The following is a 63,488-nucleotide window of genomic DNA, read 5'->3' on the forward strand; positions in this document are numbered from 1 at the left end:
CTGAGACCTTTTGTATACAAAAAGATATACAGAAAGAGTCTGGGCTGCGAATGCTACATAATTTTATATTACCCATTGATCTGTATGTATAATCAAAAGTATAAAAGGCCTTGAAGGACAATAGAAGGAGAGCCAGTCGCTGGACTGGTTTCCCCCATGTCTCCTCTTTACTCTAATTTCAGGCTGAATTCCCATCTGGGGCGTGGAGGCTCACTATGTCTACTTACTTGTCCCGGCTTTTAAGATCCGTAAGAGAGCCCAAGGCGGGACACTCTCCGATATTCAAACGGGCGCCGGCGGCCTAACGTAGATGGTGCAAGCTCCTTGTCTGGAACTTTATTGGCTTTCTACATAACCCAAGTTAATCAGCCTCTTTTCTCCACTTAATCTTCCTACTACACTATTGTTTCTCAATCTAATCTTATATTAATAAACAAGTCTTTCCACGCCAACGCCATCCACCCTTCGAATTCCTGGATCCACCAGGGCTGGACCCCGACAATGAGGCCCCCAATCAACAAAAGTCATGTTGGTGTGAACAGAAACTTTTCCAAACCTTCCTCTACAGGTGGACCAGTCCATCCCCAGCACAGACGATTTTTTCTTCCAAGATACATTGTCACAAGGAGGCTCAGAAGGCTTAAATAGATAGTGAGTGAAGTTGGCTATTTGTCCATGGTAGGTAGTCTCTGTCCAATTAAAAACAAAGGTCATGGTAGCAAACATTCCAAGACGGAAAGAGCCATTTGAGAAACAGTAAGCCCACCATTGTGGATATAGGCAGAGACACAAAGGGAGAGCACCAAAACAGATGGGGAGCACTGGATACATAAGTGTTAAATTAACTGTCTTTCCTTCTTCTTTTATTCGTGGTCCTAGACCCGACCAAGGGGCAGGAAAATGTAAGCTATCATTTGTGAAAACCGCAGGAGATGATTCTGTCCAATCCACCACTAGTAAAAGAGGTGGGTTGGGGATATAAGTCCAATAGGTGTAATTACCGCTTACCCCAGAAGCACAGGTTAAAACAGGCATCATAGCCAGCAACAGTTTTTCCAGTGTTACCTCACTGTTGGTCATCAACAGAGTATCCTCAGCTCGTCTGGACAGATTTTTCATTTGTGCCCAGGTCAGAAAAGGTGCATTGCGTCGGGGATGTTTCATTTTCTAGCCGTCTTTCAGTGTCATCTGTTGCAATTTCTGTTTTAGTGCTGTTGCCGGTCGGGGGGTGTGGAGCAAGGCCTGCCTGTCTTCTGACTCTTCTGAGTGGGACCCACTGTTCGGTTCCATCATCTAAAATGACAAGACAATATCGCTTGCCTATGAACTTAAGTGTTCCTGGCTGCCATTGATCAAGACATTTAACCCAAACAGCAGTTTGTTCAGGCATACGCGAGGGTGAATCAGAAAAATGTCACTCTGCTCGTGTTTCCTGACTGTGTAGAGGCAAATTAAAATAACTGATTGTTAAAAGGGCTATAGGCAAAATGGCTTTAGGTCCATAGGGACCCCTTAGTTTATTCCCCCTGTTTTGTTTATTAAGAATGAGCTTGAGTGTATGGTGGGCCGGTTCAATGATGGCTTGACCTTGGGGGTTGTATGGGATGCCAGTAAGATGGCAAATACCCTATTGATGCATGAAATCATGAAAAGCATTGGCTGTAAAAGCAGGACCATTGTCCATTTTGATGGAGGCAGGGAACCCCATCACTGAAAAACATTGCAGAAGAGCTGTGACGGCAGCTTTAGGAGTCTCGGCAGTGGAAGGAACTGCCCAAATGAAGCTGGAAAAGGTATCTGTGACTACAAATAACAATTTAAAAGGGGGCAGTTTGTAATGTGTAAAATCAGCCTGCCATAATTCATTTGTTTGTAAGCCTCTAGGATTAGTCCCTTGGGGACTAGTGGTTAAATGAAAGGGGGCACATGTGGCACAGTTCTAAACAATTTTTCTAGCCATTTGTAATGGTATCTTATATTGAACATGTAGTGTATTAGCGTTAGTATGGAAGACCTGATGTTCCTGTTCAGGGGAAGAAAATATAGGGGAGATGAGGCAATCAGTCAAATCATTGCCTAAACTGAGGGGTCCTGGTAAATGGGAATGAGCAAGAATGTGAGTAATAAAGAAGGGATGGAGTCTAGCTCTTATTTCTTGCTGAATCAATAAGAACAAATGTATAAGATCATTTTCATTGGATATAAAATGAGCGGTTACAAAAGATGGGAAAAAATGTGCCACGTAGCAAGAATCAGTTAAAACATTCAATGGGGTTTTTATTAGAGTAAGTAAACAATTATAATGCAAATAATTCTGTTTTTTGAACGGATTGATAAGGACTTTTAATTTTCTTTTGCAGGTTGGGACCTATTATAGCTGCCCATCCTGCCTTATTTCCATCTATAAAATAATTAGGTGCATTCATGAGAGGGTGTTCAGAAACAATATTGTTGATGATAAGAGAAGTATTTTATAAGAAATTCTATAATTTTCCTTTAGGTGGGTTGGCCAATAATTCCCCTGAATAATCAGCAAGGGCTATCTGAATGGTAGTAGACACCTGGAGAGCATTATCAATTTCTGTTTTTGTCAAGGTAGGTAAATCTGAGTAGGGTCATATCCAGTTTTAGCGCACAAACGAGACAGTGCAAGAAAAATTATTTTCCCTGTCAAGTCTATATAGGAAACAGTGCATTTAGTCTGTTTGGAATGGAGATATACCCATTCAATAGGGTGATGATCCTGCACTATAATGGCAGTAGGATATATCTTAGTACCAAAGACATATATCTGAAAAGGGGAATTGTAATTAATACGGTAAACACATGTTTGTTGAATTCTCTGTTCTACCAATTGTAATTCTTCCTCAGCTTCAGGGGTAAGTTGTCGGGGACTATTCAAATCAGAGGAACCTTCTAATAATTTGAATAAGTTTTGTAAAGCATATGTGGGAATTCCCAAGGTAGGTCGTAGCCAATTAATATCCCCAAGAAGTTTCTGGAAATCTTTCAGTGTTTGTAAATTATCCCTTCTAATAGAAAGTTTCTGTGGCTTTACAGTAGAGTGGTCCACAAGAGATCCAAGATATTTAAAAGGGGAATGGTGCTGCAATTTATCTTCTGCTATTAGTAGCCCATGATTAGTTAAATTAGTTATGACCTCATTACCTAATAAACTTAATTGAGATTCTGAGGGAGAAGCCAATAAAATGTCATCCATGTAATGAATGAGATACGCCTCAGGGAATTGCTGTCTGATGGGCTGCAAAATTTTATCAACAACGAATTGACAGACCGTAGGGGAGTTCATCATACCCTGGGGCAGGACCTTCCATTGATACCATTGAGCAGGGGATTGATTATTAATAGAAGGTATTGAGAAGGCAAAACTTTGCCTGTCATCTGGATGTAAAGGCATAGTGAAAAAGCAATCTTGTAAATCAATAATTATAATAGCCCAGTGCTTAGGGACCATAGCAGGGCTTGGGAGTCCTGTTTGTAATGTTCCCTTAGGAATCATTATAGTGTTAATATTCCTTAAATCTGTTAGCATTCTCCATTTACCTGATTTCTTTTTAATGACAAAAACTGGTGAGTTCCATGGTGATTGAGTAGTTTCTATTCTATTTTGTTGTAATAGTTCAGCCACCAAAGTATGCAAAGCGGACAGTTTCTCTTTTGATAGGGGCCACTGAGCTGTCCAGATAGGTTTATCAGACTTCCATTCTAACTTCAGTGGCTTTATCTCAGTGACCCCTAAGAAAAAGTTTCATTCAATTGTATAGTCACTTGAGCGTGTTGTAGAAAGTCTCCTCCCCAAAAACTTAATGGTAATGGGGCAATGTACGGTTTAATGTAAGCGACTAATTGATCAGGGCCCAGGGCTTGTAAGTAAGATGAACTAACAGAAGTTTGAGCTGCATCTGCAGTTCCTATTCCCACCAACTGGTGTGAGGCTAAAACTGCAGGCCAATCCGAAGGCCATTCCTCTGTTCTTATGATGGAAATATCTGCCCCAGTGTCTAACATTCCTTCAAAAGTTCTTCCTCTGATTTTTAATTTTAACATGGGCCTATTGATTTCTTTTATAACAGTAGAAAGGGCTGCAGTAACGTTGGTACTCCCAAAGCCACCTGTTCTGGTGTCTGCTTTTCTATTAAGTGGGGGCACATAAGGTAATAGCAATAGCTGAGCAAATCTGTCACCCTTTTGTAAATACAAATTATGAGTCACATGTAACATTACTGCAATTTCATCCGTATAATCTTCATCAATGATCCCAGTATGTACAATTATCCCACGCATAGTGCTGCTGCTTCCTCCCAACAGAAGGCCTACAGTATTTTTTGGTATAGGGCCAAAATATCCAGTTAAGATTTTCATAGGATTATTTACCATTAATAATTCCATATCTTGGGGAGCAGTAATGTCTACACATGTGCTATGTCTGGTAGCCGCTGTTAATTCAGTAATATTTGGTCGTCCTCCTTGTTTAATGAGGCTAGAGAAGAGCCCCTGTTCTAGTTTCCCAAAGGAGGTGTCTGAATGGGTAAAGCATCACCTTGTTTATCAAATCTGGAGCAACATTCACTCAGCCAACATCTTGGGCAGAGCCCAGGGGGCTTAGTTTTAATAGCCCCTCCTTTGTCAAGAGAAATACCTGTTTGTCGAGGCAAGTGACACTGCTTCCACATGTGTCCTGGCTTGCCGTAGTTAAAACATTTAACTTTAGACTTTGGGGAAATATTTAAGGTTTCTAAAGTGGCTATTTTAGCTTTATATTGAATCGTACCCACATTCCTGCATGCTTTCAAGTATTCCATAACTCCTCCTTGCTCCCTAATAGGTCTGATAATAGCCTGACAGTCTTCCTTAGCATTATCAAAAGCCAGTTGTTTCAAAATGATTTCTCACAAAGATGCATCCCCAAGACTGTGATCAATGGTCTCCTTCAATTTACCAATAAATTGAGCATATTCTTCAGTTGGTCCCTGCAATATTTTCACAAAAGATCCATTGGAGGTGGAACTCTCGATTTTAGCCCATGTTCTGATAGCCACTTCCTTAATCCAGTATAACATGGGCGGCTGCACAAATTCTAATTGCGCAGAAGTTTCAGCCATAGCTCTGGTGCCAGTGAGAATTTAAAAATTTAGTCCAGGAGGATTTCCCCTGCTTTGCTGTTCTAGCAAGATTAATTTGGCTTCATCTGTGACCCACATTTGCCATTGTAGTAGCTGTTGTGGAGTCATAACCATTTTAGCAACTGCAAAAAAATCTGCATGAAGCCATTCATCCACCCAGCCCCTAAGAAATTCCATACAGTAGGGTGAGGTAGGTCCATATATCGTACATGCCGTTTTGAATTGCGTGAGCAAATCAAATTCAGGTGATTGCCATTGATTATGTCCAGGTTGAGGATTATTAAGTTGGACCGGAAAAGCCCATGCACAAAGAGGCATGTCCCAAGGAGCAATGCTAGGAAATAGGGGAGTAGTAGCAGCAGCGGACAGCATTGCAGCGGGCGGAAAGGCCGGTGTTAGAGGCTTGTTAATATGAGCTCGCGAAAAGCAAGGTAAAGGCAGATCAGGGGCCTCTGGCAAAATTGATTGTTTGACTGCTTTCAGCATCTGTGACTCTTGTTTGTCTGTAATCTGCTCTAGCACGACATTTTTCTGATTTAAAACCTCTGATAGATCTTTCTCTTCTAATTCACATTCATGCAGGGATCAAACAGTTTCAACCTCTAAATCTTCTCCTGAGCCATCTAATTGCTCCATAACAGCCCATAAAACAGACCAAGTTACCCACCATTGTGGGGGAATTTTTACCCCCTGTCTATAAGCTTTTAAAACATTATTCTTTGCTCTTGTCCAAGTTTGTAAATCCAAGGTTCCTTCCTCCGGAAACCATGGATATATTCAACCACTGTCTGGTAACAGCTAGTTAACTGCTCTTCAGGCAGATTAACCCTGTATTGTTTCAAGAAATGATGCATGAGATGAACAAAAGGAATTTTACTTGACTGATGTCCCATCCTGCTTACCTCGCTTCCGGAGGAGTGTGGCCCTTTTTCAAAATCAGTCTGCTGCTTCGAGCCCCATGTTGGGTGCCAGTTGTAAGGCTCTGAGAACCACACTCTGAAAAGGACACTCAGGGACAGCCTCTAGTGGACTGACAAACTTTATTATCCAATTGTGTAGTTTTATAATTTTCAGGGAATAGAGCATAAAGCTGTTTTGCACGTAGCCATTCCAGATAAACATTAAAGCATTCAAGCATAAGATACAGTTCCAACCACTCAAGCCATAACATAGCTTTGGTGAGACTCTAAAGGGTGTCTTATCATGAAACAACAGTCCTTGCTCTCAGAAACAGGTGGTCAAAAGGAAGCCTTCGAGCACCTCAAGGCCGGGTGTATTGACCCTTCATCATCTGTTCCCAGCCTTGGGCACTCAGTGAACGCTCATAACCCTTTGTTATGCTCGTCCCAGCTTCCAACCTTTGTCATGAGTGGAGCAAATACACTTTCAGTATTTGCTTAAAGCCTTCCAGCTCCTCCACAGTCCAGGAGCCTCCCTTTGCCTGGCAGTCTACGGGCAGAGCCATGGATGACCTGGAGTCTGCATCTCATTAGGGGCCGAGGCTGGTGCTGAGTGAATCCCCAGTGAGGATTTTTTCTTAAAAACCATCCTAAGTGACTTCAGCTCCATTGCTTTTTGCCAAAAACCTACAATGATCCCAAGAACTTTGTACACTCCAAGAGTGGTGACTGGACGTGGAGCCCAGCACAGACCCAAGTCAGTCCTGCCCTGAGTCCCACAGGCCAGGCACATCATCCCCCTTCTGTGGCCTGGCTTTCTTCTGCCAGGACCCCCAGAATGGTGGAAACGAAAGTGTGGCCTCAAGCTGAGGGCCCCAGCGTGGACTCCAAGCCCCTGGGGGTCCCCTTGGGAAGTCTGGTGGACCATAGTCCCTACTGCCATCGGGCAACTCTGTCTGGGTGTAATGTCGTGTTTCTTTGCTTTCTGTTGTGATGGGGCACTGCAGTTATCTCTGGGCGATTGGGAAGTCTGCTGGTGTTACATGCTCCTGCTTTAGATGGGGAAACATTATTGTTGCATTGATGCTGCTCACTCAATACTGGGAATCTGTTAAACACAAATGGCAAGGGGAACAGAGAAAAACAGAAAAAGAAAAATGGAGAGTTGCTGGGTTGCTTCAGGTCTCACCTGTGATTAAGAGCGTGTACAGCCTGCACATGAGTCTGAGTCCCCACACCTGCCAGCTACCAGGTGCTAGGCGCTGATTTTAGATCACCAGCTTCACTAAGGAGTCATTGACAGAAACAGTTTGTGTGTATTTCAAGTCTACATTGTGATGACTTGATGCCCATAGACATCTTGGAATGATTACCCAACATGCACATCACCTCACACGGTTAACTCTGTGTGTGTGTGTCGTTTATGTTGTTCTTATAATCCATGAACACAATATAGATAGCTCTCCATTTTTTAGATCTTCTTTAATTTATCTTAGAAGTTTATAGTTTGCTGTATGTCTTGCACATGTTTAATTAGATATCTTGATATTTTCAGTGCCATTATAAATTCCTAATAGATAGAGATAGAATTGACTTTTCTATATTCACTTGCTAAATCCATTTATTTCAAATAATTCTAATTGTATTTATTTATGTGTACACAATTATGTCTGCAAATAAGTTCTTTTTCCCCCTTTGCAACTGTGATAACCCTTTTGTTTTTCTTGCCTTATTGTACAGACTAGGATCTCCAGTACAGAGTACAGTGGTGAATAGAATTAGTGAGAATAAGTATCCTTGTGTCTTTCCCATTATCAGAGGGAAAGCTTTCAGTATTTCACCATCACACATGATATTAGCTTTTTTGTAGATTTTTTTAATCAAAATATATAAATTCTTCTCTGTTAATTTACTAAGAGTTTTTTCTTAGTCATGAACTAAAATTATTACATTAAATTTTCTTGTTTATTTTCTGCAGATTTTGAAACAGGTGATTTTTCTTTTATGTGGTGAATAAACTTTTAAAAAATTTTGTGATTCTAAAACAACTCCAAACTGATCTTGATGTATTCTCCTTCTGTTGGACTTTGTTAGTGTTTTCTTTAGGATTATTTCATCTATACTCACCGTCTGTAATTTTACTTTCTTGTACTTCTTCTTGGTTTTAGTATCAAGGTTATGCTAATCTTATAAAACAAGGGTGGAGGGTGTTCCTTGTTTACCCTGAGAATTCCTGTAAGATTACTGTTTTCTTTCCTAGAGTTTTGGAAGAATTGATTGGCAAAACCAGTTGGTTTCATTGTAGGGAATCTTTAAATTTCAGATGTAATTTTTTTCATGCAAATAAAATTTTCTGATTTTGTGTGTATTCTTGGGTCTATTTAAGTAAAGCATTTCCCCCCTACTAGGAATTTATTGAGGCCAGCGACTCTCCAATTAGTAAGTGAACTGTGGTTCATAATATCTGTCTTATCTGCCAAATGTGTTGTCTCCCTTTTTAAAAATCCTTGATACTGGTGATTTGTGCTTTGTCTCTTTTTCTTAATCAGTCTCTCTAGGGGTTTATTAGTTTTATTGGTCCTTTCAAAGAGCCAACTTTTGGCTTTTTTTTTTTTTTTTCTAATTTCATATTTGCTTTCTGTTTCCTTATTTTCTGCTCATTTTTTCCCATCTGCCTTGTGTTTCTTTTGCTTTGCTTTTTTTCTGGTTTCTAGAGATAGAGGCTTAATTGATTTTTACCCTTCCTCCTTTTCCAATATATGTGTTTAAGGCTTTAAGTTACCCTCTAAACACAGTTCACTCCATACCACAAGGTTGAATAAGCCAGATTTTCATTATCTCTTATGGAAAAGTATTTTCTAATTTTCTTTGTGTTTTTTAAAATTATTATTCATGAAATTCTTCAAGCAATATGTCATTTAACTTCCCAATGATTGGGGAGGTTTTTCTAGTGACCCTTTTTTAATTTCTAGCTTAATTCCATGAAAAGGCCAGTCTTTGTCTTTTTGGGCTACTGTTATAAATACCATAGACTAGCTGATAAACAACAGAAAGTTGTTTCTTATAGTCCTGGAGGCTGGGGAGTATCAAGATCACCAGCAGGTGCCACGTCTGGTGAAGCCTGTTTCCTACTTCCTAGACTGCCTGCTGATTCTCCCTGTTCTCGAAGCATGGAAGCTCATTCCTTCCTGACCTGACCCCGCCCAGAGTGCCTACCTCCTAGGATCATCACCACCTGCTGGGTGAACTTTGAGGGCACATAAACCGTCAGCCTGTTGCAATCCCTAAGTATACCCTGCATTATTTCAGTCCTTTGAAATAATTTGAGCTTTCCTAATGGCCCAATATATATTCACTTTGTTATATGCTCCCTGGGCTCTTGAAAATAATATGTATCAGTGGGAATGCAATGTTCTATGTGTATCGGTTAGATCAGGTTTGTCACTCATGTAATTCAGATTCCAGTAGCCACGTTAAGTAAAACAAAAATAGGTGAAATTACCTGTAATATATTTTATTTTAGCACAACCAAAATATATCATTTCAGTGTGTAATCAGCATGATAAAACCTAATGAAATATTTCATGTTCTTTTTTTCATGCTATGTCTTAAAATCCAGTGTGTGTTTCATGTTTGCAGCACATCTCATTTTAGAGCCAGCCCCTTTTTAGGTACTTCATGGCTGCAGGTGACTACGTACCAGGGAGCCCAGTTCCATGAGAGATGTGTCTTTTTTGTTTTTGGTTTTTTCACTTTAAATTTTTATTTTTACTTTATTTTACTTTACAATGCTGTATTGGTTTTGCCATATATTGGCATGTGTCTTTAACATCTCCCACTGTGATTATGAACTTGACTGTTACTCCTTTTCTATTTCTGTCAGTTTTTATGTATTGATATTTTGTGGTTATGTTATTCAGTTCAGTTCACTTCAGTTCAGTCGCTCAGTCTTGTCCGACTCTTTGCAACCCCATGAATCACAGCATGCCAGGCCTCCCTGTCCATCACCAACTCCCGAGTTCACTCAGATTCATGTCCATCGAGTCAATGATGCCATCCAGACATCTCATCCTCTGTTGTCCCCTTCTCCTCCTGTCTTCAATCCCTCCCAGCACCAAAGTCTTTTCCAGTGAGTCAACTCTTTGCAAGAGGTGGCCAGAGTACTGGAGTTTCAGCTTTAGCATCATTCCTTCCAAAGAAATCCCGGGACTGATCTCCTTCAGAATGGACTGGTTGGATCTCCTTGCAGTCCAAGGGACTCTCAAGAGTCTTCTCCAATACCACAGTTCAAAAGCATCAATTCTCTGGTGCTCAGCCTTCTTCACAGTCCGACTTTCACATCTATGCATGACTACTGGAAAAACCATAGCCTTGACTAGACAGACCTTAGTCAGCAAAGTACTGTCTCTGCTTTTGAATATGCTATCTAGTTTGGTCATAACTGTTCTTCCAAGGAGTAAGTGTCTTTTAATTTCATGACTGCAGTCACCATCTGCAGTGATTTTGGAGCCCCCAAAAATAAAGTATGTCACTGTTTCCACTGTTTCCCCATCTATTTCCCATGAAGTGATGGGACCAGATGCCATGATCTTCGTTTTCTGAATGTTGAGCTTTAAGCCAATTTTTTCTCTCTCCTCTTTCACTTTCAGGTACATTCAAATTTAGAATCCTCATCTTCTTGCTAGATTGAACTTGTATCAGTATGAGATGCTCCTTTTTATCACTAGTAATGCTTCTTTCTTTAGACACTATTTGCCAGTGATATTGCCACATCAGTTTTCTGTCCTTGTTTGCCTGCATATCTTTTACTTTCATCTTTCTAAAAGACCTTCCATCTTAACATGTACCTCTGTGAATAGTGTATAGTTTTCATTGTAATCAGTTCGACACTTTATCTTTTGAGAGTATTTGCTCTATTTATCATGCTGATATTTCAGTGTGTAGATACCACGTGACTGTTGGTTTTCTGTTTGTCCCACCTATTCTGTGTTCTTTTCTCTTGCCTTCTTTTAAAAGTATGAAGTGTTTTTCTAGTTCTGTACTCCTATCAGGTTGTTGGGTATACATTCGCAGATACAGCGTGTGTTTTACATTCAAGTCTAACTTAGTACTTTTACTGCTTCCTTGGCACGACTGTTTCCTCTTTGTCACTGTTACACTTTAAATTGTTAGGTATATTTTTGGCATTAACATCATTGTTTTGTAAAGTTAGTATTTACCCTCACAGTTACCTCGTTGTTGGTCTTTACTAGTTTTTTATATTTCCATCAGAGACTACTTTTCTTTTCCACAATATTTTGTTAGTTCATGTCTGTGGGTGATGAGTGGTCTCATTTCCATTTGCCCTAAAAGTCCTTATTTTGCTTTCACTTTTGAAGAGTGCTTTTCTTGGGCATAGAATTCCAGGTTGGTGGTTATTTGTTTTTCAGCATTTTACAGATGCCAGTCCATTATCTTCTGACTTCCTTGTTCTTGAAAAGTCAGCTCTTGCTGTTGTTGTGCCATTAAAAGCCACACCCTTTTTCCTCTGAGTGCTTGAACATTTTCTTCTTGCCTTAGGCACCGCAGAGAAACTGAAACCAATGTGTGGTTTTCATTTTTGAGTCAATGGTCTGATTCTTGAACCAACTCTTGCCATTGTCCCTGTCAGTCAGTTCAGTCACTCAGTGTCTGACCCATTGCAACCCAATCAAATGGACTGCAGCATGCCAGGCTTCTCTGTCCATCACCAACTCCCGGAGCTTGCTCAAGCTCATGTCCATTGAGTCGGTGATGCCATCCAAGCATCTCATTCTCTGTCGTCCCCTTCTCCTCCTGCCTTCAGTCTTCCCCAGCATCAGGTTCTTTTCCAATGAGTCAGTTCTTCGCATCAGGTGGCCAAATTCTTAGAGCTTCAGCATCAGTCTTTCCAGTGAATATTCAGGTCTGATTTGCTTTAGGATTGATTGGATGGGTCTCCTAGCAGTCTACAGGGCTTTCAAGAGTCTTCTCCAACTCCGCAGTTAGCATCGATTATTTGGCATTCAGCCTACTTCATGGGCCAACTCTCACATCCATACATGACTACTGGATAAACCATAACTTTGACAAAATGAACCTTTGTCTGCAAAGTAATGTCTGTTTTTTAATAAGCTGTCTAGCTTTCCTTCTAAGGAGCAAGCATCTTTTAATTTCACCATCTGCAGTAATTTTGGAGCCCAAGAAAACAAAGTCTGTCACTGTTTCCATTATTTCCCTGTTTATTTGCCATGAAGTGATGGGGCCGGATGCCATGATCTCCATTTTTTCAATATGAGTCTTATGCCAGCTTTTCCACTCTCCTCTTTCACTTTCATTAAGAAGCTCTTTCGTTTCAACCCCTGGAGAGGGTTTTTCCCCCTTTCTATCTATTCTCCACCATGAGTTCAGTTCAGTTCAGTTCAGTTGAGTCACTCAGTCATGTCTGACACTTTGCGACACCATGAATTGCAGCAGGCCTCCCTGTTCATCACCAACTCCCAGAGTTCACTCAGACTTGCATCCATTTAATCAGTGATGCCATCCAGCCATCTCATCCTCAGTCGTCACCTTCTCCTCCTGCACCCAATCCCTCCCAGCATCAAAGTCTTTTCCAATGAGTCAACTCTTCGCATGAGGTGGCCAAAGTACTGGAGTTTCAGCTTTAGTATCATTCCTTCCAAAGAAATCCTAGGGTTGATGTCCTTCAGAATAAATTGGTTGGATCTCCTTGCAGTCCAAGGAACTCTCAAGAGTCTTGTCTAACACCACAGTTCAAAAGCATCAATTCTCTGGTGCTCAGCCTTCTTCACTGACCAACTCTCACATCCATACATGACTACTGGAAAAACCATAGCCTTGACTAGGCAGACCTTAGTCCGCAAAGTAATGTCTCTGCTTTTGAATATGCTATCTAGTTTGGTCATAACTTTTCTTCCAAGGAGTAAGCGTCTTTTAATTTCATGGCTGCAATCACCATCTGCAGTGATTTTGGAGCCCCCCAAAATAAAGTCTGACACTGTTTCCACTGTTTCTCCATGAGGGTCCCCATTTATAGTTTTTAACAATGTAGTTTAACAAGGAGCTCCTTCAATATATTCTATACTTTTTTCCCTCTTATATATATATTTTTAACTGACCCATCCTTCAGTTCACTGAACCTCTCTTCAGCTACGTCCAATTTGATATTAAGCCCAGAGACTGAGTTTTTAAATTCAGTCACTGTTATTGTAAAGTTCTGGAATCAGTTTTGGTTCTCAGAACTTTTTCCTTTTGTCAAGTATATTTTTGAACAGGTGACGTTTGCATCTGATGCCTCTAGCATACCTCTGATATGTTGATATACATCTGATACCTCTGGATCTGGTTCAGTTCTCTTTCTCTTGGTCCTATTGGTTGTTACAACCTCTTTTGTTTTTTTGATTGCATGTTGGACATTATGTTTGGAAAACTCTAGAGGTTCTGGTGATGCTGTCTTCTCCAGAGTTTCCTCTGATGCAGAGCTGTCTGTCCCTCAGGCCCTTGAGGCTGGAGGATCCTTGTAAGCTCAGTCTCAGCAGCCTTCACCTACCTTCCCCCTGACCCCAGGGAGGAGCCTTCCAGAATCTCCGTCTGGAAGCCTGGGGAGCCTCTCAGGGCCCCTCCTTCTTGACAGGTCCTGACCCGCCATCTGTCTCCTGAGCACCATGAGGTGACTGACACTCAGCACTCAGCTGATTTGGGCAGAGTGTTGTGTACATTTTCTGACATCCGGACTGACTTGTCAGGCCTGTGCGCGAATTTTTGTCTTCCAAGCCCAAGGAACGGTCCAGAGCTGTGTTAGCCAGCCCCCTCCTCTTGACTTTTTCTCTGCCTTTTCTTCACAGAGTGAGCTTTGTTCAGATGCCCCGAGGGAAGGAGTGGCCCTCTCAGTCTCCAACTCCCTGACTGGGCTTCCATTTCATTTGAAATTTTTTATTGTGGCTGCCTAAGGACCTCTTTTAAAATGTATTTCTAGCTCTTGGTAGGCTGACCTACAAGCTGCTTACATCTGTCACTGGAAGTGGGGGTGCCCTGGGTGTCTTAAGTCATCTGAAGCCACATGCAACTGTCACAGTAATTGTATTGATCATCTTTATTTGATACCAGGGAAAACAAGAACCAGGGGTCCTTGCTTAGTACCCATGGTTGTGTTTCTGATCAGAATCCCCAGCTTGCCTGGGCTGTTTCAGTGCCACGTGAACTTGGGAAGAAGGTGGAGCAAGCAGCCCACATGGCCTGGAAACAGAGGAGCTGGTCTGCCCTCTTCCCCTGCCCCTGCCAGCCCAGGCCTTGCGATGACAGGCTGCTGGTGGTGGAGGAGAAGGCTGAGGAGGGAGGGTGTATTCTGTGACATGATCACATTGTGGACTTTGTTTTTTGGGTTTTGTTTTGTTTTGTTTCAGTTTGAAAAATGACTGCTTTTAGTCAGTTTCACTTTAAGGTTGAAAATGAAGATTTTATTCTTAAAATTGAGCAAGTGATTTTTCAGTCTCTTTGAAAGCAACAGTTGAGATTTTAAAAAGACATCTCAGCGAACTCTAGTAGATAATGTCAAAGAAAGAGAATGTGTTCAGGGTGAACAGCGGGCGGGACCCCAAACTGTACTCTGTCTCTCCCAGAGTGTGTAATTGCTGAGATGGGTGGATATAGAACCCCAAGCACCCTGGGGACCGAGGTCCTCAAGTGACAGCAGGGGTCCTGGCTGATCCAGGGGTGGTGTGGCCTGTGCCCTGGCGAGTGGAGAGCCACGAGGGTAGGAGTGGGGCCAAGAGATGGGTGGGAGACTTGGGGGTGGAGGGTGGGGCAGCACCTGGTGGGGTCTGGAAGGCACTGGCTGTCACAGCTCAAGGCAGGAACACCCCTGAACCTCCACCATGCAGCCCCCATGGGGCAGAGTCGTCTGGCAGCCCAGGGTCGAAGTTAAGAGGGCGAGTTTGCAGCAGGTTGAATGAACCCCTGTACCCACTGTGGGTTCACTAACTGCCTGAAGTGAGGTTGGTCAAGCCCTTGTTGAGCTCGAGTGAGACAGTCAGTCAGGGAGGACCGAGCTCAGGGTGAGAGTGAGGGGCAGCTAGCGTGGTGAGTCCACCTCAGCTGGGTGGGTTCTAGGGATACCCTTGAGTTCAGGGGTGCCCCTTCAGTAGTCTCACTGGAGGCTTGTTTGGGTGTTGGAGGGGGAAGAAGCCCACTTAGAAGACGTGCTCATTCCTAGCGGTGGTGGTTTCTGAAGCAGTTTAAACTGTTCAGTTCGACTGTGACCCAGTATCTTGCAAGGTCATGTTTGATGGTGGGCGTGAGCTGTGGGTACGGCTTTCCTTCTCCCACACCCACAGTCAGCTGCCGTCTTTTTGGCAGCCCCTCCCCCTCTGCATCCTTGACAGTGGGCCTGAGCCCAGCCCCCCTGTTACCACGGAGCCCCTTGTGACTGAGTGGGTTCTGGGTTTCTGGCTCCTGGGAGATGTGCTGCTGGCAGAGCCTTTGTGCCATTTCTTCTTGAGACAGTGGTGCTGGTGGTCATAGGGTGAGAGCAGTGGTCATAGTGTGAGAGCGGTGTGTGTGAGAGTGGTACATGAGAGCGGTCCTTTGGAGATCAGAAGTGAAAGTGGTGTATGTGAGAGCAGTGGTCGTAGTGTGAATAGCGGTTGTCGTAGTGTGCGATCGGTGGTGATAGCTCGGGTGCTGATGTATGAGACCATGAAACAGCAGTTGCTCCTGAGTGGAGGGCTGCCCCCATTCGTGAGGATGGGTCACAGCAAAGTCTGCCTGTGAGCTCGTTTTCAGTGCTGCAACCCCAAGGCAAAGGCCAAGACGAGGAAGAACTTGGCCTTGGCCCAAGTCCTGGAAGCAGAGTGGCCTGAGGTGAGAGCAGCTGGGGGCTGGACCGGTCGGATTGGTCCTCACCCCATGAAGCATTGGGGTTGTGTTTCATTTTGTTTCCGTGGTTGTGGTCCCTGGCTGCCGGGGCATTTTGGCCTTAGTGGGCAGGATCGACCCCAGCAGGTTGACCTTGTACGAGGTTGTGCAGGTGCTGCATGGAGGGTAGGCAAAGGCCCCACAAGAAGGGCAACACTGCCTAGGGTATTGAGGATTGAGCTAGAGAGTCAGTCCTTGAAGCAGTAAGGCTAAGCATCTTAATGTTCTCTATCCTACAAAGCACAGACCAGTGTGTCCAAGATTTTAATGATGAGTACCTATTGCTTACATGTATAACATACACCCTCATAGCTTCAAATATCTACTACATGCCTCTTACAGGTGCTGGGCACTGTTTTGGGTGCTGAATACTCAGTGTGTAGTAGGGGATATGTAGCCCAGGATGTTTTGTTTTGTTTTGTTTTTAATCTGTGCTAAGAAAAATAGAAGAATGAAAGACTCAGTGGTTCAGTTTGAGCAAGTTCACCACGTGGATGGCCCCAGGTGCATGCAAATCGTGGTAAAATACACAACCCAGATAATCACGATGGTGTGATCACTCATCTAGAGCCAGACATCCTGGAATGCGAAGTCAAGTGGGCCTTAGAAAGCATCACTATTCTAAGCTAGTGGAGGTGATGGAATTCCAGTTGAGCTATTTCAAATCCTGAAAGATGATGCTGTGAAAGTGCTGCACTCAATATGCCAGCAAATTTGGAAAACTCAGCAGTGGCCACAGGACTGGAAAAGGTCAGTTTTCATTCGAATCCCAAAGAAAGGCAATTCCAAAGAATGCTCAAACTGCCACACAATTGCACTCATTTCACATGCAAGTAAAGTAATGCTCAAATCCTCCAAGCCAGGCTTCAGCAATACATGAACTGTGAACTTCCTGATGTTCAAGCTGGTTTTAGAAAGGGCAGACGAACCAGAGATCAAATTGCAAACATCCAATAGATCATCCAAAAAGCAAGAGAGTTCCAGAAAAAAACATCTATTTCTGCTTTATTGATTATGCTAAAGCCTTTGAATATGTGGATCACAATAAACTGGAAAAATCTGAAAGAGATGGGAATACCAGACCACCTGACCTGCCTCTTGAAAAACTTGTATGCAGGTCAGGAAGCAACAGTTAGAACTGGATGTGAAACAACACACTGGTTCCAAATAGGCAAAGGAGAATGTCAAAGCTGTACATTGTCACCCTGCTTATTTAATTTATACACAGAGTACATCATGAGAAAAGCTGGACTGGAAGAAGCACAAGCTGGAATCAAGATTAATGGAAGAAATATCAATAACCTCAGATATTCAGATATGGTTTTTCAAGTAGTCATGTATGACTGTGAGAGTTGGACTGTGAAGAAGCACAAGCTGGAATCAAGATTAATGGAAGATATATCAATAACCTCAGATATTCAGATAAGGTTTTTCAAGTAGGCATGTATGACTGTGAGAGTTGGACTCTGAAGAAGGCTGAGCACTGAAGAATTGATGCTTTTGAACTGTGGTGTTGGACAATACTCTTGAGAGTTCCTTGGACTGCAAGGAGATCCAACCAGTCCATTCTGAAGGAGATCAACTCTGGGATTTCTTTGGAAGGAGTGATGCTAAAGCTGAAGCTCCAGTACTTTGGCCACCTGATGCGAAGGGTTGACCCATTGGAAAAGACTTTGATGCTGGGAGGGATTGGGGGCAGGAGGAGAAGGGGACAACCGAGGATGAGATGGCTGGATGGCATCACTGACTCGATGGATGCGAGTCTGAGTGAACTCTGGGAGTTGGTGATGGACAGGGAGGCCTGGCGTGCTGCGCTTCATGGTGTCGCAAAGAGTCAGACAAGACTGAGTGACTGAACTAACTAACAGATATGAAGATGACACCATCCTTATGGCAGAGAATGAAGAGGAACTAGAAAGCCTCTTGATGAAACTGAGATAGGAGAGTGAAAAAGTTGGCTTAAAGCTCAACATTTAGAAAACTAAGATCATGGCATCCGGTCCCATCACTTCATGGCAAATAGATGGGGAAACAGTTGAAACAGTGTCAGACTGTATTTTTTTGGGTTCCAAAATCACTGCAGATGGTGATTGCAGCCATGAAATTAAAAGACACTTACTCCTTGGAAGGAAAGTTATGACCAACCTAGATAGTATATTGAAAAGCAGAGACATTACTTTGCTAACAAAGGTCTGTCTAGTCAAGGCTATGGTTTTTCCAGTGCTCATGTATGGATGTGAGAGTTGGACTGTGAGGAAAGCTGAGCACTGAATTATTGACGCTTTTGAACTGTGGTGTTGGAGAAGACTCTTGAGAGTCCCTTGGATCCTAAAGGAGATCAGTCCTGGGTGTTCATTGGAAGGACTGATGTTGAAGTTGAAGCTGCAATACTTTGGCCACCTCATGCGAAGTGTTGATTCACTGGAAAAGACCCTTATCCTGGGAAGGATTAGGGGCAGGAGGAGAAGGGGACAACAGAGGATGAGATGGCTGGATGGCATCACTGACTGTTGACATGAGTTTGGGTAAACTCTGGGAGTTAGTGATGGACAGGGAGGTGTGGCATGCTGCGATTAATGTGGTTGCAGAGAGTCGGACACGACTGAACAACTGAATTGAACTGGACATATAACATAAATTTAACATTTTAACCAGTTTATTGAACAACTGAGTAACTTCAGTGGAGTCAGTCTAATAGATGGCCTTGGGGTCCCATCAGTCTTTTTCCCAGAGGAACACTCCAAAGCCTGGTGGCCTTGTAGACCTTACCTCTTTTCTTCACTCTCCCCAGTGGTTCTAGGTCACTTGTCTATGTGTTGTTTAAGAATTTCTTTATCCACTTGGTTGTTAGGTTTATGTTTAGGAAAGTTTCTTAGATGTCCCTGGACGTTCTTGAGAAGGCAGGCTTGGATTCCGGGTTCTCCCCTGCTGCATGCCTGCCAGGTCGAGGTGGAGGCTTAAGGCCAGTCTGAGTTGTGGTGGTCTGTGTGGTCTTGGTGTCAGGGGACCCCCTCTTCTCTGGAGGAGCAGGGAGATCCTTTGTGTGGAGCCTGGAGAGACATGTCAGTGTCAGTCTTCAAAGTCTCACTCTCTTTTAAATTTGTGTTTGCATTTAGTTACATGTTTAACTGTTTTCTAGGAATGTCCAACTCCTACTGAAGTATTAAATATATGCAAGAAGCAGCTTCTTAAAAGAGAAGAAGAAATAGCTGTGCTGAAAGTGGAAAGGAACAACACCAGGGTCAGTAGGGGGATTCTTACGTGTTGACATTTGCCCCGCAGGGATCGCCACTGGACTCCGTGTTGATGTCTTTAAACTCTCTCTGATTTTCAAGTCACTTTTCGCATCTTCCCACTGAGCAGACCAGGGTGGATCAGTTCGGGGTTCTCATACCTTGCTTCAAATTTATGGTGAGAGCTAATGTAATTTTAGTACATTTGAGGGGGGAGTTCTCTCAACTTACATTTTTATCCAAGCTACACTTTCTGTGGGATCTTACTTCCCCGAGCAGGGATTAAAACTCATCACCCATGCAGAAGTGTAGAGTCTTAACTACTGGGCCACTGGGAAAGGCCACTCTAACTTTAGACTGAACTGGCAGGATTCCAATGTACCTTAGCATGTTTTTGGCTACAGCATGAGGCTGAGAGGGGTTATCTGCCCTGAATTCAAATATGAAGTTGAAGGTGTTCCTTTGGCCCTGCCCTGCACCTGCTGCTGGAGCACCTGAAGTGCCTGGTTTCCTGGTACGTGCCATCCCTCCGGATGACGGCGGGCAAGCAGCAGGTGCAGTCCCCAGCCAGCATGACCAGTGAGGTGGAGGTGCTCAGGGCACTGAAATCTGTTCAAGCACCACAAGGTCCTGGATGAGAAAGTACCAGCCACCCGGCTGTCCTGGATTTGTACACTTGCTGCCTTGTTAGGTGGATGAGGCATGTATTTATGTAACTAGTTGACTTTTGAGCTTCTTGAATTTTTGTAAATACATTTTTTTTCCATAAGAAGTCAGAGTTTTATATGGTTAAAAAGTGTTGGCTATGTGTATGCTCAGTCATGTCCCAGTCTTTGTGACCCTGTGGACTATAGCCCACCACGCTCCTCTCTTCTTGGGATTTCCTAGACAGGAATACTGGAGTGGGTGGCCATCTTCTAAGCCAGGGGATCTTCGCGACCCAGGGATCGAACCTGCCTCTTGCAATGGCAGGCGGATTCTTTACCACTGAGCCACCTGGGAAGCCCCCAGTTAAAAAGTATTAGTTGGCATAAATATCTCAAGATTTATTATATTCTGTATATCAGTTTGCAGTTAAAACACTTGGTAATAGAATTAATTTAGGATAACATTTTGTTCCCTCAAACTTAGAATTTAAAACTGTTAACAAGCAGATTTTCTTGACGTTAAGATCAATGAGACATTAAAGGTATTCTGTTACAGTAGCCATGTATTAGGGTGAGTATACAGTCAGACGTGCATTAACATATATACACACATCAACACACGGTGGCTCAACCCCTTTTATTTCAGTTGAGAGAGCGATTATGAGTAGCAATCAAAAGGTGTAGTTTGTTAGAAGAAGAATTATGTGCTACACATAAAGAGGTAAGTTTGATCAGTCATCGTGTAATTTCGGTTAAGGGTTTGTCATTTGTATCCTTTCATTTTAAAAAAGTATGAAGGCTGTAGTGGTGGACATCAGATGTTATTTATCTTTCTGATTGAGGACAAGCCCACCTGGGTTATTTTAATAACTAGTAAACTAGACTTGTGGCTCAGACCTGCAGGATCTCTTAAGTACCCCTTTGTCCAGTAGAAGACAAATTCTGACTCTAATCACCTGGTTGTATTCAGGATGGATAGCATCACCATGTATTTTCTTTTTATGGTATGTTTTCAGTTTTAGAGTTGAGTTTTTCCAGGTGGAGTTTTGCTGTCTTTACTAATTTCTTTACTCTGATTCAATTTTTTTTGGTTTTAGCAGATGATTCCTAAAGAGAATAACCAGGAAAAGATACTAATGGACAGGGTGCTTGATGTAAATCATGAGTAAGAAAACATGCCAAGAGCCAATGGAAAGGCAAGTCCTTGGTCTCACTCTCTGTCTGGTTCTCATCTTACCATCCAGTCTGTGCGGGGCTGTTGGGACCTCTCACCAGTGCACCATGTAGGTCTGAGTGGCCGTGAGGCTCCTGTGAGCTCCCAGAGTGCAGAAGGCAGTTTTGACCTCACCAATTGCCTGGAAGTGCTGTGTTCCCTCCCTCCCAAAACAAGGCTGTCTAAGGCTTCCTTTCCCCCTTAGAGACCCTCTGACGGCTCTCTAAGCCATGAGGAAGACCTGGCTAAGGTGATCGAGCTCCAGGAATTCGTAGACAAGCTGTCACAGGAGCAGAACCAGATGAAGGAGTGCCTGGCAGCCCTCTCTGTCCAAGTGACGGAGCTGGAGGAGGACCTGGACACGGCCAGGAAGGACCTCCTCAAGTCTGAGGAGGTGAACATGAAACTGCATCGGGATGTCCATGAAGTGAGTGACAGCGGCTGTGTCTGTTGTTCTGAGGTGGAATGTGGGTTCCTTGTTCTCCTGGTGATTTCAGCCTTGGGATGGCTGCGTGAATAAGAGCAGAGCACTGGTGAGACCATGACTGGCTGCCTCCCTGCCTCTGCATCAAGGTTTCTGGGGCAGAAGAGGCCTGGTCCAGGTGGTCCGTTGGCAGTGGACCAACATGAGTGCAGCCCTAGCGTTGTGCTGCACTCTGGGTGTGGACTCCTCATTTCTACAAGTCCTAGGGGGCCCAATGTGTTCCTTTTTTAAAAATTCATTCATCCATTCATTCACTTATTGGTGTACAGTTGCTTTACACTGCTGTGTCAATTTCTGCTGTACAGCAAAGTGAATCAGTCATATATTTATATATATATATATATATATATATATATATATATATAGTCCCTCTCTTTTAGATTTCCTGCCCATTTACTTCACCAGAGAGCACCGAGTAGACTTCCCTCTGCTGTATACTATGTCCTTACTCGTTGACTTTATACATAGTATCGGTACTGTATATATGTCAACTCCAGTCTCCTGGTTCATCCCCTCTCCCCCGCCACCTGCCTGTCGAATGTGTTCCTGATGATGCTGAAATTTCCTTCTGATTCACTCAGGTGAGTCTGGTGATGTCTGTGGAGCCCGTTCTCTTGGAGAGATGGGAGCATGCTGTGTGGGCTCTGCTGAGGCAGGTTTGCTTGGCCATCTTCTCTAGTTTTCTGAGGTTCCGCTCCTTGAAGGGATGTGTGACAGTGATATCAGTGGTCAGACAAGTCGAGTGTCATTTCCTCACCCTCAGATCCTCAGGCCCGAGCTGTGTGACCATGTGAAAGCGTGATGTTTCTGGTGGTTATATCTGTGGGTTTCATGACTTATGAGAAACTACCTAATGGTAACTGTGAAAACAGAAGAGTGCTGGGGTTCAGGCCTCCTCCTGTGAGCCTCACCTCTCCTTTGTATGCAGACAGATAGTGCCCACTATGCCCCACCCTTCCCCATGAGACTGTCTCAGACAGAACCCCTCCAACATGTGGTACAGCAGGTGTACTTGTTTAGTAGCTTGGTGTGAGTAATTCTGTGTGAGAACTCAAAACAGAAACATTTGCACATGTTTGTATAACCTATTCACACTACTCTTTGGAGATTAGGTGGCAGAGTTTAATATGTAGAGAATTCTGGAAAAAGCATTTTTAAGACCTTTCACTTTTAACGTTAAGATTTTGCCCACATTGGTTACTTAGTGACCAGGGAGGGACCTGAAATGGATTTTGAGCTGGAGGATAGGAATAGCACCAGCAGCAAGTTCTGGTCCTGGTTTGAGCATTTCATACATGTGGTGTAACTCTGCTTTAAAACTAGGCTTGCTTGAGAAGGCTGCTTACAGTTGTGTTACACTTTGACTTCTGTTTCCACTTGTTAATATTCTTACTTTAATTTTGAGGAAATTGCATGCGATTTTCCCAACTTTTACCTGAGGAAATGAGCCTCCGAACTCCCTGTTGGGTTTGTTGAAGATCCCTCCCTGTTCTGGGTCAAGCCTGCCTGTATGGTGTAGCAGACAGAGGTCCTGATTTCATGCCAGATATCTTCCCTCCTGGAATTCTTGCAATAACAGGGTAGTTTAGTATACTTTTTGTTTGCTGTTTGGGTTTATTATGTAGAAAAGAAGCTTGGTAAACCGAGTGGCCAGACAGAACGTTAAGACAGATTGGTGCCAATCGTGGCAGATGTGACATTTGTGGTAGGCACGTTTTGGCCTATGTCCAAGAAAACCGCCATGTCTAGCACTTTTTTTTTTTTTTTTTTTACTTTATTTTACTTTACAATACTCTATTGGTTTTGCCATACATTGACATGAATCCACCGTGGGCGTACATGAGTTCCCAAACATGAATCCCCTCCCACCTCCCACCTCATATTATCTCTCTGGATCATCCCTGTGCACCAGCCCCAAGCATCCTGTATCCTGCATCGAACATAGACTGGTGATTTGTTTCTTACATGATAGTATACATTTTGAGGATGCTAACTTTATGTTTGATTTGAAACTTAGGATTTAGTCCAGCTTTTTTTTACTCTTAAGTGTATCGGAGTGTTCCATGATAATGACTTACCTTTTCTCCTCTGCAATGCCAGATGTAAGCCATGACCCAGTAGGAGGACATGGAAAAGAGCATCACTAGCCTTGAGGAATGTTACCTCACTGCACAGCACAAAGCCACCTCTGTGCACGACCTTAGTGATAAACTTGAAAATGAAATTGCAAATAAGGATTCTATGCATCAACAGGTAATGGGCTTTACTGAACTGTGTCTGATTTTTATAGTAATGAATTACTCAGGAAGGAATGTAAAGACCTTTTCCTGTGACTACCACGTTGGAAATCAAGTCCCAGTGTAATGTTCTTATGACCCTAAAATATTGCATTAATAACTGTGGATGTACATCATGGTAAATCAGCTGTACTGGAAGGAAATACATTTTTTTTTTTAAAAATTGGGGGTGACTGCAACTTACAAGTTTGAATTATTTGGGACTTGGTTTAACTATTTTGTGGAATTCCACTCCTGACTCTTTTGTTTTACTTGACTTGAATCTGTAGGCTTGTTAGCATTTTTCCTAAAACAGCAGAGAGCAGCAGGGAACTTCATGGCAGCTGGCTGCCTGTTGGAAACTGGGGTCACTGTGACAAAAGGCAAGGTTAGAGCTCTGGTCTGATTAGGGTTTATCCTTCCTGTGGTTTGGTGAGACTTACTTGCTCCTGTTCCCATGTGGTCTCAGATAATCAGGACTTAACCAGGAAAACCAAATCTGGCTTCTCCAAAACAAAGTGAGTCAGTCTGGTGTGTGCCAAAGTGTATCATTGTCCGCACCACAAAAACAAAATACTAGAAAGCCATTGAAATGTATGATGTGGGATGCTATATAAGAGCATATACAAAATAATGGCTGTAAAAGGCAGATCAGAAAATACTACATATCATATGCTATTGTTTTCTGAGGATTTTAAATCATATTGTATTGTTTGTGTATGTATGTACATAGAGTCATACACACAGAGAAAAAATATGAAAGCTGTTTAGAAGCAAATGATAACCTCTCAGGAACCTGAACTTTTAGATAAGTTATTTATTTTTTCTTTTCTAAAAAAAAGAATTTGTCTAAATGTTCTACATTGAAAGTTGTTCAGAGTAAGAAGATCTATTAAAAGAATAATCGTGCATTTACAAATGTTAGTTGACTGGCATTTCACCAGGCACACTCTAATCAGGTCTGTATTTCAGAGGAAATGAAAGCCATATTTTGGCTTACAGGCCCATGGCCATCTACGGTCGGTAGGGTTCTCTTCAAATGATGATTCTAGTGATGTTTTAAGAAGGGTCTCTACTGAACCTTTCTTCCCTTAACTTGCCAATAAGAATGAATAAGATTCTACAGAAAACTGATCTTCTTTAATATATAAGAATTTTTTTTTAAGACTTCTTTGGGGAATGTCTAGGAAAAGCAAATACTCTGGCAGGAGGTGTTCTGCTTACTGAGACCAAGCCCAGGAACACTGAGAGAAAATTTATTGTGACGCAGCTTCCTAAACAGAACTAATCCAGTAGACACGTGCATTTAGGTTTTGTCTCAGCTTACTTAAAGTGGCAGTGGCTACACCATTTGGCCTATTTTGATCCTCTGCTCTCCCTTTGGAGATGGAGGATAAGAACCGCCAGTTGCAGGAGCACCTGGAGCTGGTGGAGAAGCTGCGGCAGATGCTGCAGAGGGAGATGCTGCCCGAGGTGGAGGCTGAGCTGGCGCAGAGGGTGGCTGTGCTCTCTAAGGTGCTGTTCTGTGTCCCAGAGGGGCGGGCACAGAGAGGGCCTTTTCCCATGCTGTCCCTCTGTGTCCCTGCCCATGCTGCTTAGTCCACACAGGAGCGCAGATGCGGGGGTCGTGCTGCCCATCTGAGATGGGAGCACTCCCTGAGTGTCAGACAGTGCCCGCTTCTGCGTCATCCCTACATTAATTTCCCTCCAGTTTTGTCCTGTGTTCCGTGTGTCCCCAGGACTCTTCAGCTCCGAGTCACTGCTGCTCAAAGTTCAGTCAGCCACTCAAAGCCTAGCAGGATAGAGACCTTGAAAAATCCCATTCTTGTTTAAGAGATGGCCAAAATAGCTCTGTTATGAACACAGTTTTAAGTCTTTATTGAAGACTTCTTTACTTGTTGAAGAAGTCACAGAGGGGCATGTGCAGACCCGGGGCCCCACTCCCAGCTCGCCATCCCCAGGATCCTGCCGGTGAGATGCCGTGTCCCAGGGATGTGGCGTTGTTGGGAGCATTGTCCCCACTGCCAGCCAGCCAGCCACTCCGTCCATCTGGTGGGAACGGTGTTGTCCCGCGCTGCTGGTGGGCACTGGCTGGGCATGGAGAGTCGGGTGGGCCTGTGTTGGCACAGCTGTTGGGTGCATTGCCTGGAGCTGAGTGAGCGGCTGAGGGGCCCTCTTGTCTCGGGTGGCCAGCAGTGTTGGGTGCTCACAGACCCTCCCAGAGCAGGGTCACTAACAGCCGCCAGGGGGGAGCCCTTCTACCTGTGATCTTCCTCTCAAGGATTGCTTTCTTTCCCCTAGCATCTCTGCTGTCCCTCCCCAGTCGGTCTTATAGTCCGACGTTTTGTCTTCAGGAAGCTCTGCCACTAAGGAGACTAAACGGTTCGAACTTACCTCCCAGATTAGGAACATAGAACGTGTGCCTCGTGTGTCCCACACTTCCCACTGCCTGCTGCCCATGCCGGCTCGCCACAGGCAGTCCTACGAGGGGGTGCAGTGGCCGTGGGTGCAGGGCCCAGGGCATGGGGGAGTGCATCTCCTCTCACGAGCCAGGCACCAGCACCCTCCCTGACCCACGTGTCACACAAGAAGCTGTGCAGGCTGTGTGAGCAGGCATGCGGGCATGCCCCCCGCCAACCTGGGGCCCATGGTCCCCATGGCCCACTTGCCACCCCTGCAGTCACAGCCCGCGAGCCATCAGAACAGGGTAGTTGCCAGCAGAGCTGATGCTGTTCTTGACCAATAGGCGGGAGAGAGACATGGCAGCACAGAGGAGAGGCTGTGCCAGGTGGAGACCCAACTGGAGGAGAAGAATAAGGAGCTGCAGTGGGTGCGTGTGCTGACAGCGAGGCTCCGTCTGGGTTCAGATGCAGCTTGGGCAGGGGCCATTGCTGCCATTCTCCGCTGCTCCCATCTTTGCCTCCGAGTGTGTGCGTGTGTGGCCCCATCTGCTAATCCAGGCACCCACCTCCTTGGGAGCAGGGCCAGAGGTGATCGCCCATAAGCAGTGGGCAGAGGCCAGGGCGTCCCCATATTCAAACAGGCTGGTTGTTGCTCTGAGCAGCAAGTCCAGAGAGCTGCTTGGGATACAGGTGGACCTCACGAGTGCCCCTCAGACAAACCTGTGGGTGCCAGCCCGAGGCCCATGAAACTGAAGGCATGGCACCCAGGTGTGGAGCCTGCTTGCCTTGAATGTGGTGCTTGCCTCGGACGTGGCGCTGGAGTCCCACATGCCAAACTGCTGGTCCAGACACAGTATGTGTGTAGGATGGCTGCTCCTAGACAGGAGGAGAACCATAGTTGCACTGAGACAGAAGGCGCATCAGGAAAGGGTGATGGTAGAGGCTCGTATCACCAAGTCCTGAGAGAGGTTTCCTGGAAGGGCTGGCCACACGTCAATATAGACCATCCAGGAAATGGAGCGGGGATCCCAGATCCAGCCTCACATGTCAGTACTGTCCCCACTATGCCTGTGTTCTTGGGCCTGGACCACAGATCCTCACACGCAGGCTCCAGGGGGACAGTGATTCTGACTCCCATCATGAGACCAATGGTGAGGCACCCTCCCCGCTTAGGCAGAGAGTTCAATATCTCCCGATCAGGGTGTACTTCCTTACTTTCAGAAGTGCTGCTCAGAGGCTGTTGAGATCGGGATGCTGTTTATGACTAAGCCAATTCAAAGTAAACTTTTGGTTTGTTTTAAAAATATTTGAATGCCAATGCTTTATTGTGGAAGCTGTGACAGGTTTTGTTTCCTTGGGCTCAAAAAGCACTGCAGACATGGTGACTGCAGCCATGAGATTAAAAAATGCTTGCTCATTGGAAAGCTATGACAAACCTAGACAGCATATTGAAAAGTAGAGACATCACTTTGCTGACAAAGGTCCACATAGCCAAAGCTATGGTTTTTCTAGTAGTCACGTATGGGTGTGAGAGTTGGACCATAAAGAAGGCTGAGCACTGAAGAATTGATGCCTTTGAGTTGTGTTGCTGGAGAAGACTCTGTTTTAACAGAAAATTACCTGTTTGTTTAATTTTTTATGGTGGAAAATTTCAAACATGCCCAAAAGTGGATGGAGTAGTATAATAAATACCCATGACCCATCAATTAGCCTCAGCAATTTCTAACACAGGGCCAATCTGAAATAGATCATTCTTTTGTCTTCTCTCCATTTTTCTTTTTAATACAGTAGGTCTTAAAACAGCTTTTTAAACCATGAAATTGATGCTCAATTTATAAAACACAGACTTGCCAACTTTGTTATTACATTTAAAATTGCTTGAAGTAATTATTTCATTTTTTAATACGAATTTTCATATTGGAAAAGACCCTGATGCTGGAAAGATTGAAGGCAGGAATAGAGTGGATGACAGAGGATGAGATGGTTGGACAGCATCACCAACTCAGTGGACATGAGTTTGAGCAAGTTCTGGGAGTTGGTGATGGACAGGGAAGCCTAGCATGCTGCAATCCATGGGGTTGCACAGTCAGACACGACTGAGCAAGTGAACTGAACTGAATATGAATTATCATTGGCAGAAAAGCTATGACCAACTTAGACAGCATATTAAAAGTAGAGACATTTCTTTGTCATCAAAGGAACACCTAGTTAAAGCTATGTTTTTTTTCCAGTAATCATGTATGGATGTAAGAGTTGGACCGTAAAGAAGGCTGAGCACCAAAGAATCGATGCTTTTGAACTGAGGTGTTGGAGAAGACTCTTGAGAGTCCCCTGGACTGCATGGAGATCAAACCAATCAATCCTAAAGGAAATCAGTCCTGAATATTCATTGGAAGGACTGATGTTGAGGTTGAAGGTTTAATACTTTGGCCACCTGATGCGAAGTACTGACACATTGGAAAAGACCCTGATGCTGGGAAAGATTGAAGGCAGGAGAAGAAGGTGTGACAGAGGACTAGATGGTTGGATGGCAAAACAGACTCTATGGACGTGAGTTTGAGAAACTTCTGGGAGATACTGAAGGACAGGGAAGCCTGGTGTGCTGCAGTCCATGGAGTCACAAACAGTCAGACACGACTGAGTAACTGAACACCAGCAATCATTACAAAGAATTCAAGTGATGTTGCATGTAAAGAAAAATATGTGAAAGTCTATTTCCACTGGCTTTTATCCCAAAATGAATTTTCTCAACTTTTGCTTTATAAACTGAATATGCCCCTTAATCCAGACTCAAGCTTCTGTTTATATACTGGGAAATTCCTCTACCAATGTGTGTGTAAGCTGATCCCCTTTAAAGTCTGCTTGTTTCTGAATGTAAATCTGCTTGCTCCCCAAGCCCCTGTGACAGGTAATGGCTGGTGACACTAAGGTCTCCTAGGTGCTTTGTCAAAGAGGAGCATTGGGAGTGACCTTTGACAAGTGAAGTCCTTACCTCCCTCTGCACTTACCAGTCTGCTCTGGTGATTCCCAAGAGCCCACCAGAGGTGGCCATGGGAGGGGGCCTCCTAGGGAATCAGGGCACAGGCTGCTCATGTCGCTGCTCCATGGTGGTTTTATTTTTTTATTTTTTATTTTTTATTTTTACTTCATTTTACTTTACAATACTGTATTGGTTTTGCCATACATTGACATGAATCCACCACGGGTGTACATGTGTTCCCAAACATGAACCCCCCTCCCACCTCCCTCCCCATAACATCTCTCTGGGTCATCCCCGTGCACCAGCCCCAAGCATGCTGTATCCTGCATTGGACATAGACTGGCGATTCGTTTCTTACATGATAGTATACATGTTTCAATGCCATTCTCCCAAATTATCCAACCCTCTCCCTCTCCCTCTGAATCCAAAAGTCCGCTCTACACATCTGTGTCTCTTTTGCTGTCTTGCATACAGGGTGCTTTTAAAAGAAGGACCGTACTTGCTCTTGAAGTTTATGAGTTTTGGGTTTTTCTTGTTTTAGGCAAGGCAGAGAGAAAAAAATGAATGAAGAATGCAATAAATGCTTATCAGATAACGTGCATAAGCTTCTGTCCAAATCAGAGGAGAGGCTTCAGCTTCATCTGAAGGAGAGAATGGCTGCTCTGGAGAGTAAGATGAGCCAGCCCCACAGTCCCTTTAGAAAGAGGCACATCTGGCATGGCCTGGCCTGGCCTGGCCCAATCTGTGTGGGGGGGAAATCTCCAAGCCAGAAGTTGGAAAAGTGTTCCCATAGAGGGCCCCAGAGTGAATGCCTTTACTAGTTACGAATAATTGAGTAGCAGCATTTCATGCTAGTCAATAGCGTGGCAGTGTGTAAAGGAATAGACAATAGATATGTGCCTGCAACCCTTACAGAAAGCATCAGTGAGCCGGATCCACCAATGGCCGCGATGTTACCAGCTGCTGTGCTAGAACTTTCTTCTAGGTCCACCCTCACCCCTTCATTTCTTTCTTAGAAGTTTATTTCTGGGGCTTTTCTGGCAGTCCAGTGGTTGAGAGTCTGCCTTACAAGGTCAGGGATGCAGGTTCGATCCCTGCTTGGGGAGCTAAGATCCCACATGCCACACAGCAATCACATCAAAGGAATCCTGTGTGATGTAGCTAAGGCCTGATACAGCCAAATTAAGAAGTTTAGTTCAGGATCTTTTATATAATATGATAGAAAAGATTGAAGCAAGTAAAAGCAAGCATTCTTATATTCGAACTCCAGCCTTCTCTCTTCTCATTTGCTTTGGAAAATGTCTGAGAACCTACATCAGAGCAGCTCAGTGGGCAACAGTCTGATTCAGGTTTGGTGAAAACATGGCCTAGCTGCACTAGTGCCCTAAAGACGAGGCCCAGAATCATCCCTGATGTCGGCTTTTCTGAGAGAGACCCATGGTCACTGCAAGTACTGTGGCACATTTTTCCCCCCACAAAACCCAAGTTTACACATACACTTCACTAGAGACCACACAGGTTTGTCCTCTTACTTCACCCTGACCTGTGGGCTGGCCCTGAGGTGGGGATAGCTTTGTCTCAGGTTTGAATTTGGCATGTGAAACCTGCGCCAGTTTCCTGAGTGACCACCGAACTGCAAAAGCTGAAAGCAAGTATAAAGCAGTTTCACTTACCCCAGGGACCTGGCCTTCTTGTACCTAGAAGATCAGTCGGGGAGGGAGGAGATGGTTTGTGTATAAGTTAGTGCTAAAAGTTGTCAACCTTCCTCGTACTGGCACTTCACTCTGGGCACGAGGCCCACCCCTTCTCCCAAGGCGCTTTATGCTTTCAAACAGAAGAGTAGCCATGCCACAATCCACGCAGCATCTGTAAGAACTGACCCTAAAGCAGTGTGTGTATCTTTTTCACAATTCTCTCCTATGGGAAATTGAAAATGTGAAAAAGCAATTAGAAGAAATGCAAAACGACAAGGTACTTAAATGTCTAAATCCTTTAGAAATTTGTTAAGAGCTGAATTGAGCTGGGTTTGTTGTTACAGTCACTAGAGATGCTTAGCAGAAGTCAAGTTACATTTTCCTTATGGCTAATCCACTGCTGTAACAAGTATAGCATTTCTGGTTTTGAACATTGAATGTGTTTGCATTATAGGTGGATTTAGTGTGTGTGGCCATTGTGTGTGGTTCAGAATTCTGAGTAGTCCTTTCTGGGTTCACCTGAAAGCTGAGACAAAGCGTGAGTCTTTCAGATGGACAGTGCTGTTCTTCAGAAAGATAATAAGAGCCACATACACAATCTAAACTTTCCTAAAAACCAGTGGGCTGCTTGACATCCTTCTTTCACCACGAGTCTTGAACTCTTCTGTGTGATTTCCTTATCGAGCTTTGCACCAGCCTGTCTCATGTACTCAGGTGCTGCATGAGGCAAGTGACTGCCTTGGCCGACAGCACAGAGCTGCCAGGTTAAGTCAAGTGACTCAGAAACTTGGCCCATTTGTCTTGTTTTACCCTGTGAGGAAGTGAAGTGGGGTGTAGAAGAATTAATGTGAGGAATGCCCATGAATGCAGGTGAACTCCATGGAGCCAGTTTAAAGCAAAGAGAGAAGCAAGGGCAATAGAGTAAGTTCTGTCCCCTGCCACCCGAACCACCGTCCCAAGTCCAGCTTCTCCCTGCAGACTTCATCGTTGTTAACAGCTTGCCATGTTTCCTCCAGAAGCTTTGCTACACCTGAGATGGAACTTCTTACTCATTATGATTTATAAGGGTTAATATTGTTCTGAGTGTTTATATTTGCTGTGGGACTCTTAGAGAACATTTTCTCAGAATTAAAATGTTCGAAGTTGATAACTACTAATGTAACCTGTTATGCACATTTTGATGCAAGTCATTTTACATCCGGAAAGCAAGCGGTGCAGGCTGTGTCATTTGCTGTTTCGTAGGACCAGCTAATTCTAAACTTACAAACCCTGAGAGCCGAACTGGACCAGACAAGGCTGTGAGGGGCTCCCCTCCACCATGGGTAGGCTGCTCCCCCGGGCAGCTCCCCTCAGTACTGTCAAGTGTGACAAGGGCCTGTCTGGTGTGTGGACAGTATGACTGGGTGTCTCTCATTGTTGGACCTCAAGGAGCCTGTAGCCTGTGGCCAGAGAGAGGGAAGAGACAAGCATTGATCCTTAGGTACCAGGAACTTGGTACCAGGAAAAGTGGTGGTCACAGTATTGACAAAATTCACAACCACAGGCGGAGGTTTGGAAGTGGGGGCTAACCAGTTGATATTGGGTGTTCATTTGAGGGGCCTGACAGACTGTGACACTGATGTTTCTTAAGAGGTGCAGAAGGTTAATGACCTGTAGTCTTTTTTATGTGAATGGAGACTGAGACATGACTTGCCGTTGACTGCAGTGGGAGGAATCGCCTGGCTTGTGAATGAGGCCAGCAGATTACTGAGCATCCTGAATTTTCCTTACTTGTTTTATAGGGGCAGTAATTCTTATTAAGTTTTTAAATGTTTCTGTGGTTTCTTGATGGAATATGGTCACAAGTGAGAGATAAACTTAAGCAAAGGTTATTAAAGTGCTTAACTGGTGACACTCATTTATGTGTAGGAAATCGAATGCTGCTTGAATCCTGAGTTAGGAGGCAATTTGGAGCCCATATGCATATTTATGCGTTTGTGTGCTTAGGGGATCGTTGCGGTCCAGGGCCCCTGCCCAGCCATCTTCTGGAGTAAGGGGATATCATTCGAGAGAAAGGCAGAGTCAGAAACTGGCCCTGTGTCTGAATCCATGGTGGGTGGAGTTCATGGGGAGCACATGCCCTGCAGAACGGATAGGGGACATAGCCGGACTTGCTGGCAGAGCTCCTCCAGGGTGAGGGGCTGGTGCTGTCAGAGGTGGAGAACCCCTGCTCCCAGGGTGGATGAGGTGAGTGTGAGGAGGACTGTGTAGACAGTGGAGGAAGAGGAGGTGGACATGGCCTACTGCTCTTGGGGGGATTGGGTAAGGATGGGGGTGCTGCTGGTGCTGGGACCCGAAGGCCTGGCATGGTTAGGGGTTTCAGATGGAGAAGACTGGGACCTGGTCACCAGTCCCCTGTGTGTCAGTGAGAGTGAGAAACAAGAAGAGGAAGCTGCCACGGGGCAGGAGAGGCTGCTGTGCTCTGAAGACAGTGGGCCACAGTGGCTGGTGCAAGGGAGGGATGTCTCCAGGAGGCAGCTCTTGAGGGGTCATGGCAGTAACTTAGCAGCACAGGGGGGCCTTGGAGTGGGGCTTACAGGCTGTGTGGGCTGGGTGGGGGCCACTATGCTGTCTCAGGAGGGAGAGAGTGTGTACTGAAAACCTGGCTCACAGGCAGGGCAGGTTTGGCATATTTGGCAGGACCTCCCAGTGCAATTGATCACCTTGTCTCTGAGACCTTCTCCTGGAGGAAAGCGCCTCGAGTGAGAAAGGGGAGAGAGATGGAGGCTGCACTCTGCCAGGGGACTGGGAGGTAATAGTTGGGGGACGACCCAACCCAGAGGCCTTTGTGGCCCTCAGAGGATCTGCGAGGGTCTGCAGCCCATGGCGGGACCGTGTCATACCTCCCACCCAATTGCCAAGTGTGCTCTGGCCCCAGGCCCTTGGGTAGAAGTGGAGCAGAGAAAGGAGTGGTTCTGTCAGGAGGGAGGGGAGATGAGAGGGATACAGGTGTGGTTCGGGAGATTCCAGACTTCCATCTCCTGTGCAGTACAGTTTTCCTCACAAAACCATTGAGCAGAGCAGCGTGTGAACCTGAACAGGCTGAGCTGGTGGTTGGCCCTGGCCACTCTGCAGATGTATGGGGTGTCCTGTCCTCGGAGGAGGGCTCTGTCTCCCTGGTTTAGGGATTCCTGCATGTGAAGGCGCCACCCTCTTCCCAGAGACAAGACTGAGCAGAGCCCAGGCAGTCCTGCAGTGCAGTGGCTCACAGTCAAGGCGGGGTTGCCCTGCCTCTCAGCAGGCCCCTGCTGAGTGAACTCCTGGCACAGGCAGGCCCAGGCCTTAGTGATCAGGGCCTGAGCATCTGTCCTGAGCCTTGTTCAGCCCAGAATCTGGTGACACGTTCATCTCTGCTTTTGATGGGTGACACCAATGTGGCTCAGCTCCGAGCTGTGGGTCCGAGGCCTTTTTGCTGCAGGCTGTCTGAGGTGCCGTTAGAAGCACTGAGAGTGGTGCAGACAGTGTTCCAGGTAGACAGGTGACTGTGATCCACGGACTTCACATGGGAAAGGGAGGTCAGAACAGGTGCGGCGAGAGGGGAGGTGGGGTGCCAAGGAGAAAGCAGAGCAGGTGCAGGCCCCGCCCTGGACCTGAGGGTGGGCTCCAGGGGTACTACAGACGTCCCAACCCCAGAGAGCTGATCCTGTCCTAGTCAGCACCACACCCTCGCTTCAGCACTGCCTTCCCCACACACGGGACTTTTCCAGCTGGTGGGGCTGAGCCCTGAGTGTTTGTGGGACAGCAGGAAGCCTGTTGCTATTGGAGCCAGGAGGGCAGTGCCCTCCCGGGGACCCTTTTGCTGTGAAATTGCCGATCTTCCAAATTGACAGGCTCTGGCTTGACTGACAGAGTAAGCTTCTTTTTTTCTAACAGTGCTCTTCTTTCCCTTGTGTTTCAGCTGACCCCACTTGGGCAGCACCCTGGACTTCAGGTTCCCTGTGGCAGACTGGCTGGCAGACTCCTCCAACAGCACGGCGCTGCTGCAGTGCCCCCAGAAAGGCCAGCTGGCAGCACTGCATGATGAGCCATCTAAGACAAGGACCCCTGGCCCCTTCCCATCCCTGGTGGGCACCTCGTGAGGCGCCTGCCCCCTCACACTGTGGTCCTGAGATGGGTTTGGAGCAAAGCATTGATAGATCGCTTTATGTCTTCCCATTTTCCCTTTTCTGGCTAAGAGTTTACTTTACGGCATGCTTTTTTTTTTTTCTTAAAAGAACCAGTTTTGATAACTTGTGGCCTACTGTGAGGCCAAGCACGGTATAAATTAGCACAGTTTTGAAATCATCCTACAAGTAAGTGGATACATATATCCATCATCTTTTAGTGAGAATTCTCATTGGAAGTTTAAGTGCCTTTATATTTTCACCTCATTCATGGCATGTATTTTTTCATACATGTCTGGGTTTTGAGCTTCCATATTCAGTGAGTAGCTAGTCTGTGCTAGACATCGTCAGAAGTATGACTCCAGCATTGAATTAAAAACTGTGTGTTCTTTATCCACTACTACATAACAAATCACTGCAAAGCTTAGTGACTTCCCAGTGAACAGCTCACAGTCCACAGTTTCTGTGCATTGTAGCAGGTGGGCCTGGTTCAGGGCCTCCTGAGGATGCAGACATGAGACGGCCCCCCAGGGCTGGATGGCAGGCTTTCAGACTCACCTGGTTGCTGGGGACAGGCCCAGGTCCCTGCTGTGTGGACCTCTTCATGGCCTGGCTTTCCTTGGAAATCCCTCTGAGAGCGAGAGCATGGGGTGTACCCCGGGGCCTTGCACGCCCCAGTCTTGGAAGACGCACACCTTCACTTCTGTTTGTGAGAGTGAGCTAAGTCCTGCCTCGCTCAGGGGCTGAGTAGGAGTTGCCCCCTCTGCCTCTTGAAGGGAGGAGGATGGAAGAATTTGTGGAGCCATTTTTAAACCCACACAGCCTGTCGGACAGTGATGAGCAGGGAAAGGAAACCAGAGTGCCCAAGTTGTCCGAGGAGGAGGGGTTGATCGTGTGTGAACAAGGTGGCCAGCGAGGTGACTCCAGGAGGGTGACCTTGAACCAGAGACCCAAAGGCAGGAAGAGAAGTAGCCACTTGGAGATAGAAAAAGGGTAGTGTCAATAAGCAGGGACAAGGGAGAGAGCGGCCTGCATCAGGGAGGACCTCAGGCTCAGGCGTGAGCAGCTCGAGGCCAGAGCCTGTTTCCTGAGGTGAGGAAGGCTGCCAGGGTGGGGAGCTAAGAGCCCTGTTGAGGTGGACAAGCCCATGGTGTGTCCAGGGGACTTGTCAGGAGAGCAGCTGAGTGTTCCAGCCTGCATCCAGGAGAGGATTCACTCAGCTCAGGGTGGACCTGGGGTCGTGGGCATATAGATGGCATTTAAAGGCATGAGCACGGTAAAGTCACCAGGAAGGTGCCAGTGGAGACAGATGGGGTGCAAAGGTAGAGCCGTGGGGCACTCCACATTCCAAAGTTGAGAAGGGGCACAAGGCACTGAGCAATAACCCCAGGGAGGGCGGGGCCTGGAGCCCAGGGAGAGACATACTAAGGGGTCTTAGGGGAGGGCAAGGAGAGGAGGGGGCTTGGTAACATGGAATCTTCGAGCCCCCAGGGAGCTGCCTTGTGAGGGAGGGCACACTGCCTGCTTGCAGAGGGCTGGACACTGGGTGGGGAGGGGGGAAGTATAGGCTGCTCCCATGGAACTTTCAGAGACCCACAGTAGGCGCTACAGGGAGCCCTGGAGGAGGAATCTGCTGGTACCCCTTGTGCAATTTGAAGGCGAGAGAAGGGAGAGGACATGCTGACCAGGCTGATGGGAGTGAACCCAGAGGCAGCTGGTTCGCTGGAGCAGAGAGGGAATGATGGCAGGTGGTTCTTAAGCCAACGAAGGGGGTAGGCCAGCTCTGGGGAGGGGTCGTGACGAAGATAGGGGGTGAGGGCATTGGCCACAGGGGAGAGGGAACCAGCAAGACAGAACCTCATGGCTGCCCCTCGGTTGCTTTGAAGTCATGTCTGGGAAAAGAAGGCAGGACCTGGGTGACAGTGGGGCAGGGGGAGAACTACAGAGAGAAGGATGTGAGGTGTGAGAGCAGGAGGGCAGCACAGGGCCCTGTGGGCACTCTCCTGTGTGTCTCTGATGACAGAGTCACACTTGCGGTGCAAGGAGCCATCCCCCAAAACAACCCAAGGGCCTGTGCCCCAAGAGGAGAGCCGTGAGGGGCTGGCCTTCCCATCCCCTGACTGCCCCTGCTCTCTCCTGTCTGTGGGTGTTCAGACCAGCCTGGGAAACGGAGGGCTGGGAACCTATGAGGACAGTACTCCTTGGTGAACTGGTACCAGTGATGACCAGTGAGGGGGACCCAGTGGCTGGGGAGCTGAAGGGTTATTTTCTCTTATTTTCCTTCAGCCTGGCTGATGGAGGCATGGATGCATTTTTTTTTTTTTTTAATTTTCAGTTTTTGTCTCTGCCTCCATCAGCCCACCCTTGTGAACAACCTCATAGGATTGTCTTCCATCCACGCTAAGACCTGAATGTCACCAGGCCATCTAGGAACTGGATTCTCCTCCTGCCCCTTTGTTCATTACTGCTCGTGTAAGAGATGTGTCTCATAAGCATGGCCCATTTATCTAGTTAGGGCTTCCATGTAAAATTGTGTTCAGTTCCTGATAGACTTGAGCTGCTCTAAATGTTGCTGATGAGACATAGTCCTCTCGTGCCCAGGTGCAGACCCTGAAGGAACAGGACTGGGAGTGCGCAGCAAGCCAGTGTGCTGGCCAACGTGGCCCAGGCATTCAAGAGTGACAAGGGTGTGTCGAATGATGAGTGATGACAGGGTCACTCTCTTCAGCTCGGCCACTCAACTGTCGCCCAGCAGGCAGGCCAGTGCCGAGACTCTGACTTTGATGCCTCGGGAGCAGCTGAACGCCATCAACAAAGAGATCCAGTGGGTGCACCTGATCCCAGCTCCCCGGAAACTCGGTTTCTCTGAGGAGCTGTCTTCTCCTTAGAGAAGCCTGAGTGTTCCACAGTAAGAAAACTGACTTCAGGTCTGCTTCAAGAATTTTCAGTTCCAAGATTGCCCTTGATTGTAAAGCTCAGTCAGCCAGGGCATTCGGTCCACAGTGTGGTGTCAGCACTCTGGGGGGGCATTATGGGGTGTCCGTCCCCATCTCTGAGCCCTAAGGTGGGTGAGGTGCTGAGGCAGTGTCCCCTGCAGCCCGTGCACCTTCCAGCACCGAGAGTTCACCCTCGTGTGTCCCTCGGAGACTCCCATGTTCTGGTGAAAAGCCACTTGGAACAGAAAAGCTGGGGTTTTGGGGTTGAAAAAATTCCCACTCATATCTGCATTTTCCTTTTTAACTTAATACAGTGTGAATATTGGCTTGTTGTAAGACAGTAGCCCAAGGACATGTGTTTGAATTTTTCTCAACTCATAAATATATTTAAGATATTTTCTTTAGACACCGCCTTGGCAGTTATAACAGTTTACAAAACATGATAGAATCAAAAGACCAGCCTTGTGGTGAGCATGGGGCCTTGGGTCTGGGTGCAGCCGGGTGGCTGTGGGCCCCAAGGCCTCCCTGATGCCACAACCACATAGCTGTGCCGCTGTCTGGAGTCCACGTCCAGAGTGGCAGCAGGCTGGTGACCCTGCACAGGACCAGATAGAGCTGCTGCTCAGACTCTTCTCATCACGTCAGCCCAGGCCAAGGTGCCCGTTCCTGTTTGCCTAGCACGGGGTGCTTGGGGGAAAGGCAGGGCCTGAATGGCACAACCAGCAAATGCAGGTGGTGCCGCCAACACATTTGATGCTGAGACAGACTGCTTTATGGGCCATGCTTGAGCACAGACAAGCTCAGAAAGATGGTCTTTCTCCATCTCCACAGGAAATATGGAACAGTTATATATTAATGTTTTTATTTTTACAGCAAGTTGTTAGGTAAAAGTGATTTTTCCTTATGCAACAAGTTGACTTGATGTAAATGGTAAATTCTCTCCATCAACTTGTTATCACCAGTGAAGAACTTTCAGGACATAGAAGTAGAAGTGAAACTGGAGAGGTTACAACCTGCAAGAATCTTGTATTTTATTTAGAAAATCATTTTAAATGCATAATTGTATATTTAAACTGCTATATAAAGTCATCCATGACACATTAGGGGAGAAGAGCAGTAACCGTGAATTCTTGGCTAATGCGGCACATTGACATGAATCCAGAAACTCACATAAAGCCGGTGGAGAACTTCATCAAGTGATGAGTTTGTACATATACAACCTTAAGGAAAAAAAAAAAAAGTCAACTAGGCACTTCATCTGGTCTGGAGACTTGTGTTTAGAAACTCCAGCTTGTTCATGAATCAATGTTTCGATTGTACAGAGTTCCCGATTTCCAGTGGAAAAGACTTGAGGCACTGACATGTATCTCTGCCCTAAGAGGGAAGGGAAGGTAAAGGTTATCAACTTGAGGTATCTCCTCACAGGGAGAGAGTCGCCACCCAGGAGTTGCCACCCCATCAGAATGTTAGAGTAAATAAGTCAAATCAAACGTGAATGATCAGGGGCCAGTTTGTAAGACTCAATGATAAATTATTCTAAGTTTGAGAAAATCAAAAGAGGGAAAGTCGAAGCGTTTTGCTGAGCAGCTGTTCCTGGAATTTGCTAATCATGTTACAGAATGCCAGCCCAAATATGTTATCCAGACAGATTTCTCTGCTGACAAAGGCACATGACGGGTTTTATTCTATCTTAGGTTGATCCAAGAAAGAGAACACGGAGCAGCGAGCCGAGGAGACTGAGAGCAGGGTGGGCAGGGGGAGCTTAGGCAACCTCCTTCATTTTAAATCCTTAAACTCCCTCAACTTGTATCCCACAAATGACATTTAAAATAGTATGAAAAATAATCCCATACCAGATTAATTTAAAAATATGTGAGAACTTTATAAAAAGTATGATAGATATTATATTGTAAAATATGAAGTAGATCTAAATAAATATAATAATGTAGCATGCTTATGATTTGGAAGACTTGAGGATGCAAACATCATTCTCTGCAAACAGATTAACAATTCTACTGTTTTTCTACACTAGATCTAAACAAGAATAATTCTAAAGTTTGATTTAAAAGGTAAAGATAAAGAATATCTTAAAAACTGCAAGATAAAGAGTAACGTTTTAGGAGTTGCTCAACTTGATGTTAAAGTCTATTAGTTAAGGGTAGTTCTGATTATAAAACACCTAGAAGCATACAGAAAGTCTAGAAACAGAACTATAGATATACTGATATTTACTTTATGAATATTCTTGCACCACAGGGCAGGGTTAAAATGATTGAATTTTTCAATAGGTATTTCTGGGGTAAATATACACCAATAAGTCAAAATATAAAATTAGCTTATAGTCATGCCCCATCAAAATTTACTTTCAGCTTGAAATAAATTTAAAAATCAATGTAAAAAGAGAAAATAAAGCTCCAAATTGAAAATAGAAGTAGAATATAAAATATAATACTGTATGAAATTTGTGATAATTCAGCACATAAAATATGAGAATATCTTTACTATTTTGGAGGTAAGAAGTGAATCCTAAATAAGGTATTAGAAGCACTTCACTGTGTAAAGAAACAGTTTGATAAATATTGATTCATTAAACATAAGGAAATGTCTGCACCTAAATACATCACCAACCGAGTAAACAGATCAGCCATAATCTAGGAGAAAATAATCACGATACAAACATAAAAGGTCTTTTATTTACAATGCATAATAAAATACATATTTAATAATAAAATATTAGCAACCTAATAGAAAAATAGATAAAAAGGAAAAAAAAAAAAAACAAACACTGAATAGGCTCTTCACAAAGAAGTAAGACAAGTCAAATGACTAATAACTAAATTATAGGAAATCAACCACATTCGTAAAGTGGAGTTGAATTCATAACAAAATGAAGTACCCCTACTCAACCACCAACCTGAAAATATTAAAATGTCTGCTATGACAATATTAAAGGTTGACAAGAATGAACAATAATTCAAACCCACGTGCAATATCAGCTCAGTTCAGTTCAGTTGCTCAGTCGTGTCCGACTCTTTGCGACCACATGAATTGCAGCACGTCAGGCCTCCCTGTCCATCACCAGCTCCCGGAGTTCAACCACACTCATGTCCATCGAGTCGGTGATGCCATCCAGTCATATCCTCTGTTGTCCCCTTCTCCTCCTGCCCCAAATCCCTCCCAGCATCAGAGACTTTTCCACTGAGTCAACTCTTCGCATGAGGTGGCCAGCATATTGGAGTTTCAGCTTTAGCATCTATCCTTCCAATGAACACCCAGGACTGATCTCCTTTAGAATGGACTGGTTGGATCTCCTTGCAGTCCAAGGGACTCTCTAAGTCTTAATCTCACTTATATGCTTGCCACCATTTTTGCTTTACTGTATTTGCCTATACTGATTCTTGAATTTTTAGCTTCAAAGTTGCAATAAATCTGGTTTCTCTTCACTTCTTTGCATGCATCTATCAGCCTAGTGATTTAAGGAAGCAGCGTCGAAAGGTAAACTATTTAGTAATTTAGCAGGCCTTTGTTTCTCTGTGAAGTATTAAAGAGTCCTTATCGTGTTACGTGAATGAAAATGAACACTGTGCGGTTATGTACTGGTGAATAATTGACATTTTAATGGAAGTTTTGAAACTTACCCACCACTTGAAATATGCTGATGGTTCTGTTGGAGATAGGTCATTTGTTGGGACAACTGTAACAGTTTGCCTTTCTGCCACTTGTTTGCCTTTGAATCATCTCATGCTTATTTATAATAGACATTCCCTTGTAGCTCAGTTGGTAAAGAATTTGCCTGCAGTGCAGAAGACCCGGGTTCGATCCCTGGGTTGGGAAGATCCGCTGGAGAAGGAAATGGCAACCCACCCCAGTATCCTTGCCTGGAAAATCTCATGGACAGAGGAACCTGGTGGATTGCAGTCCATGGGGTCGCAAAGAGTCAGGTACGACTGAGTGACTAACACACACGCACATAGTATTATTTAATACTTAAAAAAAAAAAAATCTTGCTTATTTTTTTTGGCCATGCTCCATAGCGTATGTGATCCTAGTTCCCCAATCAGGAATCAGACAGGTGTCCCGGCAGTGAAAGTGCCAAGTCTTAACCTCTGGACCACCATGAAATTTCCACTTACAGGTTTTTTTTTTTTTTTTTTTTAATGATTGAATCAGAGCCATGGATGTTAGATTTGCAGGAAGTCAAATTAATGACGGGGGTAGCAGTGTGCAGGAGACTCTGTGCGCCAGGCACCGTGTTGAGTGCTTTCCCAGTCTGTCATCTCATCCCGCAGACACCTAGGTGAGGTCCAAGCTGCTATTATCCCATTTCAGCAGACATGGACACTGAGGCTTAATGAGGCCAGGCATCGTGCCCAGGCTCACACACCAAGCAGCACGGTGCAGAATGGTCTGATCAGAGCCTGAACACTTAACCATGTTGCCATCCAGACCGCTTTCCTCCAGAGGCTCTCGTGTCCATGATGGCATCCCTGATGGAGGGAGCATCAGGAGGGAGCTCGCTGCCTCTCCCTGCAGGTCACGTGGATGAGCCCCTGTTGTTGGAGTCCAGTATCCCGAGGGCTGGCCTTCCTCGTCCCTCTCCCACTCCCAGCCCACTGATCAAGCACTCCTGGGGCCTCCCGCAGGACTTGGGCAGCCATGCTCCAGTTCAAGCAGCTCAGTGCCCAGGAGCCCTTCTGCTGGGCACAGCAGAGCAGCTCTGTCACCCTGGGGTTGGTGACCTGGGTGTGCCACTCACCCACTTTGTGTCTGCTTTGCCCTCTTGTTAAGTGAGGACAAGTCGGCACCTGTGGGGCAGGTTCCCATTCTGGGGGAGGGCCGCCAGGCTGGGGATCCTGAGGCCTTCCTCAGGAGGAGGCCTGGAGGAAGGGGCGTGGCCTTGGTCCCTGACTTTGAGGCAGGTGTTTGTTTCCATTGAGTCCATAGTCACTTGGACTGCAGGTGTGTCACTTCCCTGCTCTGTTCTTTGTTGCTTTCTCATTTTTTTAAATGCTTATTTTAACTGGAATTTGAGATTGATCCCTGTTCGGTTCCATGTGGATAATTTCTAGCCTTCTGTTTTCTGAGGGTTGCTGTTAGAGATCAGGAGAGGGTGCACAGTTTATCCAGCTGCTGTTAAAGAGTTCAGCTGTATTTTGCACTAAGTTACTTTGTTGTCACCAAGCTCCTGTGGGGCTGCAGTGGATCAGTGTTCTTTACAGAATCCCACTAAAAACGCACAGGTTAGTTGGTTAAAACAACATACTCATTGTATATAAAAATACTTGCTGTGCACGTTTCCTAAAACCTCCCCTGGCTTAACCACAAACCCAAATGTATAACTGAGACCTGTCTGGACCCTGAGGGTCCAGACAGTTGCCACCACTGTCTTTCCTGTCTTCACACCCAGGACCAGTGGAAAAATCCAGGAGAAATCATCATTTTTTTTAAATTAGTTTATTTTTTAAATTGAAGGATAATTGCTTTACAGAATTCTGTTCTTTTCTGTCAAACCTCAACATGAATCAGCCATAGGTATCCATATATCCCCTCCCTTTTGAACTTCCCTCCCATCTCCTTCCCTATCCAACCACTCTAGGTTGATACAAGATCATCTCTTAGTGAAGACCTAGGGGTGCTTCATGTAAACCACAGTGAGTGAATTACACTCAAACAGCGTGTAAGCACTTCAGTGTGTAGCCCCCAGTCTGTGTGTTACCAAGAAATATGTGCCAGACACATGGTGTTCGCATGCAGAGGTTCGGTACCTTTTCTGTGTTTCACTTGTTGTAATGGGTTCCAGCAACCTGAATCATCACTACAAATGATCTTGGAGGGTGACACAAGCTGTGTCCTTTTCTCCTTCAAACAGAAATGTCTGGACAACTTTGCTGAGAGATTTCTTACTCTAGCTGTGGTGCTTCTGAGAAGCATCTGTCTATGAGCACAGTCCTTGCATTGGGGCAGTTCATGCCATGCAGGCTTCACGGTTCCAGTGTGACTCTGCTGTCCTGCCCGGCGGGGCCATCTGGTCGCTGGATGCCAGGGAGGGCAGAGTCCGGCTGCAGGGAGGCTCCCTTCCGGGGTCTCTGCAATCAATCACATGCTCTTACTGCCCTACGCCCCCGTTTCTCTTGAGCAAGACAGTCCTTTAAGATGGCATTAAGCTAGAACAAGGTTTTTTGTTTTGTTTTGTTTTGTTTGTTTGTTTTGTACTTGGCAGATAGCATAGCTAATAGATTTTGAAATAGGTTTCTGGTTATAATGTAAATCCTGTGAGATTGCTTTTTCAACATGGTCTGTTGTAAGCTAAGTTTACACTTACCTCTCTAACTCAGGTGACAGCTTTACAGGAAGAGGTACGAGATGACAAGAGCACCATCAGATGTGAAACCTCGACCCCTACCTCGCCGTGATCCCTTTGGCTGGACCAGCTGCACACTGGGGTGCTGCACACAGCCAGCCACGAGGACATCAGGGATGCCCACAAGTAAGGGGCCTGCGTGCCTCATTGTCAGTTTCAGGAGCCCTGTGCCTCTTGTCCTGGAGGAGTTGCAAGGATGATCGTAAAGGAATCCCACTGGGTTCGGTGCCTGTGTTTAGTGGTGAACTTCAGGTGCTGGGGGAGAAGAATTCAGTGACCTCAGTGATTTTAGAAAACCTTCATCTCTTTGGATTGACTCCTGCGGGAGCTTTCTTCCTGCTCTTACTAGTGGTCTGCTCGGCCTGGGGCGCGTTCCTGACGGTGACGGCCCCGTGCCTCTTGGGTTCGCTCTTGAGGGTCCCTCCCTTTTCCTCAGGGGTCTTCTCTCAAGAGGCTCTGTCCCCTCCTGTGACTGACACTGTCCTCATTCAGACCACCACCTGCTGAGCTCCCGTCCTGAGCCAGGCAGCACTCGATGGAGGACGATCTGACCAGCAGCCCTGCACGGTGACCATCGCTCTCCTGCCATGGCTGGGGACGGTCACCCTGCGGGAGGCACGGGGAAATGCCCAGAGCAGGGGAGCTCGCCTTCTCCTGAAGTGTCGTCACCTGACAAACAGTGACCCTGAGGGAAGGTCGGAGCCGCGTCTGCACCAGCTGGCCTGGAGTCAAGCCCTCCTAGGCGGAGAGCTCAAGGCAGAGAATTTCAGCTTCCCGGGGTGGTTATCTGTGGCCGGGAGCCTGCACTGCTCGTGTAGAGTGTGGTTGGTGAGGGAGACTCCACTGTCTGCTGTGAGGTTGAGGCACAGGTGTTGCTGGGTGCCCATTTCTATCAGTAGGTCTTGTGGAGGGTGTGTGTTTGCATGAAGGTGCTGGTTAAAGGTCGTTTTCTCTCCCCAAAGCTCGACAGGCTCTCAGTGGCCCCAGGAGCAACCACAGCAGCAGCACCAGCGGCCAGGACTTGCTGCACAAAGCCCCGAAGAAGAAGGGCATCAAGTCCTTCATGGGAACTGATGGAAGGTTCGATGAAGTAAGTTTTCAGCTTAATGATTTTTAAAGTTGCCTTAATGGAAATTATTTTATTACACTTGTATGAGCCATGTAGTCAGGGTATCTCTTCTAAATGTGGAGATAAATTTATCTTACAAGTTAAACTTTGCTCCTAAAATTTTATCAACAAATGAGTCATTAAAAAACTAGTGTCTTCACTAGTAAGATAGAGGGTGGGTTAGGTCTGTTTGTTTGTTTGTTTGTTTTTGCTATTTAAGTTTTAGCCCCCTCAAAAATATTTCATATTAAAACATTGGTTTCCACTTAGGAATGGTGTCTGTGAGTTGTGTTTTGGGGAGCAACTGGATGCCCTTACCCTATTCTAGGGCCCGTGTGCTTTGGGGGACTGTTTCATAAGTGTATTGAAAACACACAAAACACTAATTTCCCCTGACACACAACCATGACTCGTTCACTCCCACACTATCGTTCTTCTCTTCATTGGACCTTAAGGAGACTTGAGTTTGACAAGAAGAATCAGACACCTGAAGAAGCATCCATTGGCTCTGTCCCAGAGTGAGACAGAACTGGTTACAGCTTGAAAATATTTCCATGGCAAATGACAGTGTGTTGTATTATATAGCAGGAGGTGATTTCTCCATGATGAGAACTGAAATCTGCTAACTGTCAGGAGGAACATCCACCTGGGTAGGCAGGGTGGTACAGTTAGGGTCCAGTCAGGGTCCCAGTACGTGGGTTACCCCACCCTGTGTCACGCTCCTCTGTTCCCAGTTTGGGCATATCAGTCACACAGTCATCACAAATGGGGTCAAATACACATGGACAAAAGTGCAGTAGCAAACTCAGCCATTTTAAAGGGCTGGTGGCTTTTTGCTTTTGTCCTTTGTTTTAAATTCTGTCTTGTTTTCTGTCCTGTAATTTCCAAGCACGATGATGAAAGCTTTAGGAGGGCACTTTCTTGGAGGAAAACATTCAGACCAACGGATGTCCGTGGCTTAGCTGCTGCATGCACAGAGACTCTGCCTGCAAACTTCTGGGTCCTGTCTTCTCTACCCTCACCTTCGATGCAGGCAAAGAAGATGCAGCCGGACAGTAGGTAACAGGATAGGCATAGTGCACAGCCCTGGGCTAGAATGGTGATGAGCTGGAATGGCCTGCTTCTCAGGTTACAGGTCTCTTTAGTGCCATTGCATGCCCAAGGGTCAGTGCTGTACAGTGAATCCTAACATCTGTTTATAAACATTTAACAGTCATGTGTGTTTTTTTTTTTTTCTTTTTTTCAAATTCTTGTCTGGTTGAATATTAGCATATTCTTCCAACTAATAAAACTGAGACTCATGTGTGTTCTCAGAGCATTAGATTGACACCCATGCTTGTAGAGATGTGTGTGGCCGGCAGTGCTCAAGAGCTCTTTCATAAAACAGTAGGGTCACTCTCAGGCCACACAGTTGCCTCTCAACGACTCTCCACACTGGGAGGATGGCCGAGTCCATATTCAGGGACAGCAGCATCCACCTTCCTGTCCTTCCCCTGTCCTCATCTCCACCGTTGTCGGTCCCTTGCACACTGTCAGTCGATGGGGCAAAGGAAGAAGCTAAGGCCAGGAGAGGTCCTCTCCCGAGTTCACCCAGGCAGTGTACACCATCCTGGGAGTTGTCCTTTCAAACCCAGTCCTGGTTTTCCCTCTGACAGCCACTCTGCCAGAGAACACTGCTAGTTCAGGCTGGATGCTCAGGGCCGCTGTGTCCCCACTTGATGTGAAGATAGATGGCCAGACAGCCTGGGCTGGGGTCAGGCTCTGTGGCTCAGGAGATGCCTTGTGCATGCGCCCAACGCCCCCACCCCCCACTGCCGCCCAGTGTCTCATCCATGACAGGGGCATCTCAGTGGCTCCTTTCTCCCTGGTTACCTGTGCCAGCCACACTGGGGATTCCCAGAGGGAGTGTGCACTTACCCCATCAGGGTGGGGCCTGGAGGGTCTCTTTGGTGCCATTTTTTTCCCTGTTATTAGCCCTTCCGATGAGTAGATTTATAAGCTTTGCTCTCACTTGCTCTCACAGAGCAAAGTACATTTAGGTAAAGCCTGTGCTAAGCTGGGCACATTCAGTAAGGGGACTTACGGGGAAGCTGCATTGTCTCATCACCAGAACTCACTAATACGCTTTACCAGGGGTGGGGGGTACCCAGTGACTCTCTCCTTTTTTAAACAGCATTTTTCTTCCAAGGAGCATGCAGCTCATTTTTACAAATCTTGAATGTAGCTTAGCTTTCAGTTGATTGAAGAGTCGAACTGCTTGCTTTTATATTTTCCATTTTCCTCATTATAAATCCAACATTTCCCTGTCGGATGCACATGGTGACATAGACATTAGAGTTTAGATAAATCAGAAATAATGCTAGAAAGAGGTGTTGGGAATATGATGTACAGGATCTGACCTTTTACAAACCACGTGAGATAGGCAGGGCATAAATTGTGTAACTGGGTTGTTTTCATGGCTTTTGAAGTCACAGTGCAGCAAATGTCTGGGGCTCCTAGAATCAGAAGGGCTTGGATGGGTGGCCTTCTCCATCAGCAGCCTCCGCTGTCTCTTCATCCCTCTCTGAAACCCTGGCCAGCGACTCATCAGATATGTTCCTGGTGGGCCCAGGGGAAGACAGAAATCGTTGAATTGGGAGCAGCGGGTTTCTGCTAGGGGGTTATGGAGATTTCTTAGTCAACTTGGAGAGGGGGTCCAGGCTGACCCACTGGGCCCTACAGCCTGGGTTGTGATGAGAAAACAACATCAGCGGTGATATTTCCGAGGGAGGCTGAGACTGAGTTTCTGGTTTCTTAGATCAGCCCCGTGCACGGCCCTCCCTGAAGCAGCCTGGGGAGAGCGGTGTGGCCCCCCAGGACAGCAACCATGGGGCTCCAGGCCACCAGTGCCCAGCCACTGGTGGCCTGGCCCCCCAGGACAGAAACCGTGGGGCTCCAGGCCACCAGTGCCCAGCCGCTGACCCACAAGCAGCTGGTCCCTCCCCCCATCCAGTCTCACAGATCGAATCTTGAGGGCTGGAAGAAAGGTCCAGCAGCCTTGTGAGTCTGGAGGTCTAAGGAGAGACTGGCAGCTGCTCACCTGGAGTAGCTGTCTCCATGATGGCATTTCTGTCATCAAATGTGCCATTGCTGCTCTAGTGTGACCGCCATCCCCCCCGGGTGGCTGGGACCATCACGTGGCAGACCCCTGGCTTGCTCTCTCTGGCTCATCCACCCTCTAGAAGTTTTCCCAGACCCTCAGTAGGAGTGGGCACTGCTGCGGGTGTGAGTGTGTGTCCCCATGCCCTGTGTGATGTTGCATGACTAAGCGCATTAGGTTAGTGCAAGGAAGGTGTTTGCACCCTTCCTCCCACGCTCGTGGGACCAGGCAGCGTGGCAGGCATGCAGAGGCTGGATTCCACTACAGTCAGGATTTGCTCCTGCTGAGCTTTGGGGTGAGTACAGGCCGGCCTGGCCCCACGGGGGCACGGAGGCCACGCCCTGGGAGTGGAGGGTCAGTGGGTCTCTGGAGTCCAGCTGGGAGAGCCCTCAGGAGCAGAGAACGTGACCTTGGCGCCCAGCTGTCGCCGGAGTGATCAGAGCACGGCCCGAGGCTCCCTCGCGTCCGTGCGCATGGGTGTCCCTCCCACAGTGGCAGTGCTACTGGCCATGCCCTGTGTGCACGTTCTCGGAGGGAACAGAGCCCAGAGCGTCAGGGTTCATGAGGCTGCCCTGCCCTCTCTGTGCGGAGGGCAGCATTTCACACGGAGGTGCACCATCATGTGGGTTTCGGCTGCCTCTGAGGGGCCACCCTCCCTTGCAGGTGCTGCTCTGGGTAGTCCTCTGGTGGGTCCGGCCTGGGGGCCCAGCCCTGCTCGAGCCACTCTGAGGTCAGGAGGCTGTCTGCTCTGTCCTGTTCACATCTCAGCTAGAAAGCTGGATTGGGTTTTGAGTTTTTTACCAGCAGCTTTTAGCTATATGTCAGAATAAAGTCAGCCACAGAGTTATCGCCTTGATCTGCTTGGTCCTCCATGTTTCTCTGAATTCTCAAAGCAGCTGAAACCCAGAATGGGGCGGGGGGTGTCTGGAGGGGCAGAGGCTTGGGCACCAGCCACCATCCCAGGACTGACTCATCTGTGTGTTTGTTTCCAGTTTACCCACGCTAATTATAGAGGTGATTATACAGCGTCCAGAATATGACAAAAACTACATTTTTAACTGAATGCAATCTTTACTGTGTTAATATTTGTTATATGGACCAGAAGATATTTTATTACAGGGTTTTTAATTAGTGATAAATTCATGAATACCATAGAAGAAAATATTTTAGAATTTAATGTTTCTTATATTTATGTAAACTTATGACTTCATTTATATAATTACTTACTTTTTCTTGTATAATCAGGCTTAAATATCCTTTCATATCAATTCATGTTCTGATACCTGATTTTAGTCTTTCGAATGAATGTACTGCAGTGCTTGTCTGTGTAAATCCTATGAACAAATATAGGACTTTTGTAAATGATGCACTTATTGTAATTATTCCTGTTTAATTTTTAAATGTTAAGCCATGAGAGAAGGGGTTTTCCTGCGATTGTAAAATCGTCATGACATGGTGTGCATTATCCTTCCAGAATGTAACTGAGCTCTCCAACAATCACTCTGAAATGAGCAAACTTAATTTCAACCAGGTGTTTTGTGTTTTAACGACTGACCTAAACTGTACCTTTTCTAGCAAGAAATGCTTTTTGTCTGCAGCATGAAGTGATTTAAAAGTACTGGGTGTTAAATGTGAGCTTCTAATGAAATTTGGGCTGAAAGGATGGCTAGAAGAAGACTATGAAAATCTCTCCCATAACCTGGTCTCTGTAGATCCGGATCCCTCCTCTCTGGTGAGACTCTTCAGGGACCAATTGCGATGACCTGCACCTGCTGTGGCGCTGGTGCATTGGACGGTGAAGGTGCCACATCCCCTACAGACAGACAGCATAGTGTAGTCCTGACAAAGGCCTTATTTTTATGTAAATCAGGTTTTTACAGCTGTTTGTAAACATGTTTAAAGAATGGACCTAGGCATACATTTTTAGATTGTGATGACAGCCATCCTGGATTGTATAAGTAGCAAATGTAACTTTTACTTTTTCAGCGGCACATTAAAAAAGCCAACAAGAGATGCATTCAGATCATGGTGGAATATTTATTATGCAGCTGGTATCTCGGTTGACAGAGACAGCATGTCTCTTTACATGTGGGTTCTGCCTTTAATTTACTTGTACAATTCATTGTTACCGTTCTATTTTCCTATTAATCTTTTGTGGACTTCCTGAATATGTGACAAAGTATGTACAGTCTACTTTTGAACTATTTTTATCACAGTATTATTTATTGCTTTATTTCAATAAAGTACTGAAGCAAAATTTCCCACTGCCCATAAAGAGTGCCGAGAGTAAGCTGTACTCTCACTGAGAACAAACCAGAGCTGGTAATAGGAGCCCGTGTCATCACAAGGACATTCTGTTAAGAGAAACGGATGGATACAATGGAAAGGCCAGAAGGCAGAAGCATAGGTGTCCCCAAAGGACGACCGACAGTGTGTTCATGCCCTTGGCTCTGGAGAAAAGAGGTTCCATCACTTCACCATCTGTGGGGACAGGGCCCCTGTGCTGCTGAGGCATGGGTAGCAGGCCGAGGGTGGGAACAAAGTGCAGGTGTCAAGGCTCACTGTCGGTCCCAGGGTGGGGTAGCCGACAGCAACCCTGACGTGGACCCGAATGATGTATTAGGGAGTGTGAGTGTGCACGCTTGTGTGTGGGAGCTTTTCATGATATTTTAGTCAACAGTCTTTATTATTCATATATCCATAGAAACAACATTGTAGCAAGGGGAAGTGGGAGGGAGATTCAAGAGGGACAGGACACATGTACACCTATGGCTAATTCATGTTGATATATGGCAGAAATCAGACTGATATTGCACAGCAATTATCCTTAAGTTAAAAAGAACACAGCAAGGTGGTCAGGAAAGTATGAAAAAATGATTTATCATAGAGATTTATCCTACACTCCGTGTACATCTGGGAGCAGGCTGTCTACCATCATCAGGCCTTCCCTCCAGCATCAGGCCATCCCCCAGCATCAGACACTAGTCCAGCATCAGGCCATCCCCAGGCATCAGACGTTCCTCCTAGCATCAGGCCCTAGTCCAGCATCAGACATTTCCCCAGCATCAGACGCTCCTCCAGCCTCAGACCCTTCCCCAGTATCAGGCCCCCTACCTCCAGTATGAGGTGTGGCAGCCCTACTTGTCTGACGGTCCTGAACACACTCAGGCAGCCCCAGAGCAGCAGGACAATAGCTCTTGCAGGAGGTGCATCTTCAGGAATCACCTGCAGAGTAGCAGCAGCTGTTGTTGTTGTTGTTGTTGTTTTTTCAGGTCAAGCAGAGGCAAAGAAGAGGCACTTGTAGAGGCGGCAGTGGAGGCTGTGGGCACATTCCCCAGCTCTGCTTCCTCCCAGTGGGGGCTTTGATCTCCTGCTCTCTCACTGGCCCTAGGGCTGTCCCCTTCCAGAATCATGGTCTCCTCGATATCTCAAGCCCAAGTACTGAGTTGTGTCCCAGTCTGGCATGTCAGAGGGCTGGGAACACCCAAGCTCAAGGGCTGACAGGATCCAAGTGGGACAGCCGGGCCCCAGCGGGTGGGAGGGCAGGGGATGAGGCTGGCTGCCCACAGAGGGCCCTGCAGCAGCACTGGAAGGAGAGCAATGATGACTTAGCTCACTCAGGGATGCTGCCCAGCCTAGCACTCAGAGATGTTGCCACCAGCAGCTTCGTGGATGCAGGAAGTCCGGTGAATGACACCACTCCACTCAGGCTCTGTGGGTGGGCACTAGTGACCATGGCCTCAGTTTTCATTCTGGTTCCAACTGTCCCTCCAAGGGCTGATGGGCTCCTTTTCTGAATGGCACAGATATTTTCTTTATGTGGGTGATCTCATCCAGGCTTGTTTCTGTCGGCACTATTGTCGCTCATCATGTAGTTTCCTCTTTACAACCTGTGCTTGCTGCTCTTCCAGTTTAACTTAGGAGCAGCCCTTATTTTCTGCATTTCCTAGTTGTCAGCATTCACTGGGGCTTTCCAGGTGGTGCTAGCGGTGAAGATCCTGCTTGCCATTGCAACAAATAATGAGAGATGTGGGTTCGATCCCTGGGTCGAGAAGGTACCCTGGAGGAGGGCATGGTAACCCACTCCAGTATTCTTGCCTGGAGTGGGCAGAGGAGCTAGTGGACTACAGTCCCTGGGGTCGCAAAGAGTCATACACGAGTGAAGCACTTTAGCACATACTCAGGTTTTAGTTAAGTCGCTCAGGTGTGTCTGACTCTTTGCCACTCCATGGACTGCAGCACTCCAGGCTTTCCTGTCATTCACTATCTCCTGGAGTTTGCTCCAACTCATGTCCATTGAATCAGTGATGCCGTAGAACCACCTCATTCCTGTTGCATCCACCAGAGAGGTGGCTGGGGCTTGGCAAAGTGCCTGGGCCCACTACGTGGGTGTGAACCTGCCCTCACCACTCCCTAACCATGTGTCCTCCTCTGTAAATTGGAAGGTGGCAGCACCTGATTCCTAAGGGGCACACACAGCATCTGATATATAATCAGTGTACCATCCATGTCAGCGTTGTATTTATTAATAATAGGGATAGCATTTAATCACCTTCTCCTTTTTCTCTCTTGTCACCTAACTGTGCTCCAGACCACATCTGTTTTACTTACCCCTGGAAATCCCACACCCAGCACAAACAAGACACTCAACAAATTTGTGGCTGAAAAGGCAGGGACATACCCTATCCTCAAGGAGATGAAGCTGAGCGAGACGGGGGCCTGATGATAACCCTGTGTGATGAGGAAACCCCAGGAGGACCTGTGTGGCTGTGGGGTGGGGTGTGGTGGGGGGCATGGGCAGAACCCCTGATGAGCTCCTGTGGATGCGGAAAGTGGCAGGAAGGAGGGGGTCTGTTCCTTGTGGGGTGTCCACAGATTTTACCTCACCATTCACTGATGAGCACTTAGGCCGTTTCCAAACATGTGTCACTATTCTGGAGGAAACAATCATTGCCCAGCTCCTACTCAATCAATTTTGTAGAATATGTTTCTAGCATTGGAGTATAAACATCTGTTTTATTCATTCCATGCCCCGTTCACCCACCCATGCAGCCAGCCATATGTTCATTCATCCATCCACTCACTAACCCATCCATCTACCCACTCACTAATCCATCCGTCCATCCACCCATCCTCTCATTAACTCATCCGATCATCTCGGACCCTTCAAGAAGACAGATGCCTCCTCCACTCCTGCTCCCAGGAGGACCCCCAGCGTGAGTGACAGAAGCCTTGTGGGGACAATGGGGGAGACACAGAAGGACATGCCAGCAGGCCTTCCTCCCTCTGAACAGTGAAGCACCCACCTAGTCATAACCCCTCCTTGCGGGGGTGTCCAGGCTGGCCCTTTTCCTTTTTGCTAAACAAGCAGCTGATGGAGGACTTGATGCCCTTCTTCTTTGGGGCTTTGTGCAGCATGTCTTGGTTGCTGGTGCTGCTGCTGGGTTTGCTCCTGGGGCTGTACTGACAGCCTGTGGAGCTTCGGGGAGAGAAAACAACTGTTATCCGGTGCCCTTGTGCAAACATACAGCCTCCACAAGACCTACTGGTAGATAGGGCTGACAGTCAAAGTGACTTCTGTGTTTTACACAGTTATTATTCCTATTCTGAAACCCTTGAACTACAGCTTGGGGATCAAAGAAGTAAAAAATGCATTCATAAGATTAATTTCCACAAAATCACTTTGTCATGCCCCCTAATATTTTTACATTCATTATTCTATTTCTGAAAAATGCTGACTAACTATGCTACAGATTGTTCCATTCTTGTAGTGCAATTGATGATTCAAATCTTTTAATAAATAAACTTTTAGTTAATATATCTACGGCAGGACAACTTTTTATTGGTAGTTGATTATTGATTGTTACATACATCAGTGTTTAGTAAAATAGTTGCAAAACACATGTAAACCTTTGTTGTGCAGAAGCTTTTAATTTTAATTAGATTCCATTTGTTTATTTTTGCTTTTATTTCCAGTAATCTGGGAGGTGGATCATAGAGGTACCTGCTGTGATTTATGTTGGAGAGTGTTTTGCCTATGTTCTCTAGGAGTTTTATAGTTTCTGGTCTTACATTTAGATCTTTAATCTGTTTTTAGTTTATTTTTGTGTATAGTGTTAGAAAGTGATCTAGTTTCATTCTTTTACAAGTGGTTGACCAGTTTTCCCAGCACCACTTGTTAAAGAGATTGTCTTTTCTCCATTGTATATTCTTGCCCCCTTTGTCAAAGATAAGTTGTCCATATGTATGTGGATTTATCTCTGGGCTTTCTGTTTTGTTCCATTGATCTATATTTCTGTCTTTGTGCCAGTACCATATTGTCTTGATGACTGTGGCTTTCTAGTAGAGCCTGAAGTCAGGGAGGTTGATTCCTCCAATTCCACTCAATGTATGGCAAAACCAATACAGTATTGTAAAATTAAAAAATAAATAAATAAGTGAATAAAAAACCCGTGGTGGATTCATGTCAATGTATGGCAAACTAATACAGTATTGTAAAGAAAAATAAAGTAAAAATTAAAAAAAAAAAACATATAAACCAAAACAAACAAAATTTTGACTGTTTTCTTGTAATATTTGTAAATTGTTTTACAAATTGAGTGAATCAAAATTTATTAACAGTTTATGGGTACAGGGTGAAATAAACTATTTTTCTGCCTTAGACAGTTGGCATGAACATCATAAAAAGGATGACTAAGGAGAAAGTTCATGTTTAATGCAAAGAAGGCATAAAACTATTTATAACTCCCTTTTCAAAACACAAGTCTGGGAAAATTAAAGACAGGAGGGCAACTTGGACTCCAAGAACTAATCAACTGAACACCCAATAGCAATAAAATATGAGTAACCAAACAACAACACAATTATACTAATCCTACAATGACCAAACGTTGTCTTAGACTACAGTGTTTAGACATGCATGACAGCAATCTAGAAAAGAAGACACTTAGAGTCAGCAGGGAGAATAGAGCTTGATGAAAATTATTAGGTTTTGTTTCCCCCTTGGCCCCTGGTAACCCTGTTTCTTTATCATTTTTTTAGGGTTCAAACTCGTACTTTATGAAAACAATCAGGTACTATCAGTTAGAGTTCACAGCCATGAAAATCAATTTTACTTCATATGTTTTGCTATTGATAATAAAAATGTCAACAATAGTAAGAGCAATTGTTAATCAAAGCTTTTCAATGATTGTTATTAATTAATTAATTAATTTTATTTTACTATTGGAGTACAGTTGCTTTATGAATTCTTTACCATAAAGAGTATAATTTTATATGTGTGTTTCCAAAGAAAGGGCTTCCCTTGCAGATCAGCTGATAAAGAACCTGCCTGCAATGCTGGAGACCTGGGTTGATACCTGGGCTGGGAAGATGCCCTGGAGATGGGAAAATGTCAGGAGCCATGTTAGGTATTACTGACAAAATGGAGGCACGGCCCCAACCCCCTCTCCTTGTCCTGCAGGTGTGGACCCAGGATGAAAGAGTTAGGCCTTATAATTCTGACTTGCTTTTTCCTCTTCTCGGCTCAGTTGACTAAAAAGGAATATTAAGGTGCTTATTGTTTTTGAGAGGAGCATGAGAAGGCACAAAGCCTTCTGCAGCTGTGCTCAGAGAATAATTCATAAAATTAATCATTGACATTTGTTTAAGGACTTTTACAAAAGAGGGTTCCAGGATGAACACATAGGCTGCAGCTTGAGGCCATGGGAGGGATTGCTATCTGAAGCCTATTTATGAGGAAAATGTTTAGGGCAAAGGAGTTTACTGAATTTAGGGCTTAGAAATAATTAAAATAGTTAGAAGTTAAAGATTTAAGGAATGTTGTAATGTTAACATATTTTACTATAGCTTATAGAGGTTAGGAATTTTAGAGATACTAATAGCTGGAAGTATTTTTAATAGTTAGTGAGCTCAGGATACTGGGGGCAAACAGGACTTAGAAAGATAAGAAATAAGCTGAGGTTTGTGGTATGCAGCCCAGACTTGAAGCACAAGTTACAATATAATCATGAGTTAAAGGAAAAACTATTCTGAGAGAACCGCTGAAGCAGGAACTCTGAAGGGCAACAATGATTTATAGAGATAATAAATCGGGGTGAGGGGGAACTAAAAATGTCAAACCTCTGACCTAATGCTTTTGGAAAAGTATAAAGGAGAATCTTAAGCTTGAAATAAATAGGCAGTCCAAGAAAACTAAGAAGCTGCCTCAGTTTCTCACCAACACCACTCACCCCTTCAGGTTGAATCCCTGGCTGCTGGAGTTGGACTCTGGAAGGAAAGGCTGTCCACTCCAATATTCTGGTATGGAGAGTTCCAAAGGGGTCTCAAAGAGTGGGACATGACTGAGCAACTTTCCTTTCTAAAGAAAAACTGATTCTCAGCTCATCAGATATATGCAAGCCAAACATAAATCCCTAGACTAGGAATCATACTCCAGAGCTGGCTTAAGCAAATATTGTAGTTTATAATGAATCATTTGATAATCATTGCATAATAAATGGTAGAAGCCAATTTCTATTCATGAAATATAAAGCCTGCTGACCAACAAACAAAATTAAAATATCATTCTACTTTCCCCATGTTCAAATCCTTATTTTATTACAAAAGCTTTTCCAGTAATCAAGGCAATAGGAGATTAGTCTAATAGGGTACCAAAATGGACTCAAGTGTCTCAGGTCATTTAAATTTCAAAAATACCTGCTATTATAATTCAATAGAGAAATGATAATTTTCAATAAACAAGGCTGAGATAACTGAATCTCCACATGGAGGAATAAGCTCTTATTTTTACTTCATAGCTACACAACTATTAACATGAATGAAATAAAATGAATCGTTGCTGTTGTTCAGGTACTAAGTCATGCCCAACTCTTTGCCACTTGATGGGTTGCAGCTCATCAGGCTTCTCTAGCCTTCACCATCTCCCAGAGTTTGCTCAAACTCATGTCCATTGAGTCAGTGATGCTATCCAACCATCTCATCCTCTGTTTCCCCCTTTGCCTGTCCTCAACCTTCCCCAACATCAGGGCATTTTCTAATGAGTTGGTTCTTCTCATCTGATGGCCAAAGTATTGAAGCTTCGGCTTCAGCATCAGTCTTTCCAATTACTATTCATGGTTGATCTCTTTTGAGATTGACTGGTTTGATCCCCTTGCTGTCCAAGGGACTCTCAAAAGTCTCTAGCACCACAATTCAAAAGTAACAATTTTTCATCACTCTGCCTTCTTTATGACCCAATCCTCACACGTGAACATGACTACTGAAAAAAACATAGCTTTGACTATACAGACCTTAGTCAGCAAAGTTATGTCTGTACTTTTTATTTATTTATTTATTTATTTTTTAAAGCTCTAACCTGACTTGGCTTTATGGATTTTTTTTTTTTTAACTTTACAATATTCCATTGGTTCTGCCACACATCAACATGAATCCACCATGGGCATATGCGTGTTTCCCATCCTGAAGCCCCTTCCCACCTCCCTCCTTGTACCATCTATCTGGGTCATGCCAGTGCACCAGCCCCAGGCATCCTATATACACTGTCTAGGTCTGTCATGGCTTTACTTCCAAGAAATCATAGATGAATGAGTCATAGATGTAGACATAAAAATTAAAACTAAAAAATTTAGTATAAAACAAAATATCTTTCAAACTTGGGGTGAGAATTTTTTGAATGAACATAAAAATGATGAATCTTTAAAAAACAACAAAAGGAACTTCATTACCATTAAAAATAATTGGTAAAAGTTTCTTAAGTATAAATGACACCATTAATAAAATGAAAATATAAGCTATAGATTGTGAGTAAATATTTGCAAAACTTATATTTGATAAATTATTTTATCTGTACAGAGAAGACTTTATAGTCAAAACAACAAGAAAAAAAAGCTACTTAAAGGTTTGATGAATTATCTGAGCACACATTTGACAAAACAAAACACACAAACCATCTAGAAACACATGAAAAAATACTAAGCATCATTAGTCATCAATGCCATTCTTATTAAAATTACAACTTAAACCACAAGAAGAGACTATTGTACCCTGTTTAGAATAGCTAAAATGAATAAGAGCTTCAAATCTTGGTGAAAATGTGGAACAAGTTGAATGCTTATGCATTTCAAATAAGAATACAAGGTTAAATAACTTTTTAAATAGTTTAACAGTATCTTATAAAGTTATGCAAACACTTTCCAGACTATTATGCTACAGAAACTGTGGTAGCAGTTTAAGTCTCTAAGTTGGTGGCAATTTGTTGTACAGCATGGAAAACTAATATCCAAAAATGTTGCTAACTCTGGGTGACTAGAGTGTAGATATCGGCTCCAAAGTTACTCCAGGGTACAAAAAGTGTCAGCGATGGGGGGAAGATGCATTGTGGAACTCAAATCTATCTCAGTGAAAGAATAACCATGATGACTTGTGGGATTTTGGATCAAGATCATGCTGTGTACAATAATTCTGTACCTGGTGGGAAACACCCTCTGGAGTGTTATGGCTTCATGGTTGAGTCTGGCAAGTGTTAGTAAGGTTTTCAGGAGCTAGGGACAGCATCTGTTGTTGTTTAGTCACTAAATTATGTCAAAATCTTTTGCAACTGCATAAATGGCAGCCCACCAGGCTCCCCTGTCCAATGTATTTCCCAGGCAGAATACTGGAGGGGGTAGCAATTTCCTTCTCTGGGGTTTCTCCCTGACCCCAGGGATAGAAACTACATCTCCTGCATTGCAGGCAACTTATTTTTTACTGCTGAGCCACCAGGCAAGTCACTGGATCTACCTGTTTGATATTTCAGTGTAGTGAAACCAGGGGATTGATTGACACTCAGGTTTTAGAGACTTAAACATGTTTCAAAGACGCATTTGCCATTTTTAAGAGATTATATTATTTAATTGTATTAATATAAGCAGTATGCAAAGGCAAAATGATAGGATACTGAAAGAGGCACTCCCCACGTCTGTAGGTGCCCCATATGCTACTGGAGATCAGTGGAGAAATAACTCCAGAAAGAATGAAGGGATGGAGCCAAAGCAAAAACAATACCCAGTTGTGGATATGACTGGTGATAGAAGCAAGGTCTGATGTGGTAGAGAGCAATATTGCATAGGAATCTGGAATGTTAGGCCCATGAGTCAAGGCAAACTGGAAGTGGTCAAACAGGAGATGGCAAGAGTGAACGTGGACATTCTAGGAATCAGCAAACTAAAATGGACTGGAATGGGTGAATTTAACTCAGATGACCGTTATATCTACTACTGTGGGCAGGAATCCCTTAGAAGAAATGGAATAGCCATCATGGTCAACGAAAGAGTCCGAAATGCAGTACTTGGATGCAAATCTCTAAAACGACAGCATGATCTCTGTTCGTCTCCAAGGCAAACCATTCAATATCACAGTAACCCAACTCTATGCCCCAACCAGTAACACTAAGGAAGCTAAAGTTGAACGGTTCTATGAAGATGTACAACACCTTTTAGAACTAACACCCCCCAAAAATATGTCCTTTTCAGTATAGGGGACTGGAATGCAAAAGTAGGAAATCAAGGGGCTGGTGCATGGGGATGATCCAGAGAGATGCTATGGGGTGGGAGGTGGGAGGAGGGTTCAGAATTGGGAACTAATGTACATCCGTGGCTGATTCATGTCAATGTATGACAAAACCAATACAGTATTGTATAGCAAAATTAAGTAAAAATAAATTTAAAAAAAAAAATAATAAAAAAGAAGAAACTCCTGGAGTAACAGGCAAATTTGGCCTTGGAATAAGGAATGAAGCAGGACAAAGGCTAATGGAGTTTTGCCAACAGAACGCACTGGTCATAGCAAACACCTTCTTCCAGCAACACAAGAGAAGACTCTACACATGGAGATCACCAGATGGTCAACACCATATCATCAGATTGATTATATTATTTGCAGCCAAAAATGGAGAAGCTCTATACAGTCAGCAAAAACAAGATCGGGAGCAGACTGTGGCTCAGATCATGGACTCCTTGTTGCCAAATTCAGATTAAATTGAAGAAAGTAGAGAAAACCACTAAACCATTAAGGTATGACCTAAATCAAATCCCTTATGATTATACAGGGGAAGTGAGAAATAGATTTAAGGGCCTTTATCTGATAGATAGAGTGCCTGATGAACTATGGAATGAGGTTCGTGATATTGTACAGGAGACAGGGATCAAGACCATCTCCATGGAAAAGAAATGCAAAAAAGCAAAATGGCTGTCTGAGGAGGCCTTACAAATAGCTGTGGAAAGAAGAGAAGTGAAAAGCAAAGGAGAAAAGGAAAGATAAAAACATCTGAATACAGAGTTCCAAAGAATAGCAAGAAGAGATAAGAAAGCCTTTCTCAGCAATCAATGCAAAGAAATAGAGGAAAACAACAGAATGGGAAAGACTAGAGATCTCTTCAAGAAAATTAGAGATACCAAGGGAAAATTTGATGCAAAATGGCCTCGATAAAGGAGAGAAATGGTATGGACCTAACAAAAGCAGAAGATATTGAGAAGAGGCAGCAAGAATACACAGAAGAACTGTACAAAAAAGATCTTCATGATCAAGATAATCACGATGGTGTGATCACTCACTTAGAGCCAGACATCCTGGAATGTGAAGTCAAGTGGGCCTTAGAAAGCAGCACTATGAACAAAGATAGTGGAGGTGATGGAATTCCAGTTGAGCTATTTCAAATCCTGAAAGATGATTCTGTGAAAGTGCTGCACTCAATATGCCAGCAAATTTGGAAAACTCAGGAGTAGCCACAGGACTGGAAAAGATCAGTTTTCATTCAAATCCCAAAGAAAGGCAATGCCAAAAAATTCTCAAACTACTGCACAGTTGCACTCATCTCACATGCTAGTAAAGTAATGCTCAAAATTCTCCAATCCAGGCTTCAGCAATACGTGAACCATGAACTTCCAGATGTGCAAGCTGGTTTTAGAAAAGGCAGAGGAACCAAAGGTCAAATTGCCAACATCTGCTGGATCATCAAAAAAGCAAGAGAGTTCCAGAAAAACATCTATTTCTGCTTTATTGACTATGCCAAAGCCTTTGACTGTGTGGATCACAATGAACTGTGGAAAATTCTGAAAGAGATGGGAATACCAGACCACCTGACCTGCCTCTTGAGAGGAAGCAACAGTTAGAACTGGACATGGAACAAAACACTGGTTCCAAATAGGAAAAGTAATATGTCAAGGCTGTATATTGTCACCCTGCTTATTTAACTTCTATGCAGATACATATTAAACATCATGAGAAATGCTGGGTTTGATGAAGCACAAGCTGAAATCACGATTCCCGGGAGAAATACCAATAACCTCATATATGCATATGACACCGCCCTTATAGAGGAAAGTGAAGAAGAACTAAAAAGCCTCTTGATGAAAGTGAAAGAGAAGAGTGAAAAAGTTGGCTTAAAGCTCAACATTCAGAAAACTAACATCATGGCATCTCATCCCATCACTTCATGGCAAATAAATGGGGAAAGAGTGGCAGACTTTATTTTTTGGGGCTCCAAAATCACTGCAGATGGTGACTCCTTGGAAGGAAAGTTATGACCAATCTAGATAGCATATTCAAAAGCAGAGACATTACTTTGCCAACAAAGGTCCGTCTAGTCAAGGCTATGGTTTTTGCAGTGGTCATGTATGGATGTGAGAGTTACACTGTGAATAAAGCTGAATGCCGAAGAATTGATGTTTTTAAACTGTGGTGTTGGAGAAGACTGTTGAGAGTCCCTTGGACTGCAAGGAGATCCAACTGGTCCATTATAAAGGAAATCAGCCCTTGTTGTTCTTTGGATGGAATGATGCTAAAGCTGAAACTCCAGTACTTTGGCCACCTGATTGGAAGAGTTGACTCATTGGAAAAGACTCTGATGTTCGGAGGGATTGGGGGCAGGAGGAGAAGGAGACGACAGAGGATGAGATGGCTGGATGGTGTCACCGACTCATGACTCATGAGTTTGAGTGAACTCTGGAAGTTGGTGATGGACAGGGAGACCTGGTGTTCTGCAGTTCATGGGGTCGCAAGGAGTCGGACACGACTGAGCAACTCGACTGAACTGAAGCTTGGAGGTTTGTATAGCTCATATTTAGAAGGAAACACAGTTTAGTTTCAGTAAAGAACATCACTGTTTCTGCAGAGAATAATATTCATTTAGGTTAGGCAATAAAACCAGAGACAAATTTGTGTTGTTCATGCATCTCAAAACACATGGCACTTCATACACAGAATGGGACAGAAAAATCATAAAGTAAACATATATAATAGCAGTTATTAATATCTCTGTATGAGTAACTTATTTATCTTTAATTTGAGATTTTATTTTAGTCACCATGTTATTTTCTATAATTATTTTTTTTTAAGAAATCCATGAAATAGTGTATTGAGGCTCTATCTCCAGTCATTTAGAGGAAATTACATTCTTGCAAATTGCCACATAGAAAAACATTCAAGTTATTTTCTGGATGTCAGATATAAAAAGTAATAGCTCAAAAAATACTCTCTGGGATCTAAATCCCCAAGGTCATGGAAGCATAAATAAGCCTTACATTTTGTTTATAGGCATTAGATTCAGCTTCCAAATCTCTCTCTCTCTCTCTCTGTCTCTTCCTTTCTCCTAGTTTTTCTGGATATTAAAAAAGAATTATATTCCAGTCCCATTACATTTTTTGTGGGCTCCTGCTACATTTACCAACTCCTTAATATTTTACATGATATTTGAATTCAGAGTGGGAACTCACCTGGAGATATTTAATAGTAGAAACAGGATCTTCAGGTGAGTTGGTTTCAGGTGGGATGGTCTATCGTGTTTCTTTTCTCTCCTTTGGGGAACTCAGATCCTGAAACCTCTGAAGCAGTGGACACTCTTTGTCAGTTTTTGTGTGGTGATG

General features: G+C 44.8%; 1 pseudogene; it reads left to right on the plus strand.

Moving 5' to 3' along the window:
• The first annotated feature begins 15,754 nt into the window (after positions 1 to 15,754).
• On the plus strand, positions 15,755 to 49,317 carry LOC128049670 (liprin-alpha-1-like; annotated as a pseudogene).
• The last annotated feature ends 14,171 nt before the right edge of the window (positions 49,318 to 63,488 follow it).

The sequence above is a fragment of the Budorcas taxicolor genome, chromosome 6 (assembly GCF_023091745.1).
Source record: "Budorcas taxicolor isolate Tak-1 chromosome 6, Takin1.1, whole genome shotgun sequence".
Taxonomy (NCBI): domain Eukaryota; kingdom Metazoa; phylum Chordata; class Mammalia; order Artiodactyla; family Bovidae; genus Budorcas; species Budorcas taxicolor.